Raw genomic sequence first — 69,391 nt, 5'->3', positions numbered from 1 at the left:
GAACTTGTGGAGCCCAGGAGTAATGCCGTGGATCCAGGCAGCTCTGCTGTCCAGGGCGTGAAGGCCATCATCCTCCGAGCTCGCAGCCTAGGGCTCTGCTGACCCGTCCACATTAGATCAAGGCAAGAGTCAACTCCTGAGACCGTGGCGTGGATGTCAGGGAGGGGAACAAGGCTCTGCCCAGTCTCCCCGCTCTGCCCAGTCTCCGGAGGAGCAACTAGCAAGCTCCACGGTGCAGAAGTCGGCTCTGGACACTGAGGCAGTACTGACCAGTGCTTCCAGAGCCCATTGCCCCACACCCAGGGCTGGAGGTCGCAGATCAAGGGCCTGGGGCTGAATCTTCTCCCTGTTCTCCCTTCCTAGCAGAACACCTTGGTGTGGGATTACACACCCCTGTGCCCCCTCAGCTTCATCCCCCTAAAGAACCTGTCTCCCAGCCCAGGGGGGAGGGGGAAGGCTCCAAGATGCAGACACTGGGCAGGAGACCCAGGCGGCCGTATCAGTCCGCCAGAGCAGAGCGGGAGGCCAGGGTGGCCGGCGGGATCCTGCCAGGGAGGTCCCAGCTGGACACTGTCCATCCATAAGCCTTCCTGGGGCTCGTCTCCAAGGTCTGCCTGGCCCCGCAGAGGCTCTAGGGGCCAGTCACGCCACTCCAGGGGCAAGCTGCTCGGACCTGGCGTCTGGTCACTGGCCAGGGCCTCAGCCAGGAGGGCTCAGTCCAGGGAGGAGTTGTCCTCAGGGGAACCAGGGCCCAGAGAGCGGACAGGCCCTTGCCGAGGTGGGAGGGGCTCGGCGCTCCAGCCGCGTGGCTGCAGCTCCCGGGGCCCAGGCTTTTCAGGATGAGCCGTCTCAAGCACCCCAAGGAAGAGAGAGGGCAGCCCGCCCCCACCTGCTGACCTGGCAGCCCTCGCCACATGAGCACCCGCCACTTTTCCTTGGGTAGATCAAAGGTCCCAGCCGAGATGGGGCCAGGAGGTCCTCAGACATCTTCACGCGCCTGCCACATTGGTATTGGAAAGGGGTCACTGCGCAGGCCGGCCGAGGCCGCAGGGGCAGCCCGAGCTTGGGCACTCTGCAGCGCCTCCAGGAGCCGGAGACGTGTGGACTTGACGGGTTGGCTCTGCTGCTGGCCACGGTGTTCCCAGGTGATGGCGGGGTAGGATAGGCGTCCACTGTCCGCAGGCAGGGGGCCACCAGGCGCCTGTGAGCTGTGGGGAGGTGGTGGGGCCTTTGTGGGTGGGGCCTGCTGGAGAGTCGGTCACTAGAGGTGAGCCCTGAAGGGAGCCCTCACCCCCTTCCTGCGCCCCCTTTGCTTCCCGCCACCACGGGGAAAAGTCTCCTCCGCCACCCACTTCTGCCATGATGCGCACGCTTCCCAGGTGACCATGGAAACCGGAAACCGTCAGTCAGTCAAAATATACCTTTTCGGGGCTGGGGATGTGGCTCAAGCGGTAGTGCGCTCGCCTGGCATGCGTGCGGCCCGGTTCGATCCTCAGCACCACATACAAACAAAGATGTTGTGTCCGCCGAAAACTAAAATAAATAAATAAATATTTTTTAAAAAAATACACCTTTTCCCTCATTACGTTGATCATCTGGAATATTCTGTTGCAGTGGTGGAAACTGAGTAACACAAGACACTCTGGACCCTGGGCCTCAATAATCACAGAACGCGTGGAAATCATCTTTTTTCACTTCCTGGCTTATATTTTCACCTCATCCACATTGATAGTTTTCAAACACAATTTCTCAAGTGTAACAGTGTCAAACGTATCAGTCTCTAATGACTGGTGGTTTTAGTGATTCCAGGTCTCAGTCTACTTTCAGATGCTATAACAAAATACCCAATGCTGGGTAGGAACTTTATAAGGAAAGAAAAGGGGTTTAGCTCACAGTTTTGGAGGCTGGAGTCCAAGATCAAGCAGCTGTTCTGCCTCTGATGCGGCCCCCAGCTGCCTCACAGCACTGCTGGAAAGCAAGAAGAGAAATAGTGCAAGGTTAATGAAAAAAAAGCATTTATTTACAGCACAAAACCCAAGTTGAAAGCAGAAGAGAACAAAACTCCACTAAAATAGCCACACAACCTGTGCAGAGCCCCAAGAATCAAGTGGCGACGTCAGGCCGTCCTGAGAAGACTGGGCTGTGCGAGAGGGCACTGACCCTGGGGCTGGCGGGTGAGCGCCCCGCGCTCTGCAGCAACCCGCCCTCGCAGCACAGCGGAGACCCGTAGGATCCTCCGGCCAGCGTCTGCAGTAACCCGTGGGCCCCACGAGGCCTCAGCGGGCCTCCTGCCAGCCCTCCTCGCCCCAGGGCCACACGTGGACACGGCGTGTTTCTCTCGGGGTCCCGCGGTCTCGTTTTCACAGCTCACTGTTGAGTGGCCTGGTCCTGAGGACAGCGGCTGCTCTCCGTGTGGACCGGCTCCTGTCCCTGCGCCCGGGCCAGCTGCCTGGGGCACGCCTCCGCCTGGCCCTTCCACACCCTGGGGCCCCTCGCAGACTTTTGGACCAGCCTGCCCAGCCCCAGGGAAGACGGGCGTGAAGACCTCTCACTGGTCCCTGGAGCCGGCCAGAGAACCCGACCTCAGGTTCCGAGGCCCAACCCCGCTCCTCCCAGCAAGGCCTCGGTTCCTCTCAGGACGCGGGGTCTGGCTCACTCCTGGGGTCTGCACGGGTTCCGCGGCTCTCTCGGTGGGGTCTTCCCTGTTCCATGTTCACTTGGCGCACTCGCATGAACAGATGGGCTTTCTGCTTGGTGGCTGGGTTTTCCTCCATGCGTCCCACTGGGCCCAGGCCGGCCCTCTTCCCACCTCCACAGCGGAGCCTCCGCAGCCCCCTCCTTCCGTCCTGAAGTCCTCACCTCTTTTCCGGCTTCGTTGCCCTTGGCCAAGACTGGAGCCCAGGGCTGCAGCCACCTGTTTCCCAAGTGCCTTGGGAAGGGCAGAGGCCCCCAGGGAGCCCATGTCCCTGCGGTTCCTTGGAAGTGGCCCCCCATCCTGTGAGGGACCCTACTCCCCTGTGGGCCCCTTGGTCCTGTTTTGCCTCCACGGAGATCAGCGCCCGCGGAGGACCGCCAGCTTCCCGCTGGGAGCCTGAGGCATTGTCCTGGGGATGAGGTTACATACACCCGTCAGCCAGGCCCAGTGGCACCCACCGTCACCCCAGGATCATAGTCTGAGGTCAGCCTAGACAATTTAGCAAGATCCGTCTCAAAAACAAAAATTAAATTACATTTCACTTAAAAATAAATGCACCAGTATATTTAATTGCTCCTGCCACTCCCCAAAAATGTGTGAGATGATAGATGTGTCCGTCTACTTCACTATGGTGACGTTTTAGTGTTTGCTTCCCCTGGCATCAGGCTGCAAACCTCAAATGTACCCAATAAAACGTATTTCCTAGAATGTCCGGTGACATTCCTAAAACCAGGAGCCACCGAGTGTCTCTGGTTCCCCCTGCTGCCCAATGGAGGTATTGCCATCCCTGCGCCCAGGGCCACAGCCAGGGCTGGACCACTCTGGGTCCTGGACACTGGGAAGACCCACTGGGTGGCTTTCTCCACCAGGACTGATGGCCACCTTGGAGGTGAGAGTGGTCTTATGGCCTGGGTCCTGGACACAGATGTGGAGCAGGCGCCAGCCAAGCTGTGGCTTCAGGATGCCTGAGGAGACCATGACTGTCACCAGCCCCAGGACTAGGCAGCCTCTGTCCCCTCTGGCACCGCAGGGCCCATCCTGACCAGCTCCTAATACAGCCAGTTTTCTGTGGTTGAACCATCCCTGAATCCCATGAGAGAAGCCCTATGGGCCGATGTCTTGGATGGGAGAGTGGGAGGGGCTTGGCACACAGCCACCCCCCCCCACCCCCCCCACCCCCGTCTACCTGACCCAGACAAACCCCACCCAAGGGGACATGGGGACAGGCACACGCGAGGTGGGCGAAGCCCCAGAGAAGGGGAGAGGGAAGAGCTGGGTGTGCACTTCTGTCGCCATGTTCAAAGATGGCGGTCTTTATGTCGTCCCACCCTCCTGGGGTGCAGTAGAGAAGGGCAGGGAGAGCGTGGCCCAGTTGGCCCCTGGCCACAGCTTGGGATCCCACATGCTGGTACACTCCCTCGCCAGGCAGCGAGGTGTGAAGAAGTGAGATTCAGCGCCACGTTCTCCCCTTGTGCTGATCTCAGAGACGACCTTTGGCATCGAGATTATACTAGTTTCAAAAACAAGATGGCTAAGCGTTCCCACTTTTCCTACTCTTCCGGTCAGCCATCTGGAAGAGTCTGGGTCAGAGGAGCGCCATCAGGGCCTCCAGTCACACAGGCCCCCCGCTCACACTTGCACCCACACCCACGACCATACGGGTCTGGCTTGGCTGTGGTCATGGGCCAAATGGTGGCCCCCAAAAATATCTATCCATGTCCTCTTCCCTGGAACCCCTAAATGTGACACTATTTGGAAAAAGTGTCTTTTCAGATGTGATGAAGAAGGATCTCAAGGTAAGATCATTCTGAACCCAAGGACAGTCTTTAGAAGAGACGCACAAAGGAGAATTTCCTGCAGAGGCAGAGGCAGAGCTTGGGGCCACGTGGCCACAGCCACGGAGCACCTGGGGCTGCAGAAGCTGGAGGCAGGAAGCACCCCCCTGAGCCTCCAGAGCAGGGCAGTCCTGGGGAGACCTCGGCTCGGCTCTGGCTTCCAGGGCCTGGGAACGAACTTGTGCTGCCTTAAGCCGCGGATCCTGTGCTCCTATGCTGCAGCTGCCCCGGAACCCACGCAGCCCTGTGCAGGCCCTGTGCAGGCCACCTGAGCCCTGGCCCTGCTGGACACGGGGAGGACGTGGCTCCAGCTCCAGCTGTTGCTGCCAGGCATTGGGACAGACCCACAGGGGACAGTCGGCCCGCTGAGCCAGCCCAGGGGCCGACTGCAGACAGGAGCTGAAGAGCGTGGCTGTCCCAGGAGCGAGGCTTGCCTTATTCTTACTCTTCTGCGATCGTGCGGACACCCATCAGGACGCTCCACCGATGGCATGCGGCTGTGTTACCGGCACCACACACAAGGCAAGGGACCTAAAGCGCTCATCTGTGCCACCGGCAGTCCATTCCCCGGTCCTAGGTGTCGCCTGGCCTCCGTCTCTGGGATTCCTCCCACGCAACTGCCTGAGTGTAGACTCCGCAGTCTCCCTCGTGTCCTCCCGCAGTAGGACGCCCTGAGGCCCCTGCCGGCCGCCCTGGCCCTGGCTCCTTCCCGTGGCTGAGCACCCATCGCCACAGACCTCGCTGCCTCGGGCCCCAGGTTGCTCCTGGGTCTGGGAGGTTTGAACGCGGCGCCTTAAGCATTCATGGACCAGCCGTGCGGCTTGGGCTCCCTTCCTGGGAAACTCCTGGCTGGGGCAGGCTGGCTGGACACGGCATGGCCTTGAGGCACAGCAGCGCTCCACACTCCCAGCTGCCTCACCCGGTGGCTTTCCCCTGCGATGACTGGGCAGGCCCTAACCTAAGCATCTTTTCATGAACTTACCAGCCAACTGGTAAAGGTACCACCTTTATAAGAGCCCCACGAAGGCCAAGGCCCATGCTCTGTCCATCCCGCTGCAATGGGCCACAGGACTTCTGGTGCCCTCTGGACACAGGATGCACCTTCCCTGTGCATTTGCCAACTCTTCTTCTGACAGAGGATTGATGGCTAGAAAACTGAAAACTGAAGAACCATGTAACCCAATTAATAAATCGGCAAAAGAGCTAAACAGACACTTCTCAAAAGAAGTAGTTCAAATGGGCAAGAAATCATGGGAAATGTTCAGCATCATTAACAATTAGGGAAAGGCAACTCAGAACCACACTGAGCTGTGGCCCACACCCGTCAGGAGGGCCGCCATCAGGGTGTGAACAACACATGCTGGAGGATGCGGGAGAGGAACCCTTTACACTGTGGGTGGACTGTGAATCAGCACGACCCCCGTGGAAATCAGTAGGGAGGCTCCTAAAAGACCAGGCAGGGACCCTCCACGTGACCCAGCTGTCCCACTCCTCGGTATTGACCCTGGGGAGTCAGAGTCATCTCACTACAGTGACACACACACACCATTCCCAGCCGCCAGACGACGGAGCCAGCCCAGGTGTCCCTCGGTGGACGGGGGGATAAAGAAAATGTGGTGGACATGCACAGTGGAGATTTAGTCAGCCATAAAGAGGAAACTATGGCACGTGCAGGAACATGGACGGAGCTAGAGAGCATTGTGTCACGTGAAATAAGCCAGACTCAGGTCAAGGGTCATGTTTTCTCTCATAGCAGAGGCTCGAGAGGAAAAAGGAGAAGACACTGTGGGTGTATCTCATGAAAATCAAAGGCAGGTCAGTAGAGGAAAGGACCAGGGGTGCGGGGAAGGGAGGAAGGGAGAGTGCAGGGGAGGGACCCTGGCCAGGCCACGCTGCTGCATTGTGTGTGTGGACATCACATATTGAACCTGCAACAACAACCTGTACAAGTACAATGCACCTGTTTAAAATACGGAAAAAGAGAGAAAACTAATAATAATGATGATGATGATAATAGTAATAATAATAATAAACAAAAGTGGCTTGCCAATTGCTTCCAAAAGGACCGTGAGGGATTGTGTGGGTATTTCGTGACTCTTCAGGTAGATTCAAGAGGGCAGCTATCTCACCAATACCAAACCCTCTTGCCCATGAACTTGGCCTACGTCTCCTCTTACTTAAGTCTTTTTAAATCTAGCTTTGGGATGTGTTGTGGCCTTCAGTTTGCATTTCTTGCACCATCTTGTTAAAGGTTTTCCCACGCGTTGTGTTTTTGAGACTATTGTGAGTGGAGTTGTTTGCTTTGACTTAATCCCTGTACATAGACACACGATTGGCTCCTGCAGGCGGAGCTCGTTGGGGGGAGGGGCTCTGTGGGTTCTGCGGGGCCACCTACCCACACACTTTGTCTTCTGCCCCCCTGGGTGGCCCTCCCGCTCTGTGGTCCATGTGTCCTTCAGCTCTCTCGCGGGTCCTCAGGGCTGCCCGTCCTTCTCCTGTGCTGCATTGACAGGAGAGTCGCCCTGGCCACCCCTTCCCGGGACCGCTGCCGGACGGCCTCGCGACATTGCTCCCTGGGCTCTGTATCTCTGCTCCTGGCAGGCACCGACAGCTGTTTCTCACCACATCACTGCTTCCGGAATCTGGAGAGATGCAAACCTGCAAGATGGGTTGAGAGATGTTTCCCTCAACAGCTCAGGAGGCTGAGGCTGGAGCATCAGGGGTTCAAAGCCAGCCTCAGCAACTTAGCCAGGCCCTGTCTCCAGATACAAAATCTCAAGAGGGCCGGGGATGGGGCTCAGTGGTCAACAGTGCTCCCTTCTCACTTACGTTCTGCAAGAGTTTAAATGGGGTTGGTGCTATTTCTTCTCTAAAGATTTACAGAATCACAGATAAGGCGTCCTGAGGAAGGCCTGCGGGTGATGGATTCGGTTTCTAAGACAAGATGCGGCTGATTCCTGTTTCTTCTTGGGTCAGTTTTGTGAACTTGCTTCTGTGGAGGGACGTGTCCGCCTCATCAAGTGGTCAACTCCATGACACCTTTGCGAGTCCTTGAGAGGTCTGTGGGATGTGTAGCCCTGTCCCACGCTTCGTCTGTGCACAGTCCTCATTCTTTTTTGCACGATCCTCCTTGATGAGGTTCTTTCAGTTTTACTTTTATCTCTTCAAGGGGCTAGTTTTCCATCTCACTGATCCGACCCCTTCGGGTCTGTGTGCCCGGAGTCTGGGGTTTGAAGCCGTGAAGTGGGTGCTCCCGGAGGCCACTGGACGGGTGTGTGAGCCTCCTTTGTTCCAGCTCCACCTGCTCGTCTTCCGCTAGAGTGTTGAGGTAGAACATGGGCCATCGAGACTTGCCTCTTACCAACACAAGAAAACATGCTGTGGAGGTCTAAGGAATCCTTTTTGATACGTTTTGCTTTCATTTTTAGTCTATTTAAAACATTTCCTAACTTCTCTTGAGCCTCCTCTTTGACCCGTGGGTTATTTAGTGTGTGTCCCAGAGGCTGGGGTGTTGCTCAGTGGTAAGTGATCGCCTAGCCTGGGTGCTGTCACCAGCACCACAAACAAAAAACAAGTGTGTGTCCCAATCCCCAAATTTAGGGGGATCTTCCAGTGGCCTGGGTTGTTACCGTCTACCTCAGTTCCACGGTGGCTAACACCTTTTGTGTGAGGTGGAGTTTAATGTCCGGGGGTTTTATGGCCTATGTTGGCCAGGGGCCTGTTCTGGGAAGGAGTGGGCTGCTCTGGGGTGGGGTCCCTTTATGAAGGGTTCAGCACGGAAGGGCAGGCAGGGGCCCAGCTGCACCCTCACTCACACCCGCTTCACGGTGGCAGGCCCAGAGATAGGTCCAGGGACCTGCCAGCACCTTCCTCCTCTTCCTGACCAGGGCTCTGTCCACAGCACCCTATCCCACCCTGCAGGTCACCGCCATCAGGGCACACTCTGGCAGAGAGGTGACACATGGCCAGGACGGGCCAGGAGAACAGCCTCGGGCCACACACGACGGCTCAGGGCCCCTGCCTCCAGCACCAGACGCGGCGTGGAGTGGGACTCAGGCCTTGAAGACTTCATGGAAGCACGGGCTCTGAAGCACCAGGCCCCGCATGGCCATGCCAGAGGTGGCCGCCCAGAGGACCCAGTGGCTCCAGGGTGGGCCCAGGCCCTCTGGCTTCCCACGAAGTCCGTAGGCCTCGACACGGCGGGCTCTGGGTCCCCAGAGGGGGTGGCCAGGACAGCTGGGGGCACTGGGAAGACTGCCACCCCTGAGCAGCCTCCAGGACCAGGGAGACACCAAGGCATGGGCACCCCGACAGGCCCTCTGCCCCTGCCACACAGCTGCTGCCCTCCCTGGGGTCCAGAGGTCAGGTGGGGAGGGACCCGGGCGGAGGCTGGACAGCCTGGAGGGCAGCTGTCTCAGCCCAGCCCCGAGGAGGCCTCGAGTGGAGAGAAGGAAGAGGGGCTCTGGCCTCTGGCCGGCAGCTCTGGACCACCCCCCCCACAGGTGCCGTGCGCCCTGCAGCAAGGCTCCGCAGTGAGACTGGGTGCTGGGGCTCTGGCCTCCTCCAGGACTCCTGGGGCTCCCCCAGCACTGCCTGCTGCCTTGAGAGAGGAGGTGGGGGCTTCTCTGCACGCACCTACCACAGACGGGCAGCCTCCGCCAGCCTCCATGAGTCCCAGAAAGCCAGGGCCTCAGCTCCCAAACACGTGAGAGCACTGTGTCTGAGGTCACACACGTACGCATGGCCAGCCGTCCACTGTGCCTTCAGGCTAGTGGGAGGCCTGGCGGGCTCTGGCTGGAAGCTGCCTGCAACCCTGGCCAGCCAGCCACGGCCACTTCTGGCCAGTTTGCAGCGGGAGCTGATTCTCTTGGCTTTTCCGGGGTAGAAACCCAGAGAGATCCACGCACACAGGCACACACTGACCCCACAGCTCGTGCTGGACTGAAATCACCCCAGCAGCAGAAAGCCTGGGAAACGGCTATGAAAGACCCTGGGACGGTCTCACAGGCCTGAGGTCAAGCTCCCCAGCCAGGGCTTGGCACAGGCAGAGAGCTAGGGGCTGGTTTTTCTGGGCAGTACGGGGAAAAGCCAGGATCCCTGGGTCCTGTGTGCACACTGGTGGCCGGACCGTGGGGGGCCCAGGGCCCTCTCTGAGGCACCCCACCCCCACACCCCTGGACCCTGCCGCCCAGTGGCCAACGGGCATCAACTCAGACCACACCAGTACAGTATCTCTGCCTGAGTTTATTATCAGAAAGCGAAAGATCCAACAAAGCCTCAGAAAATAAATATCTGCAGAGAGGAATCCAAGCTCAGGGGCGAAGGGGCGAGGCAGGTCAGCGGTGGGGGCAGCGCCTCCCGGCTCACGCCTTCCCTAGGAGCCGGGGGCTGGAGCGGCGGACGCGGCTCTGCTGCGCCAGCGGGAGCCCGCACACGGAGTCCTGGCACAGGCAGCTCTCGATGTGCGTGTAGGTGTGAGCCAGCGTGCCCCCGTTGGGGCAGTCCAGCACCACCTCGCGCTCGCTGGTCCTCTCCTCCTTGCAGCAAGAGCACCTGTGGTCCAGGGCCTGGGCCTGCGCCGAGTACCTGGGGGCGAGGACGGGGTGAGGGGCCGCCTCCCCGGAGGCGGGGCTAGCCTCGCCCCGCCCCCGGCCTCTCTTTGGACTCCTCCGGGGTCCCCACCAGGGCACGGGCTTAGCCTGGGACTCACATGGCAAAAGTCCCACAGGACCCGGAGCAGTAGTTCATGGTGACATTCTTGGTGCAGCCGGCCCTTGAGATCTCCCTGATTACTGGGATGGTGGCGCAGGGGACCCTGGTCTCGTTGAGAGGGATGCCTGGGAGGAGGCCAGGGGCAGGGGTCTCACACCAGCTCTCACTTCCTCTCCTCGGCCCAAGTCCAGCAGCCCCCAACCTGGCGCCACCGATCCCCCAGGGGCAGCCCTCAGCCTCCAGCTGGGCTCCCTCCTGCCTCTTCCTGGGCATAGTGTGAGAGAGGACGGCACAGCGGGCACAGGCTCTGGGGCACCCTCCTCTCTACCTTCCTCCCTCCAGGGGCTCTGTGGCACCCACCCACTGGGCCGTGCCTGCCAGACGGTACTCACATCTCTGGCAGCATCCATTGGGCATCAGTGTGATAGAGCCCTGGGGGGAAAGGAGAATGAGCCTGGGTCCCCCAGACTTCCGGAGTGGACGGGCACCCCCTTCCTGACACGGGGTTGGGAAGGGGTGGTTCCTGCCGGAGCCCAGGACAAAGCCTGAGGCCATGTCCCAGCACTGGACCAGCCTTTCAGGAACACTGGGGACCCCACTCATGGCAGACCCAGGCCCCAGGGGCCCACTCACTGGGACACAGCGGCTGGGGTCAAAGTCAGGGCAGGAGATGTTGGAGACGGAGGAGATGAGCTGGTTGTGGACCTTCATGCAGCTGTAGAACATGCACTTGTTGTTGGGGTTGCTCTGAATGTCCCCGGGCTGCAGAGAGAGCATCAGTGAGGACACGTGGGAAGGTCTTGCAGCCCAGAGACACACACCAGGACCGAGTGGGGACACGACAAGAGCAGCTTTTCACACCAGACCAGCTGCAGGCCCAGCAGCACCAGGCAAGAGGACCAGGGGTCTCAGGACAGGCGCCTGCCTGCAGCCCTAATCACCAAAAAGGTTCTGTCCCCATCCCAGGAAGCTGTGCCCAGACCTATGGAGTGACCCCATTTGGGAGAGGGACACTTAAAGATGAAGCTAAACAAAAGATCTTGAGACAAGGTCATCCTGGATTAGCGTGGCCCCAAAGCCAGGGGCAGCACCCTTATGAGAGGCCGAGGAGGAGACAGACGCAGGGAAGGAGCCACTTGGAGACGGAGGCAGAGCCTCCCCGTGGCTCCCCCTCCCCAGCCCTGTGAGCCTGGACCTCGGAGAATCGAGTCCTGCTGGCTTAAGCCACCGCACTGTGTACATTGCTGCAGCAGCCCCAGGACCCTTGTCCACAGCTGCACCCAGAATTGAGGGACTCGGCCAGCGGAGCCAGGGTTCCCTGTTCTCTGCTCCCGCCCGCCCTGTGGAACCTCCCAGCCGTGGGGGTGTCCCTGGCGCACCTTCAGGATGAGGTACTGGCTTTTGGGCCTGTTGATGATGCAGTGGGTCTGCTCACACTTCTTGCAGCACTGGCCAGGGTCCTCCACAAGTTCAAAGCCCTGTGGACAGACAAGGCCCAGGCCCAGCTGCAGGCTTGTCCTGCACCCCAGAGGCACCTGGGGCTGCTGGGGTTGCCTGCCTGGAGAGGCTGCAGTCCAGGTAGGTGCCAAGGTGGACAGGCGGGGACGGAGTGGGCCAGGAGAGCACGGGGGAAGTGTGACCAACTCCGTGGAAGCGTCAGGGCCTGTGTGCTTCTCAGGGAGAGGGGAGGAGGTGCCCTGAGATGGGGAGCGGGGAAGGAGGGCAGCTGGGGCTTACAGGGTCACAGGAGACGTTGCAGGGCACATGGGTGCAGCTGATGGCATTGAGCTGGGTGCTGTTGTCCACGGCGTGGGTACACACGCAGTCCTGACACTTGGAGGAGTACACTGGGGAGCCAGGCTAGGGCACAGGCAGGCGGTGAGGACCTGCCCAGGCCCCAGCCTCACCCCTCCCCACCCACAGGGAGCAAGGGCCGCCACCTCCCCTCCCTTCTCCACCTCCCCACTGCCAGCCCAGGGCTCACCTGGTACTCTGCGTTCTGGTGCACACACACACCCTTGGGCACTTGGGAGAGAGCAGGAGAGGCCCTCAGAGGCTGTCCTGAGTGGCCACCTGGCCTAGCCCAGCTCAGGACATATCCACAGACAGGACCCCCGAGGGTGCCGCTTCCCGTAGCCAGCCCTCCCGCACAGCCCGGCCAGCCAGCCTTACGTACCACAGGAGTAGACAGGGCAGCACCTTCCGGGCACCATCCTGCTCTTCACCTGGAATCCCAGTGGGCACGAGGGGGGCTCCTCTCTGCACAGGCTGGTGTTGCACTCTGAAGGTGAGGCAGACTCCTAAGGAGGGTGCTTCCCACCGGCAAAGCCCCACCTCCTGCCACAGAGCACAGGGCCCCTGCACCCCGGGGGGTTCCCCTTCACCCCTCCCAGGCCAGCCCCTGCAGGGGGAGGTCCAGTGGAGCCCCACAGCCTCTGGGATGGCCACATCCTGAGCTTGCAGGACAGGGGCTGCCCACAGGGTGCCCGCTGCATGACAGTGGGGCCCAGGGTCCTGCCTCCCGCTCGGGCTGGCCTTACTGCACAGGGAGATGCTGCAGCAGGTGTCGGCAGGGTCCACCTCGGTGACCAGGTAGGTGCCGTCCTCCTCACACTTGACCGGAGCCCTCTGGCTGCACTGCTTGGGCTGGCACACGATGCCACTGCCACCCTCCAGACAGACGCAGTCCTTGCAGTCGAACACGAACCGCTCCCCAAACTGCGGAGGAAGCGCGTGGGCTGCTGAAGCCAAGGGCCCACCAGGCCCCGCCCACCACCGTGCAGGGCTGCAGGCGACCCATCTGTGGCCAGCCAAGCAGGAAAGGGCTGTCCTAGGCAGCTGGCCAAGGGGTCTTGAGGGGAAGCCACATCCCTGCCCACCCCTGGCTCACAGGCCAGGCTCTGGGAAGGCCAGCAGCTGCTCTCTTGGGGTCCCAGGCTGCTCACCAGCACCCACCAACACGGGCCTGGTGTGGGGCCCAGGCACCTCTCAGATCACTTAGGTTTGTGCAGAACTGAGCCAGGAGTGAGCCTCAGGGCCCTGACCCTACCCTGGAGGCAGACCACACCCAGTGGCCTAGGTGTCACCCCAGTGCCAACAGACCACACGATGGTGGGCAGGCAGGTGGATGCATAGACAGAGGGTCGGCTGGGGGTGTGGGTGATGGACAGATGAATAAATCCATGACCAGGTGATAAGAGGATGGATGGATGGACAGATGGACAGGTGGTGAGTGGGTGGACAAGTGGGTGGAGAGATGTTTGGATGGACAGATGGACAGAGAAATGGACAGTGGATGAGTGTGTGGGTGTCCCTGCTAAATCAGTATCCCAGGGTTCATGTCCACCAGATTACTCAGTCTCATGTCCACCAGACCCCACTCCACTCCCCCAAATTCAGGGTTTTGGGGAGACCCCCATCACAAAGGGGAAGACCTACCTCTCTGGGCACATTGTCGGGTCCCACACAGCCTGGGAGAGGAAGGAAACACCTGTTAGCACAGCTCGGCACTCTAGGGAGCAGGGTCCGCCCTGGGCCCAGCCCCATGGACCCTGAGGAGGGCGGTGGGTGGCCTACCGCAGGTCTTCACGCAGACATCGAAGCCGGGGGCGTAGCTCATGGTGCCTTCGGGGCAGTAGCAGCCCTCCACCAGGCTGCTGGAGTTCTGCGGGGAGGGGCTGAAGGAACAGGATCCTCAGGGGGGCCTCTGGCCCAGGGCGGTGGGAAGGGGAGGGAGCCACCTGCCAGCCCATCCGTAGGGGACTCGTCACACGACGTACCTGGACTGGCAGGTGGGCTCTTGTGGGGGGCCACAGGCCCGGTACTCCCTGTGAGATGGGCACATCACAGCTGCAGAAAGCAAGGACCAGAGGGCCACTCAGGAGGGCACATGCCCAGTGACAGCTGCCCGCTCCCTCCCAACCAGGACCTTCCCACACCAGCAGAGGTGGCCAGTGACTCAGTGCTGTGGCCTCTGTCCTGCCCTGGTGGGTGCCTGGTGGGTGCCTGGCTGGGGGGGCGTGGTCACGCTCTGGTCAGCTTGGAGGCTGGATGACCACACCCGCCTGTCCCACGCCTTCACCCCGGCTGCCCCCGGCAGGCTCAGCCTGTGGCCATCAGGGAGGTGCCTGTGGCTGACAGCAGGAGCGAGGGAAGGGACCGGCCTGGAGGACAGGAGGCCTGGCTCAGCCCATGGGGTAACTCCAGGCTTCACAACCAGCAGATCTGGGAGCCTCATCTGGCCTGCAGGCCCCCCGTGCGGGGCAGGGGCAGGGGCACTTACAGCAGGCCCCGTGGGTGTGGTCCCGCCAGTCAACGCAGACACCCTGCTGGGCACAGAGGGCCGCGTAGGCCTGCACACTGGCGCACTCCAGGCCAGAGCCAGGCACGAAGCAGCTGTCAAACACGCAGGCTTCGTAGTAGTGCTGGGGCGGCACGGAGGCGTGGCACTGGGAGAACAGGCTGCGGGCGAGAGTTAACGCTCTGGTTGGCTCCAGGCCAGGTGACCACACCCGCCTCTCCCACACCTCCACCCCGGCTGCCCGGCAGGCTCAGCCTGTGGCCATCAGGGGGTGCCTGTGGCTGACGGCAGGAGCAGCGGGAAGGGACCGGCCTGGAGGACAGGAGGCCCACACCCACTGGGCCCCAGGGGCAGCGCTGGGTGCCCTGAGCCTCCCCAGCAGCCCTGGAAGGCCCCCTAAAGCCCAACCCAGCACCGACCTGTCCCTTGCTGCCCGCCTCGGGAGGCCCCCTTCCATCTAAGCTCAAACCTGGCTCCCCAGAGTCAGCCCTGAGTGCAAGCTCTGTGCTCGGCCGGCTGGGCCACCCAGGGCCTCTGGGGCAGCTAAGCTGGCACCACCCAGGAGGCCAGGAGAGCAGGGTGCCCAGGAATGCTGCTGGCCTGTGGGAACAGGGGCCTGGGCCTGGGCCCTGACTTGGCCCAGACAGCACCGTGCTCAGCCCTCCAGCTCCCCGCTCGGCTGGGCCTCGCATCCTCCTGGTAGGCTAGGCTGCTTCCTGGGGCCCACAGCTGCCCAGTGGCCAGGCCCGACAGGCCCAGGCAGGTCACCTGTCCTTGATGAGCTGGCAGAGGGGAGACGGGGTGCAGTTCTCGGGCAGTGTGGAGGGGCTGCCCCCTGGCGTTGTGAGGGCTGGGCGCCTGGTGGTGAAGCTGCCGTGGGGACAGTGTGGCTTGGAGGGGTCATTCACCACCCACTGGTCAGCTGCGGCCTCGCAGTTGGAGGTGATCTCTCCACTTGGCAGCACACAGTCGTCCGCAGTGCTGTTGGTGCAGGTGCCTGTGGCGGCAAGGATGGTCCCATGGCACCAGCGCCAGCCTGGACCACCCCTCCCCCCACCCAGGTCCCTCGTGGCCAGCCCCCTCCTGTGGGCTCCCCACGGGGACCAAACCCGGGACCACACCACAGCGCCCCAACAGAGGGGCAGAAGGCTCACTGCCCGCCGCTTGAACAGGCCCCCAGCTCCCAAGGTGGGGCGGGCGGGGGCTGCGGAGCTCACCACACTGGCCCTTGGTGTTGTTGCCAAACAGGCGGTAGGGCAGCCTGATGGAGAAGGACAGCCCGTTGTAGGAGATGAGAGCGCCCAGCTCGGGGATGTCCACCACGAAGCTGATGCCTGACTCGTAGACCTGCAGCCCGTACTTCTTGTAGGGCAGGGCCACCGCCTGCTTGTTGACCTGCACCTGCAGCCAGCATTCCTGGTCAGGCGCCGCGGCAGGAGCAGGAGCAGGGGGCAGCCAGCCAGAGGCCTGCCTGGCCCTGCCTCGTCACCTCTGGGAGCCGTGTGTGCCGCAGAGGCCCATCTGCACCTGCAGGAGGGCAGCCCTGACCACCCGCCCTGTCCCCGGGAGGAGCTTCTGCCGAGACCTGTGCCCGGGCGGGGCCTGAGTGGTGGGCAGCAGGGTCCCTGAACACACCTGGAGGGCCTGAGAGGAGCACGCTGTGTCCCCAGGAGACCCCGCCCCATCCCACCTTCCAGCCCGGCTCCGGGGAGGCTATGTAGGGCCCTTGCTGCCGTCCTCTGCTGGGGGACCTCGCTCAGAGCCCGGCCTGCTGGCCCGCTGTGGACACTCGCCGGGCCCACCCCACGCACCTGCACTTTGAGGGGCATCATCTGCGTGGTCTGCATCAGCACCTCCTGGGTCTCGTGGCGCACGATGAGTGTGCGGGGGCAGGACACCTGGTCGTTGACGTCACAGTGGTAGTTGTCGATGTAGACCCCGAAGTTGTCCACCTGCGGGGTCACCTCCTCCACCAGCACGTAGGTGCAGTTGCCCTGGTAGCTGTAGTACAGGCCGTCGAAGGTGACGTAGTGCGGGTCCCCCCAGCCCGTGCAGTAGCCTGCAGAAGAAGCTCAGTGAGCTGGCGGGCAGGGGTGGGGACCGCCACGGGTCACAGTCAGGATTTGGGGTCAGGTCGGGAGAGCGGGCCTGAAGTGTGCCCTTGGGTGAGAGAGCAGGCTGGACCTGGCTCCCCACCCTCCACAGGGCCCTTCCGCAGGACAGGGCCTGGGTGTGGAGCCAGAGGGGCCCCTCTCACCTGGAAGGCCCCCTCGTTGTGGGGAGGTCCCCAGACCTGGGGCAGGAAGGAGGGCGAGAAGTCCCCGGGCCCTGCGCCAAGCCTGCAGCAGGTGCTCAGCCCTCGGACTCTGCGCCCCAGGGAGACCAGCCACGCCCCCCTCCACCAGAGAGGGAGCGGCAGGCAGTCCCCGAGCGGCTGGGAGGGACTTACAGTCACACTCCCAGTGCCAGCAGCAGCCGTCCGGATCCATGACGCGCACGGGCTTCAGGCCATTGGAGCAGGTGGGCATGGGCGGGGGCTGGCACTCCTTCTCCACGATCTCCACCACGTTGTCGTGCTTGCAGATGGCCATGGTGCAGTTACACAGCCACCAGGTCTCGTTCTCCTGTGGGACCAGGCCCTGGGGTCCACAGGCTGCACGTGGGCAGCCCGGTGGTCCTCTCCACCCCAGAGGGCCGCCGGCAGCACCGGGCCTCGTGGCGGCCAGCCACCTGGCCAGGCCTGGAGAAGGCCCAGGGCTGCAGCGGACCCTGCACTGCAGATGGTGCAGGGAGGGGGAGGAGTGTCCAGGAGCCTCAGGCCTCGGACGCCTGGACACCCCGGGCGCCGGGGGAACGAGGCCACCCTGGCCCACTGACCTGTCTCGGAGGATCGAAATCTAGGCACCCGGTGGGCTTGGTGGTGCCGGGTGTCGGCTTGGAGGATGTGGTCGCCGGCGTGGAGGGCTTGGGTGTTGAGGGTGTCAAGGGCGTGGCCACCGAGGACGGAGTGGGCACCAAGGAAGTGGGCGTTGGGGTAGGCGTGGACGGGCAGGACCAGTTGAAGTACTGCAACTCACAGTCAACGGAGCAGTTCACGTAGTAGCAGGTGTCCCGAATGGTGTTGTTGTACACCACGTCACCTGCGGGGAGAGAGAGGTCCAGTCCCCACGCCACCCAGAGGCAGGGTGGCCACCTTAGGGGACGCAGGTCCCGTGGAAGACAGAGAAGGCGCTGCTGTGGGCCCAGACAGTCATGTGCCCCAGGGGTGCCCGTGTGACTGTCCCTGGGCACATGCTACAGGGTCGGGAAGGGGCCTCTGGGAGGTGACCAGGCTTAGATGGGGTCCTTGGGGTGGGGTCCTGGGGTGGCATTAGTGGCTTCAGAAGAAGAGAACAAGGCTGGAGTCAGCTTGCTTGCCCAGCTCGCCTGGGAATGCCCTCTGCCACGCCAGGATGCACAGACGACCTCACCAGGTGCTGACACCACGCTCCTCCCAGCCTCTAGAACCGTGAGCCAAATAAACCTCTAATCTTTAAAAATGATCTAGTGTCAGGTAGTCTGTCATGGCAACAGAAAGTGGACCAACCACCCTGACCATGCTCACGAGCTGAGGGACCCTGGTCCCTCTTTCCAGCCAGATGTCCCATTCCACCCTTGTCCTCCCACCTCCTGAGCAAGTTCCTGGCTTGGACCTTGCCTGGTCCTTAACCTGCCACATTAAACAGGGATCAGACCCAGCTTCGGCTGCCTAGTGTGAGGGGTGGACGGCCAAACACACCTGGGATGTAGTACGTGTCGTTCAACACGCAGCAGGTGGTCGAAGTGCCCGTCTCCCACGGGGTGCTGGGAGTCTCAATCGGGGTGGACGTGGCCAGGGTGGTCTCCAGTGTGGTCGGCATGGTAGAGGGCCCTGTCCTGGTGGGGGTCCCCACGGTGGTTGTCGACACAGTGTGGGGAGTGGTCGTCGAGATGGGTGTGCCTGTAAGGACAGGTCGTGAGCTGAGGCCATCACTCCTCTTAGGTGCCACGGGGGCCCGACAACAGGACCCAGAGGGGAAGGTGGCCGGCCGGCTGGAGACCAAGGCTCTGGAGGCCACCACTCACACTGTGTGCCATGGAGGACTGCAGGGGAGGCCAAGGTCGGGGCAGCAGCAGAGCTGCAGGAGGGGCTGCAGGGCTGCAGGCTGAGCGTGCCGGCCCCTCCGGCCTCCTCTGCCACGCCAAGGCTCCAAAGGCCCAGGCAGGGAGGCCCAGGCAGGGAGGCCCAGGCAGGCCTTGTTCTACACAGCCCAAGGCTCGCCAAGGGGCTCTGCCACGCGGCCCAGGCACAGATGACGGTCGGGGCTCCCTGCACTCAGGGAGGGTGCTCAGAGGGAAAGGCACGCGGAGCCAGCCTCGGCCTTCCCAGGGCCCACCCTCCTGGGCAGAGCCGGGGCAGCCACCCGAGGCACTGAGCCAGGCCAGCCCAGAGCTGCGAGGCTCCCTGGCAGAGGGCGGCCCTCCTGGGAGAGGAGGGTGGGATGCGTCTCCTTACCTGGTGAGGTTGGGGTGGTGCCCGAAGTGGAGGCCTCAGGTCCAGGAGTGCTGCCTGAAGTCACAGTGGTCACAGGGGGTGTCGTTCTGGGTGACGTTGGGGTGCTAGAAGGCTCCTTGGTGGTCAGAGGGGTGGTGGGAAGGGTGGTGGACTCCGAGGAAAGGGAGGGGGTTGACTGAGTGGTCACGGGGGTGGAGGGTGACGTTGCAGGTGTGGACGCGGTTGACGCGGTAGTGGGTACTGTGCCCGTAGGGGTGGGAACCTCTGTGCCAGTGCTGGTGGGAGTGGGAGTAGGGGTGACAGTGCTCGTAGCAACAGGAGTGGCTGTGCTCGTAGCTGTGGACTCAGTGGTGGTGACAGTGACAGTAGAGGGTGGGGTTGGGGTCTGTGTGGTGGTGGAGGTTGGGGTTGTTGTCACCGTGGGGGTGGGTGTTGGACTAGGGGTCTCTGTGGTCGTGGTGGTGGGTGTAGGTGTGGTGGTCTCAGTGGTGGTGGTAGTGATGGTAGATGTTGGGATTGTTGTCACCGTGGGGGTGGGCGTTGGACTAGGGGTCTCTGTGGTCTTGGTGGTGGGTGTAGGTGTTGTGGTCTCAGTGGTGGTGGTAGTGATGGTAGATGTTGGGGTTGGGGTCTGTGTGGTGGTGGATATTGGGGTTGTTGTCACTGTGGGGGTGGGTGTTGGACTAGGGGTCTCTGTGGTCGTGGTGGTGGGTGTAGGTGTTGTGGTCTCAGTGGTGGTGGTAGTGATGGTAGATGTTGGGGTTGTTGTCACCGTGGGGGTGGGCGTTGGACTGGGGGACTCTGTGGTCGTGGTGGTGGGTGTAGGTGTTGTGGTCTCAGTGGTGGTGGTAGTGATGGTAGATGTTGGGGTTGTTGTCACCGTGGGGGTGGGCGTTGGACTTGGGGTCTCTGTGGTCGTGGTGGTGGGTGTAGGTGTTGTGGTCTCAGTGGTGGTGGTAGTGATGGTGGATATTGGGGTTGTTGTCACCGTGGGGGTGGGTGTTGGACTAGGGGTCTCTGTGGTCGTGGTGGTGGGTGTAGGTGTTGTGGTCTCAGTGGTGGTGGTAGTGATGGTAGATGTTGGGGTTGGGGTCTGTGTGGTGGTGGATATTGGGATTGTTGTCACTGTGGTGGTGGGCGTTGGACTAGGGGTCTCTGTGGTTGTGGTGGTGGGTGTAGGTGTTGTGGTCTCAGTGGTGGTGGTAGTGATGGTAGATGTTGGTGTTGGGGTCTCTGTGGTGGTGGATATTGGGGTTGTTGTCACCGTGGGGGTGGGCGTTGGACTTGGGGTCTCTGTGGTTGTGGTGGTGGGTGTAGGTGTTGTAGTCTCAGTGGTGGTGGTAGTGATGGTAGATGTTGGGGTTGGGGTCTGTGTGGTGGTGGATATTATGGTTGGTGTCACCGTCGGGGTGGGCGTTGGACTAGGGGTCTCTGTGGTTGTGGTGGTGGGTGTAGGTGTGGTGGTCTCAGTGGTGGTGGTAGTGATGGTAGATGTTGGGGTTGGGGTCTGTGGGGTGGTGGAGGTTGGGATTGTTGTCACCGTGGGGGTGGGTGTTGGACTAGGGGTCTCTGTGGTTGTGGTGGTGGATGTAGGTGTGGTAGTCTCAGTGGTGGTGGTAGTGATGGTAGATGTTGGGGTTGGGGTCTGTGTGGTGGTGGATATTGGGGTTGTTGTCACTGTGGGGGTGGGCGTTGGACTGGGGGTCTCTGTGGTCGTGGTGGTGGGTGTAGGTGTTGTGGTCTCAGTGGTGGTGGTAGTGAAGGTAGATGTTGGGGTTGGGGTCTCTGTGGTGGTGGGCGTTGGACTAGGGGTCTCTGTGGTTGTGGTGGTGGGTGTAGGTGTGGTGGTCTCAGTGGTGGTGGTAGATGGTGGTGTGGAGCCACAGGGTCTGCAGCACAGGACGTTGATCTCGTAGTTGAGGCAGAAGGGCATGGGAATGACTCCGCCTGGCCTTTGTTCTTCGTTTCTGCAGACCAGTCCTACTGAGAGGTCACACACCACTTCCTGGCCAAGCTGCTGGACTGGAACCTGAGGATACATGGCCGCTCGGCAGGAGATGTTAGCTGCCCAGCCCGGAGCACAGACACCTCCTATTGGTTCAAAGTCTCCTCCTGGCTTGTCAAAGTTGGGTTTTCCGGAGTCCAGCCAGCCAGTCCATTCGCAGTCCAGACAAGGAGTGGTGGTTGTCGTGGTGGTGGTGGAGGTTGGGATTGTCGTCACCGTGGGGGTGGACGTTGGACTGGGGGTCTCTGTGGTCGTTGTGGTGGTGGGTGTAGGTGTTGTGGTCTCAGTGGTGGTGGTAGTGATGGTAGATGTTGGGGTTGGGGTCTGTGTGGTGGTGGATATTGGGGTTGTTGTCACTGTGGGGGTGGGTGTTGGACTAGGGGTCTCTGTGGTCGTGGTGGTGGGTGTAGGTGTTGTGGTCTCAGTGGTGGTGGTAGTGATGGTAGATGTTGGGGTTGGGGTCTGTGGGGTGGTGGAGGTTGGGATTGTTGTCACCGTGGGGGTGGGCGTTGGACTAGGGGTCTCTGTGGTCGTGGTGGTGGGTGTAGGTGTTGTGGTCTCAGTGGTGGTGGTAGTGATGGTAGATGTTGGGGTTGGGGTCTGTGTGGTGGTGGAGGTTGGGATTGTTGTCACCGTGGTGGTGGGCGTTGGACTAGGGGTCTCTGTGGTCGTGGTGGTGGGTGAAGTTGTTGTGGTCTCAGTGGTGGTGGTAGTGATGGTAGATGTTGGGGTTGGGGTCTGTGGGGTGGAGGTTGGGGTTGTTGTCACCGTGGTGGTGGGCGTTGGACTTGAGGTCTCTGTGGTCTTGGTGGTGGGTGTAGGTGTTGTGGTCTCAATGGTGGTGGTAGTGATGGTAGATGTTGGGGTTGGGGTCTGTGTGGTGGTGGAGGTTGGGATTGTTGTCACCGTGGGGGTGGGTGTTGGACTAGGGGTCTCTGTGGTCGTGGTGGTGGGTGTAGGTGTCGTGGTCTCAGTGGTGGTGGTAGTGATGGTAGATGTTGGGGTTGTTGTCACCGTGGGGGTGGGCGTTGGACTTGAGGTCTCTGTGGTCGTGGTGGTGGGTGTAGGTGTTGTGGTCTCAGTGGTGGTGGTAGTGATGGTAGATGTTGGGGTTGGGGTCTGTGGGGTGGTGGATATTGGGGTTGTTGTCACCGTGGTGGTGGGTGTTGGACTAGGGGTCTCTGTGGTCTTGGTGGTGGGTGTAGGTGTTGTGGTCTCAGTGGTGGTGGTAGTGATGGTAGATGTTGGGGTTGGGGTCTGTGGGGTGGTGGAGGTTGGGGTTGTTGTCACCGTGGTGGTGGGCGTTGGACTTGAGGTCTCTGTGATCGTGGTGGTGGGTGTAGGTGTTGTGGTCTCAGTGGTGGTGGTAGTGATGGTAGATGTTGGGGTTGGGGTCTGTGGGGTGGTGGATATTGGGGTTGTTGTCACTGTGGGGGTGGGTGTTGGACTAGGGGTCTCTGTGGTCGTGGTGGTGGGTGTAGGTGTCGTGGTCTCAGTGGTGGTGGTAGTGATGGTAGATGTTGGGGTTGTTGTCACCGTGGGGGTGGGTGTCGGACTAGGGGTCTCTGTAGTTGTGGTGGTGGGTGTAGGTGTTGTGGTCTCAGTGGTGGTGGTAGTGATGGTAGATGTTGGAGTTGTTGTCACCGTGGTGGTGGGCGTTGGACTTGGGGACTCTGTGGTTGTGGTGGTGGGTGTAGGTGTCGTGGTCTCAGTGGTGGTGGTAGTGATGGTAGATGTTGGGGTTGGGGTCTCTGTGGTGGTGGATATTGGAGTTGGTGTCACCGTGGTGGTGGGCGTTGGACTAGGGGTCTCTGTGGTTGTGGTGGTGGGTGTAGGTGTTGTGGTCTCAGTGGTGGTGGTAGTGATGGTAGATGTTGGGGTTGGGGTCTGTGTGGTGGTGGATATTGGGGTTGTTGTCACTGTGGGGGTGGGCGTTGGACTTGAGGACTCTGTGGTCGTGGTGGTGGGTGTAGGTGTTGTGGTCTCAGTGGTGGTGGTAGTGATGGTAGATGTTGGGGTTGGGGTCTCTGTGGTGGTGGATATTGGGGTTGTTGTCACCGTGGGTGTGGGCGTTGGACTTGGGGACTCTGTGGTTGTGGTGGTGGGTGTAGGTGTTGTGGTCTCAGTGGTGGTGGTAGTGATGGTAGATGTTGGGGTTGGGGTCTCTGTGGTGGTGGATATTGGGGTTGTTGTCACCGTGGGGGTGGGTGTTGGACTAGGGGTCTCTGTGGTTGTGGTGGTGGGTGTAGGTGTGGTGGTCTCAGTGGTGGTGGTAGTAATGGTAGATGTTGGGGTTGGGGTCTGTGGGGTGGTGGAGGTTGGGATTGTTGTCACCGTGGGGGTGGGCGTTGGACTGGGGGACTCTGTGGTTGTGGTGGTGGGTGTAGGTGTTGTGGTCTCAGTGGTGGTGGTAGTGATGGTAGATGTTGGGGTTGGGGTCTGTGTGGTGGTGGATATTGGGGTTGTTGTCACTGTGGGGGTGGGCGTTGGACTTGAGGACTCTGTGGTCGTGGTGGTGGGTGTAGGTGTTGTGGACTCAGTGGTGGTGGTAGTGATGGTAGATGTTGGGGTTGGCGTCTGTGTGGTGGTGGAGGTTGGGATTGTTGTCACCGTGAGGGTGGGCGTTGGACTGGGGGTCTCTGTAGTTGTGGTGGTGGGTGTAGGTGTTGTGGTCTCAGTGGTGGTGGTAGTGATGGTAGATGTTGGGGTTGGGGTCTGTGTGGTGGTGGAGGTTGGGATTGTTGTCACCGTGGGGGTGGGCGTTGGACTTGAGGTCTCTGTGGTTGTGGTGGTGGGTGTAGGTGTTGTGGTCTCAGTGGTGGTGGTAGTGATGGTAGATGTTGGGGTTGGGGTCTCTGTGGTGGTGGATATTGTGGTTGGTGTCACCGTGGTGGTGGGCGTTGGACTAGGGGTCTCTGTGGTCGTGGTGGTGGGTGTAGGTGTGGTGGTCTCAGTGGTGGTGGTAGTGATGGTAGATGTTGGGGTTGGGGTCTGTGTGGTGGTGGATATTGTGGTTGGTGTCACCGTGGTGGTGGGCGTTGGACTGGGGGTCTCTGTGGTCGTGGTGGTGGGTGTAGGTGTGGTGGTCTCAGTGGTGGTGGTAGATGGTGGTGGTGTGGAGCCACAGGGTCTGCAGCACAGGACGTTGATCTCGTAGTTGAGGCAGAAGGGCATGGGAATGACTCCGCCTGGCCTTTGTTCTTCGTTTCTGCAGACCAGTCCTACTGAGAGGTCGCACACCACTTCCTGGCCAAGCTGCTGGACTGGAACCTGAGGATACATGGCCGCTCGGCAGGAGATGTTAGCTGCCCAGCCCGGAGCACAGACACCTCCAATTGGTTCAAAGTCTCCTCCTGGCTTGTCAAAGTTGGGTTTTCCGGAGTCCAGCCAGCCAGTCCATTCGCAGTCCAGACAAGGAGTGGTGGTTGTCGTGGTGGTGGTGGAGGTTGGGGTTGTCGTCACCGTGGGGGTGGGCGTTGGACTGGGGGTCTCTGTGGTCGTGGTGGTGGGTATGGGTGTGGTTGTGGGTGTGGGCGTGGTCGTGGGTGTGGTCGTGGGAGTGGGCGTGGTCGTGGGTGTGGTCGTGGGTGTGGTCGTGGGCGTGGGCGTGGTCGTGGGTGTGGGCGTGGTCGTGGGAGTGGGCGTGGTCGTGGGTGTGGGCGTGGTCGTGGGTGTGGTCGTGGGAGTGGGCGTGGTCGTGGGTGTGGTCGTGGGTGTGGTCGTGGGCGTGGGCGTGGTCGTGGGTGTGGGCGTGGTCGTGGGAGTGGGCGTGGTCGTGGGTGTGGGCGTGGTCGTGGGTGTGGTCGTCATCGTGGGTGTGGGTGTGGTCGTGGGAGTGGGCGTGGTCGTGGGTGTGGTCGTCATCGTGGGTGTGGGTGTGGTCGTGGGAGTGGGCGTGGTCGTGGGTGTGGCTGTCGTCGTGGGCGTGGGCGTGGGTGTGGGCGTGGTCGTGGGTGGGGGCGTGGTCCTGGGCGTGTGCGAGGTGGGGCATTCCCACCACGGTACGCAGCAATTCACCCGTATCTCATAGTCATAGCAGAGTTCGAAGGGCCCGGTCACGAACTGGTCTTCGTTTTTGCAGATAAACCCAACGGAGAGGTTGCAGTGTACGTTCTGGCCCAGCTCTTCCCAGGAGAGGTGCGGCTCCGTGGCCGACCTGCACTGGATGTCCTCTGGAGCCTTGCAGACACTGTCAAAGGTCTCTCGGTCACCACCATCGCTGCCGCTGCTCGGGTGGTCCTCGTTGATCCAGTCAGTCCAGAAGCAGCAGGGCTCTAGAAGCAACCCCCCCCAGTGGTTATTTGCATCTGGGCAGAGGCACCTTCAAGGTCTCCATGCCCCGAAGGGCTTGGGACCTCCATGACCATCCTGTCACCACTAAAGGACCAGTTTGCAGGACAGGGCTTAAACGGACTTCACCCTCATTTTACAACATAATATTGAGGCCCAGAGGGCAGAGGCCACCCCGGGCCATGTCTGGGTCTGTACAGGCTCAAACCTTGAAGCTTCAGGTAGGCACCCCTTCCGCAGCTGTTCCAAACCCTAGTGTCAAAAGCGGGGGGCTGTGGTTGTGGCTCAGGGTACAGCGCTCACCTAGCACGTGGAGGCACTGAGTTCGATCCTCAGCGCCACATAAAAATAAATAAAAGTACTGTGTCTGACTACAACTAAAAAAAAAGAAAATTTAAAAAGGAACAAAAGGAGGACCTGTAGAGCCACAGCTCCAGGAAGGGGGAGTATGGACAGGCCTTGTCTCTACTCTTGGCCAACCGCAGGGTCCCTCACGCAGGTCCAGCCCCTCCTCACTAGTCCCTGGCCTGAGCAGACAGTAAAGTTGCCAAAACACACCATCACTGGTCCTTAAGCAGATAAGCCCACCAGCCTCGCAGGCCCCAAGCAGTCTCCTGGGGGTTCTATAGATTTTGCTCATCTTGGCCCTGTTTGTCACTGTGACACATTGCAGCGTCACTTACTTGAAGCTGAGGGAACTGCAATAGAGAGGGGAAGGGTCTCGTTACCCAGGCCGAGACCCTTTAACTCTCTTCACTTTTCAGTGTGCCTTCCTGTGTCTTGTCACACCCTGGTGGTTTGTCCAGTGTGTCCATGATTTTGACCACAACAAACAGGAATTTAAGGAAGTCCTCTGATTAGGCCTTAAGGGCATCTTTGCAGGGACACAGGCACATGGATGTTACCTTATCTGGCAGCTGATCTGCAGACAGAAGCTGGCCACCCAGGCCACCAGGCTGCTGGGGAAAGGCAAGGTCCCCAGCAGAGATCCGCGGCCATGGGGCCTCACCTGAGCTGGTGAAGGGGGTGGTGGTGGTGGTGGTGGTGGTGGTGGTGGTGGTGGGGACAGAGGAGGTGGTGGGGACAGAGGTGGTGGAGGAAGTCGGCGTGGACGGGGGTGCCGTGGTACTTTCACAGACGGTGAAGCGCCTCTCCACTGTCCCATTGGGGCCACAGAACTCCCAGTAGCAGAAGACACCGTCCTGAGTCTTGTTGAGAATCTTCCCTGGGGGAGAAGGAGACCAGCCATCAGCGCGGCAGGTGGAGGCAGACTCACTCCCCAGCGCTGCCTGGCAGGTCACACCTGAGGAGACACTGGGTGCCCCCAGTTCCACAAGTGCCCCAGCAGGACCCCTTTCCTGGATCTCCTCCCCTTGAAGAAGGGGCCTCATCAGAACATAGGGGACCCAGAGGGGAGGGGCAGCAGATGTTCACCCTGAGGCACCGGCTCCCATAAGAAGGGACTCGACGTGTCACAGGAGCCCATGGGCTGCTGCACAGCAGAGCAGGCCTGAACATGTCTGGGCACCAAACAGGTAGAACCCAAGAGGACAGCCCCACGCAGGCCAGGCCCATGGATTCAGGGACGGGGCAGGCTGCAGGCTTCCTGCCGCAGAGGTAGCAACAAAGGACAGCTTACCTTCCTCCGGGTGGCAGACCACATGTGAGGAGTCAGTGCACACACTGCAAAGCAAGCACAGTGGCTGCAGGCCTTCTGCCCCTCCCTCCAGGCCTGCTCCCAGTGCAGACCCTGTCCCCAAAACCAGCTCCAGAGGAGCCCCACCCATCAGGTTCTAAATGCGGGCAGAGGCACGGGACAGGTAAGATGGGAAAAGCTGGAACAGGCAGGTGACATTCATGTGCATGAGTGACTGCGTGCACCTGCGGGACTGTGTCCATGCATGAGTACAGGCACGCACTCTGTGTGTGGACGTGTGTGTATGAGATGCATGTGGCTGTGTGCGCACGCATGGGTATGTGCACCTGCATGGAGCAGCATGGGATTGTGTGTGTGTGCAGGCATGTGTGTGCTTGTTGTTTGTGTGTGTGGCGTGCCTGTGTGTGCACTGAGCCCCTGCCTGCCCCTTGCGTTGTGGGCTTGAGTACCAAGATGTGCAGATGTCCTTCGTGGGAACCTGCGCTCCAGGGGGGTAGTGGGTGTCCCCAACATAGCAGCCACACTTGTCCCCAGTGACACACTTCTTCAGGTCCTCATCGTAGATGGGCCTGTCCGTGGGGCATCGGGGGTAGCAACCTGGCGGGCACAGGGCAAGGGCTGGACCTCCAGGGAGGTCCACTGGAGCCTCCCCAGCATCCCCACCCATCCGTCATGTCTCTCGGGGTGTTCCTCTGGCAAGGCCAGGGGACAGAGAGGGCTGGGTCTCCCCACCCTGGGGGTCCTCTGCACAACCAGCCCCTCTCAGGGCTGTTAGCTGCTGCTTCTCTGATTCTCCTTGAGGAGGTTCAGTGTAGCCCAAGCCCACTGCTCGAAGGACACGTTCTGCCACAGGTGAGCCTGGCCGCCCCCTGGGCCTCAGGTCTCCAGACCTCAGGCCTCCCGCCAGGGTCCCCCTGGGTCTCCAGCCAATGGCAGCTTCAAGCCCCACTGACGCCTACCAGCAGGGCTACCCCTGCCCCCAAGGCCCTCCCTGCTCACCCTCCAGGTAGGACACAGAGATGTTGGAGTGGATGCCGTTGATGGTCCTGCAGGTTTCAAAGCTGCGGTTCCCACACGGCTCATAGTGCCACTCACACTCGTCCGGGGGGTTGTAGTAGTCACAGAATATGGCTGAAGGGAGGCAGGAGGATGGGGACAGGGTCAGACTCAGCAGGATGCAGGCAGGGGCCCAGACAAAGGTGAGGCTGGGATGGGGGAGTGGGCGGGGACACGTCCAGCCAGGTCTGGACAACCCAGGTCTCACAGTGATCCCAGGAAGCACGGGGTTAATGATATACATGCTGTCACGTGGAGGGGAGGGAGTGCCGCCTGCCCCCAGCCCTCACTGCCGCCCCTGGTCAGGACAGTGGGCACTCACGGCACAGATCCGGTGTCCTCCAGAACACACAGGCCTCCGCCTTGGTGCACTCCTGGGCGTAGGAGGCCACAGCAGAGCAGAAGCACTCGCAGTCGCCCCCGGTGTCGCAGGAACAGGAGTCCTGCACGCAGGCCTCGTAGAAGACCGTGGGGTCCACCTGAGGAGAAGACGTGGTGTGCCCTGGGCCCGCGCTGCCTTCGTGAGGCCAGGACCCTGCGTCTGGCCCTGGTCGTCCCAGGGCTCCAAAGTGACTCATAACTGGGGGTGTCCAAAGGCACCCTGACTGTGCAGCCCTGGGGCTTCGAAGGTCTCAGGATAAGATGGCCATCCTAAAACCGGCCCTGCCCTCTGTTGCCAGTATCTGGGGCCATCTGGTCATTAGCCCCTTACCTGCCTTCCCTCCCTCCATTGTGAGCATGTAAGTCAGAGAGGTATAGGGATGCTGGGTCCAACCAGGAGTCTCAGAGGATCACCTGGTCATCTCCTCATGTGTCCAAAGAGCAATGAGAAAGGGCAAGTACTCCACAGCGAGCCACTCGCCAGAGCTCCCTCAGCCAGGGTAGAGCCCCACAGCGCCGTGACCACGCCCCTCGCCCGGCCCCGCCCACCCTGCTGTGGCCCCGCCCAGGCCCGCAGCCCCACCCACCTTGCTGTGGCACACGCTGAACACGCTGCTCTTGATGATGCTGCACTGCTTCTCCGCCCAGGAGCGGCGGTGCGGGTTCAGGCTGCAGGGGTCCGGGATGGTGCTCACGTCTGGGCAGGTGGAGGCCTCCTTCCAGCTGTTCCCGAAGTCTAGCTCGCTGCTCACCACCATGTGGTCCCGCGTGGTGAAGTCGTTGCTAGTGCGGTCATCAAAGTTCCCGCACAGGCCGCACACAGTGCCCTGTGAGGAGGGAGCATAGGCTTCACAGGCCAGGCAGCTGGGGGGGCGGGCAGCACAGTTCAGACGCCGCAGAGGGGCGGCCCACCTTGTAGGACGGAGCCAGCTTGATGAAGATGGTGGTCTTCTTGTCCCAGATGACGATGATGCCGGAGCTCGCCTCAACCACCAGGTACTGGCCCACTTCCCGCGTGGTGTAGGCCACGTGGTGGCCCTCCTCAAGCTGGACCACTTGCCGGCGCTTGTCCTCCAGCTTCAGCTCCGTCCTCTGCCCAGAGGAGAGGCAGGTCACTAGCAGTGTCCGAGGGTCCCCAAGGGCTCTCGGAACCCCAGGGATGGGCAGCACTCACCCCTATGAAGATCTTGATGGCCTTGGAGCAGGTGACACCAGTGGTGCCACAGGGGACATTCTCAGTGATGATGCTGAAGGAGCCTGTTGAGGAGTTCTGGCCGCAGTAGTCCTGGGGGCCAGTGGGTGAGGTCAGCTAGCTCCAACTCAGACCTGGCGAGGGCAGCCCCTCGTCGGGTGGCTGGGGATAACAGTGGCACCGGGGGTGCCAGGGCTGGGCCAGCCGCCAGGGCTGTCCTGATTACACATGCGTGTGCACACACAGGTACTTCAGCAGGAGGGTCACAGAACTGGAGAGGGGGCTTTACCGTGCCCACCCCTCTCCCAGCCCGAAGCCCAAACCTTGACCAAGTGGGGCCTGGGGCAGAGCACGGGCTGGCCCTCCCACAAGGTCTCCTGCACCTCAGAGCAGGTAGAGCGGGGACCGCGGGGACCGTGGGGACCGTGGGGCAGGGCAGGCCTCACCTGGACAGCCACGTAGGAGCAGTGTCCATCAAAGTCATAGTGCTTCCCATCAAAGGTGATGTAGTGGCCGCTCCCGTAAATGGAGCAGGTGCCGTGGCACAGGAACTGGGTACACTGCCAGCGTCCCCTCTGGCAGGTGCTGAGAACAGGAGAGAAACCTGACGGGGCCAGAGCCCAGGGCCCCACCCCTGCTCAGACTCCAACCTGGCTTAGACCCTGGGTTGGTGGAGACACTCCTGGCAGCCCAGGCAGGACACCGACCAGCACCCACAGCAGCCCAAACATGCCCTGCACCCCACCTCTGCTCCAGGACCAGGGGCAGACAGGAGAGACTGCCCATCGGCTGAGCCAGAGCCACCCCGGCCCTGTAGGACCCGGCAGGGTGCCCTCAGCCAGGCCACTTACCAGGTGTTGTTACAGTCTAGCTTGATCTTGTCCCCAGGGGAGTACAGGTCCTTGTTGTGGACACACGGGCACTCCTCCTCCACCACACAGCCACCCCGGCCATCATCCAGGAGCCCCTCAGGGCACACGCAGCCACTGACACAGTCCGTATGGTACTGGGGGCAGCAGAGGGGGCTTCAGTGAGACCAAAGCTCCCTCTGGGGGGTGGGAGGACACAGTGGGAGAAGCTCTCCCTGGCCCCAGGCCTCTCCCCTCCGGCCCACAGGTGGGCAGGAAGACAGGTGAAGGAGGCCTGCCTAGAGCTGCTAAACTGGCCCCTGTTCCCAGGGGCCCAGAGGCCACCACTTGTGTCAACAAAATCCAGTATCCATAGGATTCGGCGTCCGGACCTGGTGGACAGGGCATAGAGGAGTCCACCCGCTCCCTTCCCCATGGCTCAGCCAGAAAGGCCCCACCCAGCCCACCCAGCCCACCCACCACCACCCTCCCCAGCACGCACATAGCCAGCGACCAGCGTCTGGCAGCTGGTGGGCCGGGGCTCTCGGGTGGCCAGGGCAGTCAGGTTGTTGCAGTCGACAAGGATCTTTGGGGCCGCACAGCCTGTGGGACAGAGGGGCTGCCTGAGCTCACGCTGAAGTGAGCGGGCACGGGTGGGCAGGAGAAGGAGCAGGGGAGCAAGCCAAAGGGCCGGTGGCCATGCACAGAGCAGCATCCACTTACTCTGGCCGATCAGCTTGACCTGCGTACAGTGCAGCCTCCCATTTCGGCAGACACTGCGAAGGAGAGGGGGTAAACAGGGCCCAGGAGTCCTCACTGGGGACAGTCAAGGGAAGCGGCCCCTCCCAGTCCCCCACCCCAGCCCCATCTGCACCCAGGTCTCACTCAGAGCAGAGCTCCAGAGGCAGACCTGCCCCACCCCAGGCCTCCCTGCCCAGGCCAGACACCCACCAGCGCTCCTCCTGCCTCAAGACCACATCCCCCGCCTCCAGGTAGAGGCCTCGGTGGTAGCAGGAGCACTTGGCCAGGGGCACACAGCGGCCCTTCTCATCCAAGAAGGTGTGGTCAGGGCAGCCACAGCCGTCCACGGGCGTGAAGCCTTTGAGACAGTGGGTCTCCCCCTCAGAGAGCGAGCGGCAGGTCTGCTGGCAGGTGGTCAGGTTGTACAGGAAGGTCTGAGATTTGGGGCAGGAGCCCACGTCCTTGTCTGCAGAGAACCAAGGGACCAGAGTGAGGCACAGGAGAGACCAGCTCCCAGCTCCATCCCGAAGACTGTCCCTGAGCCTCGCTCCATCAGGGCAGCAACACCCCTCCAACCAAGACCAGGGAGGGCAGCCGCCCAGGGACGTCCACCCTGAACTCAGCGGCCACAGCTCCTGACCACCCCCATCCCTGGTCCCTGAAGGTGCCCGCCAGGAGCCAGCTGCAGGAGGTGACCCTCCCTTGGGCCACCCGGCTCAGGGCCCAGCCTCGGGGCACTCACTGCAGACGCGCTCCCGCCAGCCCCACAGCATGACGCCCTTGGTGGCGCAGGCCCGCGCGTAGGAGGACAGCGCTGCGCACAGGCAGTCCTCGTTGTTCTGACAGTTGCAGGTGTCGTACTTGCATCTCTGGAAAGCAAACGGGGACGGGCAGTGAGGTGGAGCCCTGGGCCCGACCGGCTCCCTGTGCACTCAGCACACACGCCCGTCACCCACTGGGCACGCCAGGCAGGCTCTGGGCATGGCACACGCATGGGGGAGGGGACCGACCTTGTAATACTCAGTGGGGTCCACGGCCAGGTGGCACCTGCCGAAGGGGGTCTCCGCCTTCTTGAGGAGGGAGCACCAGTGCTCCGCATAGTTGGCTGGGGAGGCAGGTGGGAGCCTCAGCCAGGCCAGGCCCCTCACACGCCCGGGTCCAGCGGCTGGCTCGCCCAGGCTGGAGCAGATGTGGCCCCCAGCCCTGGCCCCCTCAGTCCCTCTGGTCAAATACCCTGGAAGCTCTGGGCAGGGTGCACCCTGCTACCCCCTCTCTCTCCACCCCAAGGGGCCAAGAACCACCTGGTGCTGTGGGGTGCTGGGTGGAAGGCTCACTGCCCTGGCTCCAGGCCAGTCTCTGGACGAGGGGCACCACCCAGTCATCAGCCAGTCACCCCTCGCCATGTCACTTGGCAGGCTGCCAACACCCACCCACCCTCACCCACCCCTTGTCCCACCAGGAGCCCCGCCTGCCCGCTCGCTGGCCGGAGCTCAGGGACGGCAGGCCGTGGCGCCCTGCGGAGCCGAGCCTCACCACTCTCGATGTTGAGGGAACAGGGGTCGTCCAGCCAGTCCAGCTTGTCGTGGCAGCTGGCCTGGGCCTTCCAGCTGTTGGCGAAGCTGGACCCCGTGGCCTCCACCAGGCCACCCGCCGTCCTGAAGTCGTCACTTTCCAGGCCGTTGAAGTCCCCGCAGAGCCCTGAGGGGCCGGGACACGGTTGGGAGGGGTGTGGGCTGGGGGGGCACCTGGGCGGGGAGAGCCAGGCGGGGCCACTCACCCTGCACCTGCCCCTGGGCAGCCTGGTCCAGCGTCACGAAGAGCTGCATGACGGGCACCAGCTGCACCTGCAGCCGCAGCCCGAGGGCCGTGTTGACCACGATGTGGTAGGAGGAGGGTTGGAAGATGGAGAAGCTGGCTGCAAGGAGAGCGCAGTGAGGGCACAGCACCCTGGTGCAGCAGGGGCTCCCTCCACCCACGCAGAGGCCCGCGGGGCCCAGTGAACAGGGACCCTCCCCTGCCGGGCCTCCTGGGCCCCAGGCCCCCAGCTGCCCACATCCCAGCAGGTCAAGCCAACCAGCTCTGGGTCCCTCCCCTCACCAGCCACGTGGGGCAGGGTCACTGCCAGCTCGTTGAGTAGCACGCTGCCGTCCGACTTGAAGGCCACCACCTGCAAGAAAGGCCAGGGGTGTCCAGGGCTGAGAAGGCTTCAAGGACCCTGGAGCCCTGGGGGGACAGGCAGGGCACCCACGTTCTTCTTCCTGTCTGTCAGCAGGGCCACTGTCTTCAGGCAGGTCTGCTTGTCCGTGGAACCGCAGGGGGCCAGCTCGCCCAGGAGGGTGAAGGAGTCGTTGTGGGCGCCCTGTTGGGGAAGGGGGGAGGGTTGTGGCCCAGGGCCGCCCTGAACCCAGGGCTCCACAGTGGCTGAGAAGGGAAGCCCATTTCTCCACACCCTTCACCACCCTAGGGACAGCCCCAGGCCCCCTCTTCTCAAGGGCCAGCCAGTCCCCTGCTGCGAGGGCCCGGGGCCCCCAGCTGCACCCCACCCACCTTGGTCAGGACGTAGTAGCAGTCCCCATGAAAGGTGAACTTCTTCCCATCGAAGGTGGTGATGTGGGAGCCACCCTCCAGGGTGCAGGTCCCAGGGCACGGCAGGTCTTTACACACCCAGCGGCCAGCATTGCAGACACTGTCGGCCATCAGAACACAGGGTCAGGGCTCGGGGACACCCCAGCCTTCCGGGCCCTGTGCCCTGGACCGGCAACTCACCATTGCTCGCAGTCATTGGTGATCTCCTGGCCCGGCACATACAGGTGCCCGTGCAGCTTGCAGTGGCACTGGCTGACGGGGACGCAGCCGCTGCCCGTGAGGTCATCATACACAGTGCCTGGGACAGCACGGGAGGTGAAGTCACCCTGGGCGGCTCAGCCATGCCATTCTCCCCAGGGCGGGGCTGCCAGCCTGGCTCCCACCCCAACTCAGCAGGCACCCTCCCCCCCCCCGCCGAGCACACACCTTCTGGGCAGAAACAGCCGTCCATGTGGTGCTCCTCGCACAGGCTGCTGACCTCCAGGTGTGAGCAGGTGTCCACGCAGGGTGAGCCGCTCTCCAGGTAAACCATGTTCCCGGGGCAGCTCTTGGCTGGAAGTGAAGGCAGCTCCGTGAACAGGCACTCCCACGAGGGCAGAGCCCAGTGGCAGGTGGCCATGTCCAAGGGCCTCAGTCTCGGCCACTGGAGTCACCTGGCTCCCCACAGCTGTGGCCCCTGGGTACTTGGCACAGACACCTTCCCGGGGCTCCCCAGACCCAGGGAGGCTGCCACTGGCTCTGTCTTGGGCCACTTACGGCAGAAGGAGGCCGACCTCCAGTTCCCCGGCCGGCCGCCAGCGTGGGAGCACTGACGGGAGAACTCGGCGAGGGTGCTGCAGACGCAGGCCCCCCCCTGCGGGCACCGGCAGCGATCCTGCATGCAGGCCTGCACGTACGGCTCCAGCGGCAGCCGGGCCTGGCAGTCTTGGAAGGCCGCGGCGGTCAGCAATCTCTCGCACTCAGCACGCTGGCAGGAAGGACGTGGGGGTGGGCAACTGCTCACAGCTCCCCTCTCTCACCCTGCCGCAGGGTTCCCGAGAGCACCCACAGATGGGGGCCCCACCCAGAAACTCTAAGGGCCCCCAGGCTGGGACTCACGTGCTTGGAGCAGGACTCAGGTGCGGGCACCTCCTCGGGGTCCTCGCACACCACCTCAGGCTTATTGATCTTCTGCATGTTCCCAAATTCAATGGCACTGAATGTGATGCCTGGGGGCACAGCCGGTCAGCGGTCAGCAGCTCCACCCCTGCCTCCACCCCACAGAACCCCAGCCCAGCGCTCACCTTCAGAGAGGAACTCCAAGTAGGACTGCAGGCCATTGAAGTCCCCACAGAGGCCGCAGGTGTGGTTCTGGAACCTGCTGTCCAGCTCCAGCTGTGGGGAAGCGGCAGGTGAGTGGGCCCAAGGCCTTGGGAAGCCCTAGTCCAGGCTGGCACCTTAATCAGGAGCAGCAGGGAAGAGGGGCATCTACCACCGAGAAGCAACGTGTTCCGGAGGAAAGCTGAGGGCCAGCCCCCAGGGCCAGACAGCCCCAGGGCCAGGCCACCCCCCAGGGCCAGACAGATCCCAGGGCCAGGCCACCCCAGGGCCAAACAGATCCCAGGGCCAGGCAGACCCAGGGCCAGACAGACCCAAGGGCCAGGCCACCCCAGGGCCAGGCAGCCCCAGGGCCAGGCCACCCCAGAGCCAGACAGACCCCATGGCCAGACAGACTCCAGGGCCAGGCCACCCCAGGGCCAGGCAGCCCCAGGGCCAGGCCACCCCAGAGCCAGACAGACCCCATGGCCAGACAGACCCCAGGGCCAGGCAGCCCCAGGGCCAGGCAGCCCCAGGACCAGGCCGCCCCAGGGCCAGACAGACCCCAGGGCCAGACAGACCCCAGAGCCAGACAGACCCCAGGGCCAGACAGACCCCAGGGCCAGACAGCCCCAGGGCCAGACAGACCCCATGGCCAGACAGACCCCATGGCCAGACAGACCCCAGGGCCAGGCAGCCCCAGGGCCAGGCCGCCCCAGGGCCAGGCTGCCCCAGGGCCAGGCAGCCCCAGGGCCAGGCCGCCCCAGGGCCAGGCAGCCCCAGGGCCAGGCAGCCCCAGGACCAGGCCACCCCAGGGCCAGACAGACCCCATGGCCAGACAGACCCCAGGGCCAGGCAGCCCCAGGGCCAGACAGACCCCATGGCCAGACAGACCCCAGGGCCAGACAGACCCCAGGGCCAGACAGACCCCATGGCCAGACAGACCCCAGGACCAGGCCACCCCAGGGCCAGACAGCCCCAGGGCCAGGCCGCCCCAGGGCCAGCAGCCCCCAGGGCCAGGCCACCCCGGGGCTTGGTGCTGCCCACTGTCCCCACCACCTCCACCCTCCTAAGGGCAACCAGGACTTGGCTGGCGGAGGAGCCCTGCACCCCAGGGGCCAGGATGCTGGTACCCACCATGAGCGCGTCCTCACGGTTCCACATGAGGGAGAGACCAGCGCGGGAGTAGACCTTGGTGTAGGCCTCATTCTTCTCGATGAGCAGCCCAGAGCTGTAGTGTGGGGTGCTGACCCTGCGGGGGCACCACAAGTCACTTGCCAGCGCCTGGCCCCGGGCCCACCCTTCTTGTCCTCTCGGGGTCCTGCTGCCCAGAGGGTACTGAGGCTGGGTGCGTGGTGGGAGATGGGGGATAGCTGCTGGCCAGGCCTCACACTGGGGCCACAAACAGACTTGGCCAGGCCCCGGGGCACATGAGAACACCTCTTCTGGGCTGGCCAGGTTCCTTGGGGCAGGACCAGCTCAGACTGCTCATCTCCTTTCACACTGTGGGCACTGTCCTGGCCAGGGCCCTCCAGGACCCCCGAGAGTGGGGGGAGAAGGAGGCCAGGCCACCCACCCCCCTGCCAGGCCCTCTCTCAGTCTGCCTGGGGCGGGGCTTCAGCCCCCACCCACCCCACCACCCCAGACAGTCTTGATGCCCTCGGGGACCCAGGCCGGGCAGGCCAGGCAGGGTAGGAGCTCAGCTAGAGTCTAGGGTAGGAAACACAAGCCCGGGAGCAGGAAGAGGGCAGGCCCGCAGGTGGGAACCCGCTGGACAGGAAGACATTTAAGAGGGCCTCATTGTCCCAGAGACAATGAGGGGACAATAGCTAGCCAGGGTGGGCAGCTCCTGTAACTCTACCCTGGGGAGCAGCTCTGGCAGCCTCCAGGCTCCCCAGGCCAGGACCACTGGCCAGCTCCAAGGGGAGGGACAGCTAAGGGCTCCCAGGGTGAAGACTCCTGCCAACCTCCAGGGGCCTCAGCAGTGTGTGCGGAGGGAACTGTGACCCGAGTCCACCCTCAGGGCCTTCCCCCTGGCCACCAGCCGGAGCAGCCAGGCCTCACAGGGGCTCTCTAGACCACAGAGCCCTCCCCAGGCTCCGGGATGGACGCTGCCCAAGCCCACTCACATGGCCCCATTCACCACAACCAGTTGGTGGGTGAGGTAGATGGTGTCATCCTTGACGGTCAGCAGGATGGACTCCACCTGAGGATGGCCCCCGCCCTGGCCCTGGCTGCGCTTCAGGTGCACGGCAAATTCCTTGTAGGAGTCTCGGCAGTCGGAGGCGAAGTTGTAGTCACAGAGGCCGGGGAAGCGGAAGACGTCCCCGTCGAAGGTCTTGTAGTGGAAGTCACCCCAGGTGCTGCAGACGCTGTGACCATGGCTTCGGGGTCTGGCCTCTGTGGGGACCGTGGGGGCACGGGGTGAGCCACCCAGGCCCAGGGAGTTCTGCCCCCGTCCACCCCAAGCTGGCCCCAGAGGTAGCCATGTCCAGAAGACCCCCCACTGCAGGAGGACCTCTGAGGCCTGGGTCACGGCCCGGGGTCTCAGCCCCAGGAGCACATCTCCGGCTGCTTGGCCTGGGGTGCGACCCACGGGCGGTGAGGGCCGGGGGACTGTCAGGCACCCTGGTCACTCTGTCCACCTGGTGCAGAGCCCTGATGGAATGGAGGTTCCCTAGTCTTTTTGGCTGAAGTGACCCTTCACCAGGTGGACACAGCCCGTCTTCAGAGGTGCTGCCCAGGCCTTGACCCGCCAGGGCTGTCCTGGGACCCCACACCCCACACCTCGGAAGCACCCCTCAGGTGTCCTGGTGATCTTCCACTGGGCGTGGGGTCCCCTGGGCCCCTCTGGCCAGGCTCTCAAGCTCAGAGGGACAGCAAGGGCCGCAACAATTCATCCAGGCAGGAGCTACTCTGGTTGTCCAGTGTACGCAGTCCAGCGGATGCCAGGCAGAGGGGAGCAGCCCACTCCCAGGCACTGTGCCTGCCCCTGGATGCCTGGCCTTCCTGTCCCAGCACTGTCTGCCCATCCCCTCCACCTCACCAGGCTTCTCACCTCTCTGGAGCTCAGAGCCTCCAGCCAAGGCCAGGGCCAGGCAGACGGCCACTAGGCGGGCCAGTCGCAGCCCCATGGCGGCTCTGAAGGGCACTGTGGGAGAGCACCCCGGCCTGGAGTCTGGGACTTATATGCCCCAGTGGGCCGTCAGAGGGCGGAGGGCAGGGGAGGGGCAGAGGGTGGGGGCGTTGGCCAGATTATCAAGAAAACAGCTGTGGGGGCTCGGGGGACCACAGTGGGAAAATATTGATTCAGGTTATCTGCCTTTATCTTTTTATGACTCCCTGGGCAAACTCGGCCATCCTCAGGATGCAGCAGCCCAGTTACCCAAATGCAGAACACACCCAGGGCGACCCTCCCACCCCTCCCAGCCACCAGCGGACCAGGCCCAAGGGGACAGGTAGGGGCTTTCCCAGCGGAAGCGTGTCCTGGCAGACTCTATGGGCCCACTCAGCCCTCAGACCACAGTCCAGTGCCTCCCCCCCCCCCCGCCAACAAAGTCCAGGATGAACAGGGGCTTTGGGCTGGAAGATCCATGACCAGCATTTACCAGCCTCTTTCATTCCCAGGTCCCCCCTCCTCCCCAGGCAGTGTGGACTGAGGTGGCCACAGGTCCCCAAAGACCTCAGGCCTTCGTCACCCCAGGGCAGCCAAGCCCACCCATCGGGGGTCCAAACTCTGGGGAGCGGGCAGGACTTGGCCACCTGTACCTCCCCGTGGGCAGGCAGCCTGTGAGCTCCTGTGGGGCTGGGGTGAGAGCCCAGCTCGGTCCCTCCCTAATCCCCCCGTTTTCCTAGCCTAAGCCAGTCTCTGGAATTACATGAAATTAGACCTTGGGGAGCACCAGTCCAGCCAGGGACACGTGCCGGAACCCGGTCCCCTGGAGCATGGAGGAGCTGGCTCAGTGCCTGGAATGACTGTCCCCGAAGGAATGAGGCCCAGGTAGGGAGGGTGCCCCCGCAGCAGGCCTGCCCTCGCAGACGCCCCCGCCTGCTGCTGCTCCCCCGGGGATGCATGGGGACAGGGGTCTGGGGGGCAACCTGCCCAGGCTCCCCTGGCCAACCTCATCAAGGCAGTGGATCCGGCTCCAGGGAGGACAGTGGCCTCTGAGGAACCTCGGGCTCTCTGAGCCAAGCCCAAAGCTGGACATTGGCTCAGCACTGCCTGGAACCGTGGGTAGCCCTTGAGCCTACACCAGCCCCAGACCCCAACCCACCGAGGGGCCGGCTCTCGAGGCCACAGAGAGGGAGAGGCACCCACTGGCACCCCCCCCCCCGGAGCAGGAGATAAGCTGGAATCTGGAGCCCCTCCCTCACTGCATGTCCATCCTCCTGAAAACAGACCATCCTGAATTCAGTTTCAGAGTTTGGCCGGTGCTCACAGTGGGCTCAAGGCAGCCTCAGATGCCATCGGGGTCCTGAGCTCCGGAAACAGTGGGAGGGATCCGTCTGCTGGCCGTGGAGGAACCGGCCACACTGCTGCCCTGGCCAAGGCCCACACAGGTGGGGACCTGGGCTAGAGGGGAGCCCTTGTAGGGCCAGACTTTCTTCACCACCAGCGTCAGAGCCTGTGTTCTGAGGCCCCCTCACTCTCAGGCCTCTAGACCACGACAGGAGGGACCCTCAGGCCATAGGGACAAACAGGACCGGAGTGGAGTCCTTGCACTCCAAGGGTGCCAGGGGCCTAGGAGGAAGCCCCTCACCTGGCCCCACTGTGCCCACTAGTTCCGGCCTGGGGTCCATCCTCTCAGCCAGGGCTTGAGCGCAGGGGACGCTGAGTGTGTGGCCTGGGTAGGATTAGGGAACTGAGCTGGCTGATGGGAACACTATTGTACCACTTCCCTGTCTAGGCTGTACCTGCTGGCACCAAGCCCTGAGGGAACCCAAGCAGTGACCCAAGGAGCAGTGATTTTCCATGCCAGGCTCTCTCTGCTTTGGAAGGGACTAGGTGGGCCCTCCCTGTATAGAGAAGGTGGTCCTCCCTGATGGAGAAGGTGGTCCTCCCTGATGAGAAGGTGGGTCATCTCTGATGAGAAGGTGGATCCTCCCTGATGAGAAGGTGGATCCTCCCTGATGGAGAAGGTGATCCTCCCTGATGAGAAGGTGGTCCTCCCTGTATAGAGAAGGCAGTCCTCCCTGATGGAGAAGGTGGTCCTCCCTGATGAGAAGGTGGGTCCTCCCTGATGGAGAAGGTGGTCCTCCCTGGTGGAGAAGGTGGTCCTCCCTGATGAGAAGGTGGGTCCTCCCTGATGGAGAAGGTGGTCCTCCCTGGTGGAGAAGGTGGTCCTCCCTGATGAGAAGGTGGGTCCTCCCTGATGGAGAAGGTGGTCCTCCCTGGTGGAGAAGGTGGTCCTCCCTAATGGAGAAGGTGGTCCTCCCTGATGAGAAGGTGGGTCCTCTCTGATGAGAAGGTGGATCCTCCCTGATGAGAAGGTGGTTCCTCCCTGGTGGAGAAGGTGGTCCTCCCTGATGGAGAAGGTGGTCCTCCCTGATGAGAAGGCAGTCCTCCCTGATGGAGAAGGTAGTCCTCCCTGATGGAGAAAGTGGGTCCTCCCTGATGGAGAAGGTGGTCCTCCCTGATGGAGAAGGTGGTCCTCCCTGATGAGAAGGTGGGTCCTCCCTGATGGAGAAGGTGGTCCTCCCTGGTGGAGAAGGTGGTCCTCCCTGATGGAGAAGGTGGTCCTCCCTGATGAGAAGGTGGGTCCTCTCTGATGAGAAGGTGGATCCTCCCTGATGAGAAGGTGGTTCCTCCCTGGTGGAGAAGGTGATCCTCCCTGTATAGAGAAGGCAATCCTCCCTGATGGAGAAGGTGGTCCTCCCTGATGAGAAGGTGGTTCCTCCCTGATGGAGAAGGTGGGTCCTCCCTGATGGAGAAGGTGGTCCTCCCTGATGAAGAAGGTGATCCTCCCTGTACAGAGAAGGTGGTCCTCCCTGATGAGAAGGTGGTCCTCCCTGTATAGAGAAGGTGGTCCTCCCTGTATAGAGAAGGTGGGTCCTCCCTGTATAGAGAAGGTAGTCCTCCCTGATGAGAAGGTGGTCCTCCCTGATGAGAAGGTGGTCCTCCCTGATGGAGAAGGTGGTCCTCCCTGTATAGAGAAGGTGGTCCTCCCTGTATAGAGAAGGTGGTCCTCCCTGTATAGAGAAGATGGGTCCTCCCTGTATAGAGAAGGTGGTCCTCCCTGATGAGAAGGTGGTCCTCCCTGATGGAGAAGGTGGTCCTCCCTGTATAGAGAAGGTGGGTCCTCCCTGTATAGAGAAGGTAATCCTCCCTGATGAGAAGGTGGTCCTCCCTGGTGAGAAGGTGGATCCTCCCTGGTGGAGAAGATAGTCCTCCTTGTATAGAGAAGGTGGGTCCTCCCTGTATAGAGAAGGTAGTCCTCCCTGATGAGAAGGTGGATCCTCCATGGTGGAGAAGGTGGTCCTCCCTGATGAGAAGGTGGTCCTCCCTGATGGAGAAGGTGGTCCTCCCTGATGAGAAGGTGGTCCTCCCTGATGGAGAAGGTGGATCCTCCCTGATGAGAAGGTGGTCCTCCCTGATGGAGAAGGTGGGTCCTTCCTGTATAGAGAAGGTGGTCCTCCCTGTATAGAGAAGGTGGTCCTCCCTGATGGAGAAGGTGGTCCTCCCTGTATAGAGAAGGTGGGTCCTCCCTGATGAGAAGGTAGTCCTCCCTGTATAGAGAAGGTAGTCCTCCCTGATGAGAAGGTGGTCCTCCCTGATGGAGAAGGTGGTCCTCCCTGTATGGAGAAGGTGGGTCCTCGCTGGGTGGACAAGGTCAACCTGTAGCCCCTTTATGTAGGACAGTGGTGGTGACCCCAGTGCTCTGGGCTCCTCGCAGGGTCTCAGATAGGCTTGTGAGAGCTGTGGTGTCAGGTGGTCCAGCAGGGAGCTGGCAGGGGGAGCCAGCGATGGTGGGCAGGGGCTGGTGCTGAAGCAGATGGTGGTGGACAGGACAGTTCAGAGTCAGGGGAAGAGACGCAGGTGAAAATGAGCTGGGAACTGCTCCACCAGGGCTGCAGAGCTGGAGATGCACAAGGTCAGAATATCAGACGGCCCTGAAGTGGACAGACACAAGGCCCGTGACCGTGGGCTGGTCAGCCCTCTCCTCAGCACAGGTGCAGTGTGGGCAGCTGCCACCACCTCAGCTGGACTTCAGCCCTTGGCCCCGGGGTCCTCTGCCATTGTAGCTTCCCCGCAGGGCAAAAGGGCATGGTGACGGGGAGGGGGCCTTGACACAGCAACTGTGGGAAGAACGTGGTGCCCAGGTGAGAGCCACAGCGCAGCTGGCCATGTCGAACCCGGGGCAGGACAGACCCAGAGCCGGGGGCACAGAGAGCTGGGTTCCCTGCCGCCCCACGCCCCGCAGTGTTTACCTGGACCAGACGCTGCTCCCAGGGAGGACGTGGGGTTTACAGCCTGAGCCAGGGCGGAGCAGCAAGGACGTCACGGGCTTCTGAGGTCACTGCTCCACTCGGTGTGTCCACCACTGACTCATCAGGAAGCAGATGCCTGGGGAGAGCTGCGGGAGGAGGACAGCAGGGGGAAAGCAGGGAGGACGCCCTGTGCTGTCCACCTGGCTGGGCCGCGGGGCCCAGGTGGGTCAGATGTTAGTCCTGAGGATGCTGCAAAGGTCTTTAGATGTGGGCAGGTGGCCCACCTGAGCAAGGTGGCACTGCCCACTCCAGCAAACACTCTGAGAGGGACAGGGCATTGTGCCCATCGCAGCGAACCCCACCCATGTGCTCTATGTTAGGTGCATGTGGGAGCATCACAGTGAACCCCACCCATGTGCTCTATGTTAGGTACATGTGGGAGCATCACAGTGAACCTCACCATGTGCTCTATGTCAGGTGCATGTGGGAGCATCACAGTGAACCCCACCATGTGCTCTATGTCAGGTGCATGTGGGAGCATCACAGTGATCCCCACAATGTGCTCTAGGTCAGGTGCATGTGGGAGCATCACAGTGAACCCCACCATGTGCTCTATGTCAGGTGCATGTGGGAGAATCACAGTGATCCCCACCATGTGCTCTATGTTAGGTGCATGTGGGAGCATCACAGTGATCCCCACCATGTGCTCTAGGTCAGGTGCATGTGGGAGAATCACAGTGAACCCCACCATGTGCTCTATGTCAGGTGCATGTGGGAGCATCACAGTGATCCCCACCATGTGCTCTATGTCAGGTGCATGTGGGAGCATCACAGTGATCCCCACCATGTGCTCTATGTCAGGTGCATGTGGGAGCATCACAGGGATCCCCACCATGTGCTCTATGTTAGGTGCATGTGGGAGCATCACAGTGAACCTCACCATGTGCTCTATGTCAGGTGCATGTGGGAGCATCACAGTGAACCCCACCATGTGCTCTATGTCAGGTGCATGTGGGAGCATCACAGTGAACCCCACCATGTGCTATATGTCAGGTGCATGTGGGAGCAACACTGTGAACCTCACCATGTGCTCTATGTCAGGTGCATGTGGGAGCATCACAGTGAACCCCACCATGTGCTCTATGTCAGGTGCATGTGGGAGCATCACAGTGAACCCCACCATGTGCTCTATGTTAGGTGCATGTGGGAGCATCACAGTGAACCCCACCATGTGCTCTATGTCAGGTGCATGTGGGAGCATCACAGTGATCCCCACCATGTGCTCTATGTCAGGTGCATGTGGGAGCATCACAGTGAACCCCACCATGTGCTCTATGTCAGGTGCATGTGGGAGCATCACAGGGATCCCCACCATGTGCTCTATGTTAGGTGCATGTGGGAGAATCACAGTGAACCACACCATGTGCTCTATGTCAGGTGCATGTGGGAGCATCACAGTGAACCCCACCATGTGCTCTATGTCAGGTGCATGTGGGAGCATCACAGTGATCCCCACCATGTGCTCTATGTCAGGTGCATGTGGGAGCATCACAGTGAACCTCACCATGTGCTCTATGTCAGGTGCATGTGGGAGCATCACAGTGATCCCCACCATGTGCTCTATGTCAGGTGCATGTGGGAGCAACACAGTGAACCCCACCATGTGCTCTATGTCAGGTGCATGTGGGAGAATCACAGTGATCCCCACCATGTGCTCTATGTCAGGTACATGTGGGAGCATCACAGTGATCCCCACCATGTGCTCTATGTCAGGTGCATGTGGGAGCATCACAGTGAACCCCACCATGTGCTCTATGTTAGGTGCATGTGGGAGAATCACAGTGATCCCCACCATGTGCTCTATGTTAGGTGCATGTGGGAGCATCACAGTGATCCCCACCATGTGCTCTATGTTAGGTGCATGTGGGAGAATCACAGTGAACCCCACCATGTGCTCTATGTCAGGTGCATGTGGGAGCATCACAGTGAACCCCACCATGTGCTCTATGTCAGGTGCATGTGGGAGCATCACACTGAACCCCACCATGTGCTCTATGTCAGGTGCATGTGGGAGAATCACAGTGATCCCCACCATGTGCTCTATGTCAGGTGCATGTGGGAGCATCACAGTGATCCCCACCATGTGCTCTATGTCAGGTGCATGTGGGAGCATCACAGTGATCCCCACCATGTGCTCTATGTCAGGTGCATGTGGGAGAATCACAGTGAACCCCACCATGTGCTCTATGTTAGGTGCATGTGGGAGCATCACAGTGAACCTCACCATGTGCTCTATGTTAGGTGCATGTGGGAGCATCACAGTGATCCCCACCATGTGCTCTATGTTAGGTGCATGTGGGAGCATCACAGTGATCCCCACCATGTGCTCTATGTTATGTGCATGTGGGAGCATCACAGTGAACCCCACCATGTGCTCTATGTTAGGTGCATGTGGGAGAATCACAGTGATCCCCACCATGTGCTCTATGTTAGGTGCATGTGGGAGAATCACAGTGATCCCCACCATGTGCTCTATGTCATGTGCATGTGGGAGAATCACAGTGAACCCCACCATGTGCTCTATGTCAGGTGCATGTGGGAGCATCACAGTGATCCCCACCATGTGCTCTATGTCAGGTGCATGTGGGAGAATCACAGTGATCCCCACCATGTGCTCTATGTCAGGTGCATGTGGGAGAATCACAGGGATCCCCACCATGTGCTCTATGTTAGGTGCATGTGGGAGCATCACAGTGATCCCCACCATGTGCTCTATGTCAGGTGCATGTGGGAGCAACACAGTGATCCCCACCATGTGCTCTATGTTAGGTGCATGTGGGAGCATCACAGGGATCCCCACCATGTGCTCTATGTCAGGTGCATGTGGGAGCATCACAGGGATCCCCACCATGTGCTCTATGTCAGGTGCATGTGGGAGCATCACAGTGAACCCCACCATGTGCTCTATGTTAGGTGCATGTGGGAGCATCACAGTGAACCCCACCATGTGCTCTATGTTAGGTGCATGTGGGAGCATCACAGTGAACCCCACCATGTGCTCTATGTCAGGTGCATGTGGGAGCATCACAGTGATCCCCACCATGTGCTCTATGTCAGGTGCATGTGGGAGCATCACAGTGAACCTCACCATGTGCTCTATGTCAGGTGCATGTGGGAGCATCACAGGGATCCCCACCATGTGCTCTATGTCAGGTGCATGTGGGAGCATCACAGGGATCCCCACCATGTGCTCTATGTTAGGTGCATGTGGGAGAATCACAGTGAACCTCACCATGTGCTCTATGTCAGGTGCATGTGGGAGCATCACAGTGAACCTCACCATGTGCTCTATGTCAGGTGCATGTGGGAGAATCACAGTGATCCCCACCATGTGCTCTATGTCAGGTGCATGTGGGAGAATCACAGTGAACCCCACCATGTGCTCTATGTCAGGTGCATGTGGGAGAATCACAGTGATCCCCACCATGTGCTCTATGTCAGGTGCATGTGGGAGCATCACAGGGATCCCCACCATGTGCTCTATGTTAGGTGCATGTGGGAGCATCACAGTGATCCCCACCATGTGCTCTATGTTAGGTGCATGTGGGAGCATCACAGTGAACCCCACCATGTGCTCTATGTCAGGTGCATGTGGGAGAATCACAGTGATCCCCACCATGTGCTCTATGTCAGGTGCATGTGGGAGCATCACAGTGAACCCCACCATGTGCTCTATGTCAGGTGCATGTGGGAGAATCACAGTGATCCCCACCATGTGCTCTATGTCAGGTGCATGTGGGAGCATCACAGTGAACCTCACCATGTGCTCTATGTCAGGTGCATGTGGGAGCATCACAGTGAACCCCACCATGTGCTCTATGTTAGGTGCATGTGGGAGCATCACAGTGAACCTCACCATGTGCTCTATGTCAGGTGCATGTGGGAGAATCACAGTGATCCCCACCATGTGCTCTATGTCAGGTGCATGTGGGAGCATCACAGTGAACCCCACCATGTGCTCTATGTCAGGTGCATGTGGGAGCATCACAGTGATCCCCACCATGTGCTCTATGTCAGGTGCATGTGGGAGCATCACAGTGAACCCCACCATGTGCTCTATGTCAGGTGCATGTGGGAGCATCACAGTGAACTTCACCATGTGCTCTATGTCAGGTGCATGTGGGAGCATCACAGTGATCCCCACCATGTGCTCTATGTTAGGTGCATGTGGGAGAATCACAGTGATCCCCACCATGTGCTCTATGTTAGGTGCATGTGGGAGAATCACAGTGATCCCCACCATGTGCTCTATGTCAGGTGCATGTGGGAGAATCACAGTGATCCCCACCATGTGCTCTATGTTAGGTGCATGTGGGAGAATCACAGTGATCCCCACCATGTGCTCTATGTCAGGTGCATGTGGGAGCATCACAGTGATCCCCACCATGTGCTCTATGTCAGGTGCATGTGGGAGAATCACAGTGATCCCCACCATGTGCTCTATGTCAGGTGCATGTGGGAGAATCACAGTGATCCCCACCATGTGCTCTATGTTAGGTGCATGTGGGAGAATCACAGTGAACCCCACCATGTGCTCTATGTCAGGTACATGTGGGAGCATCACAGTGAACCTCACCATGTGCTCTATGTTAGGTGCATGTGGGAGCATCACAGTGAACCCCACCATGTGCTCTATGTCAGGTGCATGTGGGAGCATCACAGTGAACCCCACCATGTGCTCTATGTCAGGTGCATGTGGGAGCATCACAGTGATCCTCACCATGTGCTCTATGTCAGGTGCATGTGGGAGCATCACAGTGAACCCCACCATGTGCTCTATGTCAGGTGCATGTGGGAGCATCACAGTGAACCCCACCATGTGCTCTATGTCAGGTGCATGTGGGAGCATCACAGGGATCCCCACCATGTGCTCTATGTCAGGTGCATGTGGGAGAATCACAGTGAACCCCACCATGTGCTCTATGTCAGGTGCATGTGGGAGCATCACAGTGAACCCCACCATGTGCTCTATATCAGGTGCATGTGGGAGCATCACAGTGATCCTCACCATGTGCTGTATGTCAGGTGCATGTGGGAGAATCACAGTGAACCCCACCATGTGCTCTATGTCAGGTGCATGTGGGAGCATCACAGTGAACCCCACCATGTGCTCTATATCAGGTGCATGTGGGAGCATCACAGTGATCCTCACCATGTGCTCTATGTCAGGTGCATGTGGGAGCATCACAGTGAACCCCACCATGTGCTCTATGTCAGGTGCATGTGGGAGCATCACAGGGATCCCCACCATGTGCTCTATGTTAGGTGCATGTGGGAGCATCACAGGGATCCCCACCATGTGCTCTATGTCAGGTGCATGTGGGAGCATCACAGTGAACCCCACCATGTGCTCTATGTCAGGTGCATGTGGGAGCATCACAGTGATCCTCACCATGTGCTCTATGTCAGGTGCATGTGGGAGCATCACAGTGAACCCCACCATGTGCTCTATGTCTGGTGCATGTGGGAGCATCACAGGGATCCCCACCATGTGCTCTATGTTAGGTGCATGTGGGAGCATCACAGGGATCCCCACCATGTGCTCTATGTCAGGTGCATGTGGGAGCATCACAGGGATCCCCACCATGTGCTCTATGTCAGGTGCATGTGGGAGCATCACAGGGATCCTCACCATGTGCTCTATGTCAGGTGCATGTGGGAGAATCACAGTGATCCCCACCATGTGCTCTATGTCAGGTGCATGTGGGAGCATCACAGTGAACCCCACCATGTGCTCTATGTTAGGTGCATGTGGGAGCATCACAGTGAACCCCACCATGTGCTCTATGTCAGGTGCATGTGGGAGCATCACAGTGAACCTCACCATGTGCTCTATGTTAGGTGCATGTGGGAGCATCACAGTGAACCTCACCATGTGCTCTATGTCAGGTGCATGTGGGAGCATCACAGTGATCCCCACCATGTGCTCTATGTCAGGTGCATGTGGGAGCATCACAGTGAACCCCACCATGTGCTCTATGTCAGGTGCATGTGGGAGAATCACAGTGATCCCCACCATGTGCTCTATGTCAGGTACATGTGGGAGCATTACAGTGATCCCCACCATGTGCTCTATGTCAGGTGCATGTGGGAGAATCACAGTGAACCTCACCATGTGCTCTATGTCAGGTGCATGTGGGAGCATCACAGTGATCCCCACCATGTGCTCTATGTTAGGTGCATGTGGGAGCATCACAGTGAACCTCACCATGTGCTCTATGTCAGGTGCATGTGGGAGCATCACAGTGAACCCCACCATGTGCTCTATGTCAGGTGCATGTGGGAGCATCACAGTGATCCCCACCATGTGCTCTATGTCAGGTGCATGTGGGAGCATCACAGTGAACCCCACCATGTGCTCTATGTTAGGTGCATGTGGGAGCATCACAGTGAACCCCACCATGTGCTCTATGTCAGGTGCATGTGGGAGAATCACAGTGAACCCCACCATGTGCTCTATGTCAGGTGCATGTGGGAGCATCACAGTGAACCCCACCATGTGCTCTATGTCAGGTGCATGTGGGAGCATCACAGTGATCCCCACCATGTGCTCTATGTTAGGTGCATGTGGGAGCATCACAGTGAACCCCACCATGTGCTCTATGTTAGGTGCATGTGGGAGCATCACAGTGAACCCCACCATGTGCTCTATGTTAGGTGCATGTGGGAGCATCACAGTGATCCCCACCATGTGCTCTATGTCAGGTGCATGTGGGAGCATCACAGTGATCCCCACCATGTGCTCTATGTCAGGTGCATGTGGGAGCATCACAGGGATCCCCACCATGTGCTCTATGTCAGGTGCATGTGGGAGCAACACAGTGAACCTCACCATGTGCTCTATGTTAGGTACATGTGGGAGCATCACAGTGAACCTCACCATGTGCTCTATGTCAGGTGCATGTGGGAGAATCACAGTGATCCCCACCATGTGCTCTATGTTAGGTGCATGTGGGAGCATCACAGTGATCCCCACCATGTGCTCTATGTCAGGTGCATGTGGGAGAATCACAGTGAACCTCACCATGTGCTCTATGTCAGGTGCATGTGGGAGCATCACAGTGATCCCCACCATGTGCTCTATGTCAGGTGCATGTGGGAGCATCACAGTGATCCCCACCATGTGCTCTATGTCAGGTGCATGTGGGAGAATCACAGTGATCCCCACCATGTGCTCTATGTTAGGTGCATGTGGGAGAATCACAGTGATCCCCACCATGTGCTCTATGTCAGGTGCATGTGGGAGCATCACAGTGAACCTCACCATGTGCTCTATGTCAGGTGCATGTGGGAGCATCACAGTGATCCCCACCATGTGCTCTATGTCAGGTGCATGTGGGAGCATCACAGTGAACCCCACCATGTGCTCTATGTCAGGTGCATGTGGGAGAATCACAGTGATCCCCACCATGTGCTCTATGTTAGGTGCATGTGGGAGCATCACAGTGATCCCCACCATGTGCTCTATGTCAGGTGCATGTGGGAGAATCACAGTGATCCCCACCATGTGCTCTATGTTAGGTGCATGTGGGAGCATCACAGTGAACCCCACCATGTGCTCTATGTCAGGTGCATGTGGGAGAATCACAGTGAACCTCACCATGTGCTCTATGTCAGGTGCATGTGGGAGAATCACAGTGATCCCCACCATGTGCTCTATGTCAGGTGCATGTGGGAGCATCACAGTGAACCCCACCATGTGCTCTATGTCAGGTGCATGTGGGAGAATCACAGTGAACCTCACCATGTGCTCTATGTCAGGTGCATGTGGGAGCATCACAGTGAACCCCACCATGTGCTCTATGTTAGGTGCATGTGGGAGCATCACAGTGAACCTCACCATGTGCTCTATGTCAGGTGCATGTGGGAGCATCACAGTGAACCTCACCATGTGCTCTATGTCAGGTGCATGTGGGAGCATCACAGTGATCCCCACCATGTGCTCTATGTCAGGTGCATGTGGGAGCATCACAGTGAACCCCACCATGTGCTCTATGTCAGGTGCATGTGGGAGAATCACAGTGATCCCCACCATGTGCTCTATGTTAGGTGCATGTGGGAGCATCACAGTGAACCTCACCATGTGCTCTATGTCAGGTGCATGTGGGAGCATCACAGTGAACCCCACCATGTGCTCTATGTCAGGTGCATGTGGGAGCATCACAGTGATCCCCACCATGTGCTCTATGTCATGTGCATGTGGGAGCATCACAGTGAACCCCACCATGTGCTCTATGTTAGGTGCATGTGGGAGCATCACAGTGAACCTCACCATGTGCTCTATGTCAGGTGCATGTGGGAGCATCACAGTGAACCTCACCATGTGCTCTATGTCAGGTGCATGTGGGAGAATCACAGTGATCCCCACCATGTGCTCTATGTCAGGTGCATGTGGGAGCATCACAGTGATCCCCACCATGTGCTCTATGTTAGGTGCATGTGGGAGAATCACAGTGAACCCCACCATGTGCTCTATGTCAGGTGCATGTGGGAGCATCACAGTGAACCCCACCATGTGCTCTATGTCAGGTGCATGTGGGAGCATCACAGTGATCCCCACCATGTGCTCTATGTCAGGTGCATGTGGGAGCATCACAGTGAACCCCACCATGTGCTCTATGTTAGGTGCATGTGGGAGCATCACAGTGAACCCCACCATGTGCTCTATGTCAGGTGCATGTGGGAGCATCACAGTGATCCCCACCATGTGCTCTATGTCAGGTGCATGTGGGAGCATCACAGTGAACCTCACCATGTGCTCTATGTCAGGTGCATGTGGGAGAATCACAGTGATCCCCACCATGTGCTCTATGTTAGGTGCATGTGGGAGCATCACAGTGATCCCCACCATGTGCTCTATGTCAGGTGCATGTGGGAGAATCACAGTGAACCTCACCATGTGCTCTATGTCAGGTGCATGTGGGAGAATCACAGTGAACCCCACCATGTGCTCTATGTCAGGTACATGTGGGAGCATCACAGTGAACCCCACCATGTGCTCTATGTCAGGTGCATGTGGGAGAATCACAGTGAACCCCACCATGTGCTCTATGTCAGGTGCATGTGGGAGCATCACAGTGAACCCCACCATGTGCTCTATGTTATGTGCTGCCTGGCCTTTGAAGTCTGGGAACACCTGGAGAGCGTCGAGACGGCCCACATCCCCTCCCACTCCTGCGTGGGTTAAAGTTAGGGTGTTGGCCCCCGTGCCGTGGGTGAAGGCTGGGTACGTGAGCACACCGAGGGCTTTGTTTGGGGACAGAAGCCTTGGGAGAGGCCAACCCGGCAGGCCAGGGATCCGCCATGCAGGTGGGCAGCGGGCAGGCCTCATTCGGGGCTATCCGACAGGAGACTGCATTTCGGGAGTTCAGCCATTCTGGGGCAGCCGCCCCCTTTTTCCTTGAAGACGTGGCCCAGGTGTCACACCCTCACACTGACCCTGTCGTCACCGTGTGACGATTTCCAGCCCTCCCTCAGCGAGTTCCTTGAAGGCAGTGTCCTATGTGTGCTCTTCCATGGCCACCCGCACAGAAGGCGCACTCCATGACTTTGCTTCTGGCTAGGTAGCCGTGGGGTGTGCATGCATGCATGGATGGAGCATGGAGTGCAGGTGGGTGAGCACATGGGTGGATGGGTGGATGGACAGCTGGATGGATGGATGAGTGGATGGATGGGTGGATGGACAGGTAGATGGATGGATGAGTGGATGGATGGGTGGATGGACAGGTGGGTGGATGATTGACACATGCACACAACATAACAAAGTAATTTAGCCACCGTCCCTCCCCAGCACATCCCCCTCCCTCCAGACCTCCCTTCTGGCCCTTCCTCTGCTGATCTTCCTCTGGTTTTCGTGAGATCTGCCCCCCTCTTTCTCTTCACTTTTCCTCTCTAGGTTCTGCATGTGAGAGAGACACTGGACCCTTGAACTTCTGAGTTTGCTTTATTTCTCTTAACAGAATGGCCTCAAGTTCCAACCATTTTCCTGCAAATGCCATAACGTCACCCTTCTTTATGGCTGAATAAAATTTCTCGTGTCTATATACCTCATTTTCTTTTTAAAAAAAATTAGTTGTAGATGGACTAATGACTGTATTTAATCTTATTTATTTATTGATGTGGTTCTGAGGGTGGGACCCAGGGCCTCCCACGTGCCAGGCAAGTGCTCTCCCACGGAGCCACAGCCCAGCAGAATCACCACTTTGTCTCAGTCCATTCCTCTGCTGACGGACACCTAGGCTGGCCCGGGTCTGGCTGCTGAGAACCGTGCTGCGGTCAGCGGGATGTGCCTGTGTCCCTGTGCTGATGCCAGCTCTCCAGGGTGAGTCCCATGGCGGCCCCACTCCTCTGTTGAGGCACCTCTGCTTGCTCTCCAGAGTGGACATACTAATTTGCAGCCCACCCACCTGGTACCCGTGGACCTTTCTCCCCATTATACTTGTGTTCCTGATGATGGCCGTGTGACCGGAGTGCCATGAGGTCTCACTGCAGTTTGATGCACATTTCCCTAATCGACCATGGTCTTTTCATACTTTTGCTGGCCATTTGCATTTCTTCTTTTGAGAAGGTCTGTTTAGTCCATTTGCCCATTTTTGATCGGGTTATTTGGGCTTGGGGGTTAAGTTTTTTGCCTTCTTCTTACCGTCCGGATATCGATCCTGCAGACGGCAGCTGGCAACACTTTCCCATCCTGTGGGTTCTCTCTCCACATTCCTGATCCCGTCAATGTGCAGAAGCCTGTTAATCTGACGCTGCCCATTGGTCAACTCTTGGCTTTCTTTCCTGAGCCTTAGGGATCCTCGTCTTTGTTCTCCTCACAGTGTATCTGGAAGGGCGAAAGCTGGAGATTTTGATGAATCCAGCTAACTGATCTCTTCTTCCACAAGGCTGGCTTCCGTGGGAGACAGGAACTCCCCCAACAACTGTGCAGCCCCAGGTGGGCGGGCTCCTCCGAGCTGGTGCTGGCCTGTGGGGTGAGGGGGGGAAGGCTGGCCGCGGTTCACACTGGCGAGCTGCTGGGACCTGCGGTGTCTATGCCAATGCCACCCTGCGGGTTTCCCGCCCCAGCGAGTGCTCCTTCTCAGCGTTGCCGTGGCTACCTTCTGTCCTTGCACCTCCTGACTTTAGAGCCCATTGGCCAATTTCAAAAACGATTTTAAAAAATGTTTCCCGTCTCTAGGCATTTTTGACACGTGGCATTGGACGCAGATCCATTTGGGAAGGACTGGCATCTTGGCGCGTCAGTCACGGTCGGGAGTCCTGCTCCTTGGGTCTGATTTCTTGCAGAGAAGGCCTGCACCTTGCCGCACCCTGGTCTTCCGCCTCTTCTGTCTGATTTTCCCCCAAGTTCTACATATCTCTGATGCTCTTGTAAGTGGCACTTTAATTCCTAGATTCAATTGTTTGTTGCTAACCTACAGAAATACAATCGAGTTTTTCAGGACTTTCTAACTGTGGCATTTACACAGAATGTTTTTCCACACCTGAGGTCTATGGGCAGCCATCTCCCCAATCTTGCCTTCCAGATCCAAACTTAGCCCAGGTGAGACACTGACTCCCGGGCCCCTCCCCGCTCTAGGCACACCCCGATCTACTTCCCGTCTACACTTTTTGTGTGTTTGCACGTTTTTCAGGGCTGGGGGTTCAACGCGTGCTAGGTAAGCACTCCTCCTCTGTGTCAGATCCCAGCCTTTTTGTTTGTTTGTTTTGAGACACGTCTCATTAAGTGGCCCTGATGCAGGACAGATGAGGCTGAACACCTGAGGGATTTTCCGGAAGCAGATTTATTTCAGCTGCAGCTAATGTATAAAAAGCTTCTGGACCCCAGGTGTGGAAATCCTTTGAGATCTATCTCAGGTTTACATAACAGTGGGTGGTTATGTAGCAAGGACTCTTTGTCCCGTATCCTCAGGCGGGACAGAGGTTTCACAAGTTTTCACCAAGAAAACAGAAACAGTAACTTTGGCACAGTAAGCTCTCTAGAAACCGAGTGTTACACAATTTGTCTGCAAACCAGACTTTTACAAGAAAGAGGAATCTTCAAACCACATTGACCTCTCTGCAGAAACCCTGTCGACGTTCTTTGTAAAATCTTGCTGACCAGAAGCTTGATTACTGGGAGGGGCTTCCCTGGAGACGCTCAATTATGGTAAGGGTCTTTTCGGGGGCGACGTCAGCCTAGGTGGCCTCGAACTTGTGCTCCTCCCGCCTCGGCCTCCCGAGTCGCGGGGGTGACAGGCTGTGCCCCGAAGCCTGCGCCATCAGATTTTGCCCTTCGCAGGTGACTACCATTCCCTGTAGGACCCGCTGGGTCTGCCCATCACACCCCCGCGCTGCTGCCCCATTCCAGCCCCAACTTTGGCAAGGTGTAGAGATCTCCCAAGACCCTACTTTCAGCCCTTTGTGATATGCCCATTCTGTGGCTTCCCACGGGGCACCCGCCGCGGTCTAGCACCTGGCAGCCCTGCTCACCAGGGCCTGGAGCCCCGCCCACACGGCCCCCGAGCCCCGCCCACACGGTCCCTGAGCCCCGCCTACACGGCCCCGAGCCCCGCCCACACGGCCCCAGAGCCCCGCCCACACGGCCCCGGAGCCCCGCCTACACGGCCCCTGCGCCCCGCCCACACGGCCCCGGAGCCCCGCCCACACGGCCCCTGAGCCCCGCCTACACGGCCCCCGAGCCCCGCCCACACAGCCTGGGGAGAGGAGACTCTTCCCACCTCCTCTCCAGGGCAGCGCCCAGCACGTGCCCTTCCGCTCCTCACAGTGGACCCCAGGCCAGCAAGGATCGCGCAGTGGTCTTGTGTGCACTTTCCTGGTGACCAGGAGTGCGTCCTCTTTTTCTGTCATTGTCCATTCGCAAACCTTCTTTGTCCACTTTGAATGGCTTGCACTGACCGTCTGGCTCCGTGACCATAACAACCCACCCGCCCCCGCCCAGGCAGCAGCTCTCGGGACCCCAGCTGCCTGGACAGCCGTTCTGTCCCGCGTGGCAGTTCTGCCTCTTCCCAGCCTGGACGTCTGCTCAGGTTCCAGCCAGCTCCGTCCTTCCAGGTCTGCACGCAGGACCGGCCGATGGCTTCTCAAAGTCCTATGGAGGCCTGGCGCGGTGGCGCCTGCCGGTAATCCCAGAGACTTAGGTGGCTGAGACAGGAGGATCGCAAGTTTAAAGCCAGACTCGGCAACGGTGAGACCTGACTGTTATCAAAACACAAAACAGGGCTGGGGATGCGGTCAGAGGTTGAGTGCCCTCAGTTCAACCCCTGGTACCAAAAAAAAGAAAGCTACCCTCCTGTGTCTGCAAGCCGGGTGCTTGTGTCATGTCCCACAGCCCCGAGGGGGCAGAGCTTGCCCTTGGGTCAGGAGACACAGAGCCTCAGGCTAGGCCAACCTGCCTTCCTAACATCCTCTGCTGCCAGTTCCATAGGTCATGGGATGGGATTTGTTAGCATGGTCCTGTCGGCCCCTGAGCTCAGAGGGATGTCCATCCACAGCTCTTCCTGGACCGTCTTTCTGTGGTTTACGTGTGGGGTTAACGCTGGCCTCAGAGGGCGCTGGAAGGGCTCCTCCTCTTCACTCTTTGGAGAAGAGTTTGTGTAGAGGTGGTTCTAGTTGCTTCCTCATCTCTGGGCAGAGGTCAGCAGCCAAGCCATCTGGGCTCTCTCCGAGGCAAAGCCCCCTTTGGGTCCGTTTTAGTCACACTCGATTCCTTTACCACAGGGGGCCCTCCTAGTCATTGGCTCATGAGCAAGTTTTGGTAAAATGTATCTTCAGGAATCTGTCCACCTCCTCCATGGCTGAACCTGCCCGAGCCTGTCCGAGCGTCCCTCACGATCCTCCAGCAGCTGTGGCGTTGTGGGAACTCCTGTTCCCGTCAGTGGTGACGAGTCTCTTTTGCCTGTTGGCCTGCCCGAGGCTTTCCTTGATGGCTTCGCTGGTCTTTCTCTAGTGTTACTGCGCGGTTTTATCAGGGTTTGTATTGGGCTTAATTTGCTCCTGTTTTCTTGCCCGATTCCCAAGGTAGGGGCATTGGCTGGAGGAGCTCTTTCTTGTTTTCTCCTGCAGTGGTCAGTGCTGAAGGCTTGCTCACACACTGCTGTAGCAGTATCCCACGAATCACGGCCACTCCTTGAGCATCTGCCCCTTCGTCCGCTCTCTGGGATCTCTCCGGCCACTGCGCCTTGCAAATGCACCAGGATCCAGTACTGCCCAGCCAGGGAAAGGAAGCACACCAGGCATTTCCAGCAGAGGGGAGCCGTGTGGAAAGCAGAAGAGCAGAACTCGGCACTGAGGCATCCTGTTGAGAGCCACAGCCAAAGGGGCCCCAGCAAACTTCCAGCTGCCAGCAAACTTCCAGCTGCCGGCTGATGATTGGCTCACAGTGGCCCCAGCAACATCTAGCTGATTGGCTCCTCTGCGGTGATGTTCATTGGGCTGTTTCCCTGCCCTTCAGACTGCCAGCTGATGATTGGCTCACAGCGGCCCCAGCAACATCTAGCTGATTGGCTCCTCCACAGAGCTGCTCATTGGGCTGTTTCCCTGCCCTTTCAGACTGCCAGCTGATGATTGGCTCACAGTGGCCCCAGCAACATCTAGCTGATTGGCTCCTCTGCGGTGATGTTCATTGGGCTGTTTCCCCGCCCTTTCAGACCACAGAGCTGCTCATTGGGGGACTTCTTTGGCTCCGCCCACACGACCCAGCCAATCGGCCTCAAGAGCAGGAGGATTGTGGGAGGTGGGGAGGCTTGTGTTTGGTGAGAGAGGCGTGTGGGAAGCCGGTGGTGGCAGTTGGGCTCTGAGGGTTTTCCCTGAGGAGCTGTTTTGTTTGGTGTGTCTGGTTCTAAAATAAAGTTAGTTTCTTTTGACAAGTGGCTCCTGATTTGTGCCCAACCAGACTGCGGCATTTGGTGGCCGCACGGGGAGCAACTGAGGGTAAGTAAACTGCTCGCCCCTGAGGGCAGGGCGAGAGGATGGGCAGCCATTCTAAGATTCCTCTTTTGTTTTGCTTCATTTTTGTTTTAAGTTGCCTGTCCCTGGAGATGGGTGAGACGGACCGCTCACATCTGAGGAAAGACTATTTGCGTTTGAGGAACAGATAGGGAGAAAGGACGGATGCACATGTCAGGAGGATGGAAAGGCTGATATAATGATTTTGTGTGGTTCCATTTTTATTGGATTCTGTCTGGGTTTGGTTTGGCGTTATCTTGCTGGGTTGTATTATAGTAGAAATACGGGATCAGCAATTAGTAAAAAACAAACCGAAAGAGTGTTAAGTAAATTGTTAGAGGAAGGAAGCTTCCCAGTAAAATCAAGAGCAGTCAGGGCATACGTCGATACAATACAAAAATGCAGCCCATGGCTTTTTAAGGAGGAGTTGTTAGATATATCACAGTGGGACCATCATGGTGAAGATTTAAAAAGAATAGAAAAGAACAGCCCAGGGACTCTGCCAGTTGGCACATTGACATTGTGGACGTACGTATCTGGTTTGCTTAGTCCAAAGCCTTCAGTTCAGACAGAGGTAGAGGAAGAAGAAGACATATTGATTCAAGTAAAAGAGAAGGTCTCTCAAGTTAGTCAGACAGAGGAAAAGATTCAAGTAAAAGAGAAGGTCTTTCGAACTAGTCAGACAGAGGAAGAAAGTGTAAGCAGAAAAAGCCATCAGGGGAAAAGTTACAACAGGAGACTGCTAATAACACCTTTCTATCAGAGGGCATAAGTGTCCAACCAACAGCGCCACCTTCATATGCTGGGAGCCCCCAACCCCCATAGTTGATAGTTGGGATCCTGAGACAGGACCTCAAGTATTAGCATGCCCTGTACTTGAGCAGGCAGGAGGGCAGCGAGTTCACCGTGCTTTAAATTTCAAAACAGTGAAGCAACTAAAAGAGGCTGTAACAACCTATGGTCCTCAAACACACTTCACTGTAAGCTTGGTCGAATCCATTAACAACTTGAACATGACGCCAGCAGATTGGGCTAAAATGTGTAAAGCTGTGCTAAATGGAGGACCATACCTGTTGCCAATGAGGAAGTTTGCAGGGAGACGGCTAGGCAAAATGCAGCAGCTGGTTATCCTCAGAGAAATCTAGATATGTTGTTAGGAAAGAGACCTTATGAGGATCAGCAGCAACAAATTGCATATGATCCTGGTGAATACTCACAAATTGCTGCAGAGGCGATTAGGGCATGGAAGACTTTACAGGGACATGGAGGTTTACAAGGTCAATTATCTAAGGTAATACAAGGAGCTAATGAACCTTACACTGAATTTGTAGATAGGCTTATTCAAACAGCTACCAGAGTTTTGGGGAATACAGAACAAGTAATGCCATTAATAAAACAACTGGCTTATGAGCAAGCGAATCGTTGGTGCAGAGAAGTCATTAGACCATGGAAACGGGAAGATTTAAACACATATAATAAATTATGTAGAGACATTAATGAACAAGAGCAAGTCATGGCAGCTGCAGTAAAACAGGCTTTAGATGCCAGAGACATTAATGAACAAGGGCAAATTGTGGCAGCTGCAGTAAAACAGGCTTTAGATTCCAGGCCAAGAACATGCTATAATTGTGAACAAACAGAACATTTTAAAAGGAATTGCCCCATAGGAGGAGGGTTTAACAGAACTAGGTATCAAAGGAGTAGAATACCGGGTATTTGCCAATGATGCCGTAGAAGGAGACATTGGGCTAATGAATGCCGTTCTCAAACCACCATAGAGGGTACTCCATTATCAAAAAACAGACAAGGATCAGGTGTTTATCCATGATATCATGGAGAAAGGCATCGGGCTCCATTGCCCAAAAATGGACAGGAGGCCCCAATGCTCCGGGGCCCCAAACCACAAATATACAGAGCACTGGAGGAACCCAGCAACCCCATCAGGGTAGTGCCCAGGACACATTGTCCATCAGATCCCTCATCAGACAAACCAGAGGGAGCACAGGGTTGGACATCTGCGCCTCTGCCAGAGCAGTACTAACTCCAGAGACGGGAGTTCAAATCATTCCCACAGGAGTAAAAGGACCTCTTCCCAAAGGAACAGTAGGCTATTATTGGGATGCAGCTCTTCTACTCTAAAAGGACTTATGATAAGTCCTGGGGTAATTGATCCCGATTATGAAGGTGAAATAAAAATTATAGCCAGTTCTCCAAAGGGTATATCAGTAATTTCACCAGGAGATAGAATAGCACAGTTATTAATAATACCCAGCCGGCATGATAAATTTTCCAGTCATGCTATAGAAAGAGGTTCCAAGGGATTAGGCTCCACAAGTGTAGATTGGGCTATGCTTTCTTTAAATTTAGATTCTTTCCCCATGCTAAAACTAAATATTCAAGGACATGAATTTAATGGGCTACTGGATACAGGTGCAGACCTTAGCATCATCTCTCATCAAGAATGGCCAAAACATTGGCCATTACAACAAGCCACTCAAATGCTTCGAGGCCTAGGAGTGGCAACTAATCCCCATAGAAGTGCAATGGTATTAGATTGGAAGGATCCTGAAGGATGTGAAGGAACTATACAGCCGTGTGTATTGGATCATCTTCCTATAAATTTATGGGGACGAGATGTCCTAGATCAATTAGGTTTGACATTAACAAATAACATCAACCAAAATGCACCCACTATTATGACTAGACAAGGTTTTAGGAAAGGAAAAAGATTAGAAAAACAAGAACAAGGTATAGCAGCACCAATACAAATAGATCAAGGTACAGACAGACATGGGTTGGATTTTCAGAAAGGGCCACTGAGACAATAAAAATTACATGGAAATCAGAAAGACCAGTGTGGGTTCCTCAGTGGCCCCTGACTAAAGAAAAGATACAAGCAACCCATGACCTGGTCAAACAACAATTAGCGGAGGGACATATACAACCTTCTGTATCTCCCCATAATACTCCCATTTTTGTTATCAAAAAGAAATCTGGTAAATGGAGATTATTACAAGATTTAAGAGCCATTAATAATGAAATGGTCATTATGGGACCTGCTCAATTGGGGATTCCTCAATTTTCTGCTTTGCCAAAAACCTGGTATGTTTTAGTTATAGATATTAAAGATTGTTTTTTTTCAATTCCAATTCATCCTGAGGATAGTCCACATTTTGCATTTACTATCCCAGCACTAAATCATGAAGGTCCTGATCAGAGATATGAATGGAAAGTACTCTCTCAAGGGATGGCTAACAGCCCAACTATGTGTCAAATTTATGTTAACAAAGTAATCCAGCCACTTAGAAATCAAAATCCTGAACTACAAATATTTCACTATATGGATGATGTATTATTAGCACACAAAGATAAAAACACGTTGCTAGAATGTTATGCCACACTTAAAAACTTATTAAAAAATTATAATCTAGAGATAGCAATAGATAAAGTACAATTAAATTTTCCAATTAATTATTTAGGAGTTCTATTATCCTCAACCATGGTCCGTCCACCAGAAATTCAAATACGAGTAGATCAACTCAAATCACTTAACGACTTTCAAAAGTTATTAGGAGACATAAATTGGATAAGGCCTTATCTAGGTATACCAACAGGAGAGTTAGGACCTTTATTTGATATCCTAAAAGGTCCATCAGATCCAAATTCACCCCGAATGTTAACGCCTGAAGCAAGAAAGGCATTAAAATCATTGAAACATATATGGAAAATATGCATTTGGATAGAATTGATATAAGTTTGCCTTTATTATTTATTGTACTACCAACAAAAAATATTCCTACAGGAGTATTTTGGCAAGAAGGTCCATTATTATGGATACATTTATCTTATTCTCCTAACACTATTCTTACTAGGTATCCTGAGGCTGTAGGACAATTAATACTCAAAGGGATAAAAGCAGCAAAGGGAGTGTTTGGAATTTCTCCCAATAAAATTATTACTCCATATACTATGAATCAAATTGATGAGTTAGCTAATTAGTTAAATACTTGGGCAATAATCATGTGCAAATCTAATGTTTCATTTGATAACCACTTACCATCTAATCCTTTATTGTCTTTTTGGTCTAAGCATCCTGTAGTTTTTCCAAAAATGACAAGAAAAACACCTATCATGAATGCTCCAAATATATTCACTGATGGGTTAAATAATGGTACAGCAGCAATAGTTACACCTGATCAAACTTTTGCATTTTTAGTACCCAAACAATCAGCTCAAAAGGTAGAGCTTAATGCAGTATTGCAAACTTTTGTGATGTTTAAAGATTCTGTATTTAATTTATTTTCCGATAGTCAGTATATAGTTAATGCTATAGTATCCCTTGAAGATGCTGGTAGGATTTCCCCTTCCTCTACTGTTTTCTCTTTGTTTTCCACTATACAAAGTCTAATCTGGGATAGAAAAGATCCATTCTTTATAGGACATATCAGGGCACATACAGGATTGCCTGGAGCCCTTAGTTTGGGCAATGATTTAGCAGATAAAACTACACATGACATACATATTTTCTTTACACTAGAAGAAGCTATAAATTTTCATAAAAGGTTCCATTTTAATGCTAATACTTTACAAAAGCGTTTTAAAATAACTAAGGAACAAGCTAGACAAATAATAAAACAATGTCAAAATTGTGTGACCTTTTTACCACAAGTTAATCTTGGAGTCAATCCTAGAGGATTGATACCTAACCATATTTGGCAGATGGATGTCACACACTTGCCAGAATTTGGGAAATTGAAATATTTGCATGTTACAGTTGATACTTCTTCTGGATTTTTGATGGGCTCCCTTCATGCCGGAGGAAAAAACTAAAGATGTTATAGCTCATTGCTTACAAAATTTTGCCACTGTGGGCGTTCCAAAACAGTTAAAACCAGATAATGCCCCTGGTTATACTTCTACCTCTTTTAAACAATTTTGCTCATCATTTGGCATTACTCATATAACAGGAATCCCATACAATCCACAGGGACAAGGCATAGTTGAAAGAGCTCATCAAACTATTAAAATGTACTTATTAAAGCAAAAAGAAGGAATTGGGAAGGGGTATATATTCCCCAAAGATAAACTTAAAATAACCCTTTTTACTCTAAACTTTTTAAATTTGGATTCATCAGGGCTTAGTGCTGCGGAAAGGCATATGTGTCCAAAAAATGTACATAAGCCCAAGGTACTTTGGAAAGATATTCTAACAGGACAATGGAAAGGTCCTGACCCAGTAATTGTCTGGAGTTGGGAGTCTGTTTGTGTGTTTCCACAGGAAGAACAGCAGCCGATTTGGATTCCAGAGAGATTAACTAAAGTCCTGACCCAGTGATTGTCTGAAGTTGGGGGCCTGTTTATGTGTTTTCACAGGGAGAACAGCAGCCGATTTGGATTCCAGAGAGATTAACTAAAGCGATTTCTACAGACCAAAAAGAAGATGATTTGGCTCAAATCCATAACGGCTGATATCCAAAACTCCAATTTGGCTATCCTTACATCTGCGACAGAACCAGGATGCTTTTTCAATATCTATTTTATTATTGCCCTTTCCCATATCATGAAGTTCTATTTTGTTTTTGAGCTCATACAGACGTAGGTTAATGTTTTGCTGATCAGTTCTATTTTTTTGACTATAGAGTTTTTAAACGTTGCAATGGAGATTTCACCTGTAAAAAGTTATAAGGCCTTTACTATTATGTTGTGTTGTATGTATTATATTATGTGTGCACACTTGTGTTTTGTGTTATATGTTTGAATGTACGTATGTCCATATATCATATATGATGAGCGCTCATGAAAAAATGGATCCAAATATTTTTTTTATTCACGTGATTTAAATGGTTTAATTTAAATTGGGTAAACAACTGTTGAGGATTGTTTTAATATGTGAACAAAAAAGGAGGTTAACAGATCTGTTTGTTTACTTTCACCTTTCCTTTTCATTATATTTAATAATTCTCTTCAAGACAATGTAAATTGTTAAGAAAATTGTTTTCTTTTAGTGCCTTCTGGAATGTTACATAATTTTTTCTTTAGCCATTATTGCCAGAATTCTTATCTTCATCCCAGTGCCAGTGAAGACAATGTAAATTGTTAAGAAAATTGTTTTCTTTTAGTGCCTTCTGGAATGTTACATAATTTTTTCTTTAGCCATTATTGCCAGAATTCCTATCTTCATCCCTGTGCCGCTGAAGACAAAGATAAAACCAATCTACAGCTTCTGCAATAGCCATCACTGAACTGCTTGCAGAACTTGCCTGGACTATGTGTCACTTGTATGCATTGTGAATTCACTTGTATGCATTGTGAACTATCTGTTGGTGCAGCGACTTGTGGTAGTGTTGGGGTATTTTTGCTGATGATATCATCGATGGTACAATTTTCCCAAAAGGAGCCATCAATTGGCTTGGTGTATCTTCCTCCCTTCTGCTTGTCATGATCGTTCAGCTAAAATTTGGGGGCCAACAGAGGTGAGGCAAAGAACCTCACCCCCCCACACTGGTACCTCTCCACAGGTGTGGCTGTATACTGGACTGGTAGTCAATGACAGGTAAGATCCAATTACAATGGTACCAACCTAAGACAGGAGGCTGACGCCCTGAGGTCAGCTCATCCGATGACGGGTAAGGACCATATGTACTATTGGACAACCTAAGGCAGGCACGGTCCCTAAGCCACATGCTTGTTGTTTAAACAGAGAGGGGGAGATGTTGAGAGCCACAGCCAAAGGGGCCCCAGCAAACTTCCAGCTGCCAGCAAACTTCCAGCTGCCGGCTGATGATTGGCTCACAGCGGCCCCAGCAACATCTAGCTGATTGGCTCCTCTGTGGTGATGCTCATTGGGCTGTTTCCCTGCCCGTTCAGACCACGGAGCTGCTCATTGGGGGACTTCTTTGGCTCCGCCCTTGCGACCCAGCCAATCAGCCTCAAGAGCAGGAGGATTGTGGAAGGTAGAGAGGCTGGTGGTGGGGTGAGAGGCTTGTGGGAAGCCAGTGGTGGCAGTTGGGCTCTGAGGGTTTTTCTTGAGGAGCTGTTTTGCTTGGTGTGTGTGGTTTTAAAAATAAAGTTCGTTTCTTTTGACAAGTGGTTCCTGAATTGTGCCCAGACAGACTGCGGCAGCATCCAGCACTGGGAGCCCTGCAGCTTCCACTCCCAGGGCTGCAGGAGCAAGAGGGAAGAGACAGGCCTACCAGAACACAGGCACAGAGAAAGAGGAGGGTCTGCAGGTGGGCTCAGCCGCGTTCGCATGGACAGTGCCAAAAGAAGCTGCAAGGCTGCAGGAGGAGCCCTCCTCGGTGGCTTGAGGGACTCTAAAGAGAAACGTCACCCATCCCCAGCCCCCGACAGCACCTTCCAGGAAGCTGTCTGGCCAGGAAAGCTGGAAGAACTATCTGAAAATCTCTGGCCAGGTGTATCAGTTAGCTATTGCTGCATAAGAAAGCACTAAAAACCCAGTGGTTTCAAACAATAAACAGTGGGTACACGTGTGTGCACGTGTGCAAATGCACACAGGTGAGTCTACACATGTGTTCTCCAGTGTCCCTGAGAAGGCCTGCAATGTCACATGGTAGCAATGATCACACCTAGAGCCCAGATCTTGGTTTCTAACTACCTTCCTCCCATAGAAGGAACCACAGCTCCTTCAAGGAGTGGCTGAGAATCTGGGCAAGGAAATGGCAAGATAAACTGAAGCATTTTGTGATGCTGGAAAATGAGGATGCACTCCAAACAGGATGAGAGCGTGTCAGAGGGACAGGGAGAGCCATGGCCCAGGGGCTCCCGGTGGCCAGAGCTGGAACCACAGATCACACTGGACATGCCCAAAGAATGAACTACCTAGGAATTCGGTGGTGCAAAGAAGTGACAGAACCAACTCGTTTTATAAAAGAATCCCAATTAATTGGTGTAGGAGAAATGGGGAAAATCAAAACTCACCATCAGTACCATGAGCAGGAATTGCTGCTGCTGATATCCACTAAAGACTCTAAAACCAGTGGGCCAAGGTCTGGAAAGAAATAAGCTATTTGCATAAATTCAAAATATCTTCCCCAAGAAATTTACCACTTATGAAGTAGCAAAATAGTGAGTTTGCTGAGAGAAGGCACCGGCGCCCCTCAGCCAAGTGGCCCATGTCATCCCTCGGCTGCAGGGACCTGGAAGCCCTGGGTGCAGGCACTGCCCTCCTCTCTGGTGCCTGTGGACCCAGCTCTGGGATCACGGGGCATGTGGTACTTCTAGTTCTGACCCTTAAGGGACCTGCAGACCCCTTCCCGTGCCATCTGCACTGATGAACGTCCTCTTGTGGAACAGGCTCACAGTCATCCAGACAGTGAGTGGAGGCGGGATCTGGCTCCTAGTGCTGGCTGCGTGTGCCCAGAGCCCACCAGAGCTCGTGGGCATCCTCCAGTGGGGGGTCGAATGGAGGGGGTCTAGCCCACGGATTTGTTGGGGAGTCTGGGAGGTGCCAGGACCAAGCAGGGTGCTGGGGTGACCTCCCCAGGCCTCAGGGGCCCAGAAGCCGGTGTCAGACTGAGGGGGTGCATGGGGCTGGACCTGGGGGGAGCCAACACTCCAGGGTGGAAAGAAGGCCGTCTGCTCCCACAGCCACCCTCTGCCTCCACCTGGTAGGCAGAGCTCTTGGAAGCAGCTGGCCCAGTAGTCTGGGGAGGACCAAGGAGAAGTGGACAGAGACTAGAGCACCATGTCCCCGTCTTGGATCAGTCCAGGGATGGATCCCAAGCAGAACAAGCTGGAGGGGAGGGTGAGGCATGAATAGAGAGTGAAGAGCGGCTTAGCCCAGGAGCCACAGGGATGCCCGTGAGCCTGCGGTCAGCCCCCAGGACTGAAGGGGCGGGGAGGGGGTTCTGCCCCCTGAGAGCTGCCCTGGAGCAGACACCACCCATGTTCCGGGGTCCTGCGGGTGGCCTCAGGTCCATGCAGAGAAGGGTCCAGGCAGAGGTGGGAGGCAAGGCCCTGGGGAGGTTCCAGCAAACACCTTGTGGCTGCAGGTGTGCTGGGAGGTGAGCAGAGGGGAGTCTGCTGGAGAAGCACCCTGGACTGTTCCTCTCTCCCCAGCTTTCCAGAGCCCCTGCGTCCTCCCACCAGGGCAGCTGCACTGGGGAAGCAGAGCTGGGGGCTGCGGGCACCAGCTCTGAAGCCACGGGCACTCCAGGAGATGCAGGCATCACGGGTGGGAGACCGGGGTCCATGGAGCGCCAACCCAGGCCACCTCCCTGTGGCCCTTCTGCAGCTGCTCTCCAGGTTCCAGAGCACACACTGGGGGACACTGCTGAACCCTCGCCTGGTGCCCACACACAGGCCCATGCACAGTGCCCACAACAGGGCCCACGCCTGGTGCTCCTGCACAATTCCCACACTGGGTGCCCACACATGGTGCCCATGCAGTGCCCACACATGGTGCCTACATCTGGTGCCCACACATGGTTCCCATGCACAGTACCCATACCTGGTGCACACACCTGGTGCACACACCGTTCATGCCTCACCCTCACCTCCAGCTTGTTCTTCTTGGGATCCACACATGGTGCCCATGCACAGTACCCATACCTGGTGCACACACCTAGTGCACACACCTGGTGCCCATGCACAGTGCCCATACCTGGTGCCCACACCTGATGCCCACACATGGTGCCCATGCACAGTGCCCATACCTGGTGCACACACCTGGTGCCCACACATGGTGCCCATGCACAGTACCCATACCTGGTGCACACACCTAGTGCACATACATGGTGCCCATGCACAGTGCCCATACCTGGTGCACATACCTGGTGCACACACCTGGTGCCCACACATGGTGCCCATGCACAGTGCCTACACATGGTGCCTATGTGCAGTGCCAATACCTGGTGCCCACACCTGGTGCTCACACATGTGTCCATGCACAGTACCCACACATGGTGCCCATGTATGGTACCCACACATGGTGCCCAACATGGTGCCTATGCACAGTGTCCATACCTAGAACCCACACTTAGTGCCCACACATGGTTCCCATGCACAGTGCCCAAACATGATGCCCACTCCTGGTGCCACACAGGGTGTCCATGCACAGTACCCACACATGGTGGCCACATCTGATGTCCACACCTAGTGCTCACACATGGTGCCCATGCACAGCGCCCACACATGGTGCTCACCGTGGTGCCCGTGCACAGAGCCCACACACAGTTGCCATACATGGTGCCCATGCACCGTACCCAAACATGGTGCCCAAGTGCAGTGCCTCTGCCTTACTTACTTGACCCTCCAAGAGGGCCCCGGAGGCCAGAGGCTCATCCCAAAGCCCCCAAAAAGTAGAACGAGATCCTGGGTTGGGCCCTCGCAGGGCTTTCCAGGGGGTCCCAGTCGGGGTGTGGGGACTGAACCATTGTGTGTACAGGAGGGATGGACTCCAGCATCCTGGGGCTCCTGGTCTCTCCCAAGGACGTCCAGCAGGAAGCAGCCAGAGACTGCGTGAAGAGTCAGCAACAGCCACTGCCCAGCTGCCCCACCACCGGCCGGATGGCTCCAGAGCCGGCAGCTGGGCTGTAGAATAACTCACAGCCGATCAACTGCTGGTGAGGATTTCACCTCTCCCCTAATTCCCCCGTCCACCACCGGGGGAGGAGGCTCTAAAGCCACCTAAAGCCATGACCAGAGGATGGTCCCGCACAGAGGGACTCAGTCCACTCTCCTCACCAGCACAACACAGAGGGACCCTGGTCGTGGCCTCGGCCACCAGCACCCCCCCCCCTAGGACAACACGGCCTCCCAGGGCACCCCGGGCTGCCGAGGGACCTGCTGGAGGTTGAGGTGGGCATTCTTGACCGTGTCCAGCCACACAGGTTCCCCACAGGAACCTCACACTCAAAGTCAAAGGCTGTTTAATGAAAAGAATCTGGGCAGGGCTGGGCCTGGCTCAGCGGTGGAGCGCTCCCCAGCACCTGCGCGGCCCTGGGTTCGATCCTCAGGTATTGTGTCAACTACAACTAAAACACAAATATGTAAAAAGAAAAGAGCAGAATCAGGGACCAGGGCTGTGCCTAAGGATGCTCCCAAGGCTGTCAGCGGCTGCCCAGACTGTGTGGAGGGGAGGGGTCCGAAGGCCGTGAGACCTTGTGGCTGGCGGGGGCGACGCTTTCTCCCACCCACCGTCCTACATTTTCCAGTGTCTGCCACACCTACAGCGTTCTGTGGAAGACACTGCCCTGTTTGGTATCTCCCCTGGCCTTTGAGGTAAGCACTCGCCATGTCACAGCCATGGGCAGGGCCACCGCAGGGTCACAAAGTAAAGAGGGAAGGGCCTCGCTCCAGGGTCACCGGAGGCCATAAACGCCTGTGTCCCACACCACACCACCATTTAACAAAATCAAACAACGCAATAAAGGAAGAGGACCATAAAGACAGACGTCAGTCGTGCGGATTTTCAGCCACGTCCAGTCCGCAGGCCCAAGGGGGCGGGGAGCCCGGGTCCTGGGTGCCGACTCGGGCCTGAGCCTGGACCTGGGGAGAGGCAGGGAGGCCCCCCCTGCATTCCAGTCATCTCTCCAGGCCACACTCGGGCCGTGGCTCACAGACGTGGGCCCCAAGGAGCTCTCAGCTGGCTCTGGGAGCCCTCCTGGGGACCATGACCTCAAGACAGCAGGTCTCCCACAGGTGTCCTCAGAGCAGACAGGGCTCAGACTCATCAGCCTCTGGCCAGTTGGGAGACAGGGCCAGGGGTCCCCAAAGGAAGATGAGGGGTGACAGGTGGGTGCAGGAGCCTGCGCAGGGCACCGGGGATCTGGCCTCCAATGCAAACCCACCTCCGGGTGTCCAGGCCAA

The 69,391-nt window shown here is 57.9% G+C and overlaps 1 protein-coding gene and 1 long non-coding RNA gene across 2 annotated transcripts; one reads left to right on the top strand and one right to left on the bottom strand.

Annotated features, from left to right (window-relative positions):
* Positions 1-9,754: 9,754 nt before the first annotated feature.
* On the bottom strand, positions 9,755-38,262 carry Muc2 (mucin 2, oligomeric mucus/gel-forming). The gene is made up of 48 exons (XM_078045286.1): positions 38,187-38,262; positions 37,258-37,528; positions 36,266-36,380; positions 35,116-35,206; positions 34,931-35,040; positions 34,589-34,799; positions 34,259-34,384; positions 34,013-34,130; positions 33,794-33,932; positions 33,495-33,605; positions 33,344-33,413; positions 33,024-33,161; positions 32,780-32,944; positions 32,257-32,351; positions 31,989-32,115; positions 31,457-31,712; positions 31,229-31,281; positions 31,008-31,108; positions 30,509-30,663; positions 30,104-30,242; positions 29,640-29,750; positions 29,378-29,557; positions 29,053-29,292; positions 28,407-28,563; positions 28,028-28,159; positions 27,478-27,625; positions 27,011-27,054; positions 26,387-26,596; positions 19,077-25,355; positions 18,321-18,521; positions 17,420-17,682; positions 16,992-17,166; positions 16,354-16,601; positions 15,760-15,943; positions 15,311-15,539; positions 14,525-14,703; positions 14,022-14,091; positions 13,819-13,919; positions 13,681-13,712; positions 12,783-12,960; positions 12,419-12,523; positions 12,227-12,267; positions 11,980-12,102; positions 11,622-11,720; positions 10,876-11,004; positions 10,635-10,674; positions 10,241-10,367; positions 9,755-10,116 (listed from the first exon to the last, which is right to left on the bottom strand). Exons 1-48 carry the CDS (start codon positions 38,260-38,262, stop codon positions 9,894-9,896), a joined length of 12,915 nt encoding a protein of 4,304 aa, XP_077901412.1. The 3' UTR covers positions 9,755-9,893.
* Positions 38,263-55,307: 17,045 nt separating this feature from the next.
* LOC144376721 (uncharacterized) lies at positions 55,308-57,483 on the top strand. Its single transcript, XR_013437187.1, has 3 exons — positions 55,308-55,802; positions 56,390-56,587; positions 56,681-57,483. It is a non-coding gene; the product is annotated as an uncharacterized LOC144376721 (long non-coding RNA).
* Positions 57,484-69,391: the final 11,908 nt, after the last annotated feature.

This window comes from Ictidomys tridecemlineatus, chromosome 4 (genome assembly GCF_052094955.1).
Source record: "Ictidomys tridecemlineatus isolate mIctTri1 chromosome 4, mIctTri1.hap1, whole genome shotgun sequence".
NCBI classification, from domain to species: domain Eukaryota; kingdom Metazoa; phylum Chordata; class Mammalia; order Rodentia; family Sciuridae; genus Ictidomys; species Ictidomys tridecemlineatus.
The sequence above is the reverse complement of the archived record's forward strand: the minus strand, read 5'-3'. Positions and strand labels throughout refer to the sequence as shown.

Excerpts from the sequence above, each read along its gene's own strand:
- Muc2 (XM_078045286.1), bottom strand. The coding sequence starts at position 38,262 with ATGGGGCTGCGACTGGCCCGCCTAGTGGCCGTCTGCCTGGCCCTGGCC. Across the intron at positions 31,282-31,456 it reads TTGAGGCAGGAGGAGCGCTG|TGTCTGCCGAAATGGGAGGC; the intron begins GTGGGTGTCTGG and ends TCTCCTTCGCAG. Across the intron at positions 29,558-29,639 it reads CCATCAAGATCTTCATAGGG|AGGACGGAGCTGAAGCTGGA; the intron begins GTGAGTGCTGCC and ends TCCTCTGGGCAG.